Source organism: Cupressus sempervirens, chromosome 5 (assembly GCF_028749045.1).
Source record: "Cupressus sempervirens isolate cs-2001-9-10 chromosome 5, ASM2874904v1, whole genome shotgun sequence".
Classification (NCBI taxonomy): Eukaryota; Viridiplantae; Streptophyta; class Pinopsida; order Cupressales; family Cupressaceae; genus Cupressus; species Cupressus sempervirens.
Genome location: NC_143122.1, coordinates 67,722,111 through 67,794,199, shown reverse-complemented (window position 1 = coordinate 67,794,199; position 72,089 = coordinate 67,722,111). Strand labels below are relative to the sequence as shown.

The following is a 72,089-nucleotide window of genomic DNA, read 5'->3' as shown; positions in this document are numbered from 1 at the left end:
ATTAATCATTATAAATCCACTATAATGTTCAATAACAGTCCTATCAAGATTTTTTCAATTCACTCGTAGCTTGTACCATTTGACAACAAATATAACTAATCTGTATGAATTAAAGTCACACTTAAGTATATCATCCAAAATGCCATAGTATCAATTTTGAGATTTTTGGAATGTATGTCATTTCTAGATAAAATATTGGTGATCTTGAAGACTGGACTTATCCCAGAATCACAACTTTTCTTCATTTTGTATAACCTTTTTATGTGAAATTTATGACCATGGTAATACATAGATTTGTGGTGTTTGATCTGCAATTATTCAAACATGTCAAGATTATTTGCATTGATCTATGAGATGATATTAAACTTATGGGTCATTATTAGTAATCTTCTATGTACCTTTCTATCTCTTAATCCATATGCTAGATCAAGTGTTATTGGTGTAACATTGGAATCTCCATTACGATGAGATTCTTTAATCAATTATTCAACACCATCTAATGTTAATGAGCGACCATTTTTTTGAGACTATTGAATCCATACCGTCATCCAATCAAGATTGTTTGCAATATACAAACGTAATGCATTCCACTCCTGACCAACTATAAAGAAAACAACTAGACCAGCTAGAAACAACTTATATTGATGATGGATAAGAATTAATTAACTACAATAATATCTTATAATTACCTCTCACTTTCTTCCCCATCAAGTACTCCCTTTCAGATCTGTTAATTGAGTTGGGATCCCAAATGCGATCTCCATAGAACTTTGATGCAAACTTGGGAAGATATTCATTAATGTCCACCATGGTCTAGTATACCATATATCCCTCTACCATAGAACCCTCAGGATGTGCTCTTTGTCGAACCAAGCCCTTCATAAATTTCAAGTGCCTCTCAACCATCCACATTGACCTAGTTTGTACAGGTCCACACAGTTCAATCTCCTCAACTTGATGTATAAGGTAGTGTTCTTGAGCATTGAAAAAAGTTGAAGGTAGACACTTTTTCAATTCACGCATAAGCTGTGGAATTTTTCTCTTCCAACATTTTAAATCTTTTTTATCAATTTCTTTAGATGATAACCGTCTAAAAGAGATTCAACATCCAAGAATATATAAATGATATTATAGATAAAAATATACAACTAATTACATAAAAAAGTAATGCAAGCCATAAATATAATATGTGTACAAAAAATATAAGAATTAACACTTCTCACATCATGCATTTTCCAAAATCATATATAACTTGTTTAAAACTATTGTCAAACTAGTGTGGGAGGGATAGAGGTAGGATGTATTGCAATCATTAAAAAAAAATCTTTTCAATATATTATGAAATAATACAATAGGTCATACATGAAATTTTATAAATATATTGTAAATAGAGAACATGACTTACCTTGACGAAGGTATGTCAATAATGTGTTTTCGACCTTGGCCCAAAACCACCTGTAAGAATTTGGCTTAGGCCAAAATTCACCCAAGAACTAAAGAACTCAACACAAGCACACAGTAGATCAAAATAGGCAAAGTATGATCAGAATGATGATATTCATTCAATAATTGGATTCAAGAGTACACTAGGAGTGCCTAAATATAAAGGCCTCAAGAGAGCTTCTAGAATGCATAGAAGTCAGCATCATGATATGTCATACAATTAGGCACATGTCCACCAGATATGGATTATCCTCAATGAAGCACGGGATTAAGTGCGATGATGTGGGGATAAGCCTACAATGGTGTAGCACGCAAATCAGTGGAGTAGACAACATGTGCTAAATGAGGAGTGCAAAAAACTGTGTTGTCATCATGACAACTCAGTGAATGATGCATACTCCTGTGTTGTAGACACCATGTGCATAATTAGAGTTGCGTAACTCAATGAGAGTTCACAAACTCCTAAGTGTCTCACCTAAAATAATAATAAAAGAATGCAAAATAATTAAATAATGCATTAAACTAAGTAAAACTTAGGTAAGTGTAATAAGTAAATACTTATTTACACCAACACCACCTTTCTTTGATACAAGATTTCTTATATTCGTAGCAAATCTTATAGAAATTTTTGTTTTTTAATGACTTCTTTTAATGCATCACTTTGCTACTTTGTTAGTAACCAAGGAAGGGAACTCATATTTATACAACCTCCATTGCTTTTTAATTCAATAAAAAAATTTAGTACATAACTAAATTCATGAATTTCATTATAAATTTTGACACTTTTTTCTCTATTACACCTTCCATCCAATATTTCCATAGTGTCTATGTTACAATCTTTGAAATATGCATAGCCTCGAACAAATGCACAATTGGGAGAGCCTTGTAATATGGTAACCTACTAAATTAAGTAGGATAAATTATTATTCCTCTATTAAATTGTTCATTGATACCTTGATGACCTTCATGAGTTTCAATTACATCATTACTAAATTAAATAAAATATCAAAATATAAATTTTAAACTTTAGACCACAAACTAGACATTACTTCGGTGATTTAGTCGATTGTATTCCAACTTCCATAGATGAGGTGTCATTATTTGTGGCCTTGATGTTGTCTCTTCTTTCCTATTAAAAGGATATTTTTTAGTAATTTAATACTTATGATTATTATGGAGAAAGTGCCTAAACTCATTGAACACCTACTTTTCTAAACTTCTTGAATGATGAGATTTCATCTTCAAACCAAAAACTAGACATGCAAATTTTCCCTTTGTCTAAAGACCTAAAAGATTATGTAAAATTATCATGCACAACTTAAACATACAAAAATAATATGTAAGCACTATAACAGACCAAAAATATGTGACCTTAACAATATAACATACTACAAAAATGAGTTAGCCCAGGGGCATCATCTATTGTCCATACAAGCATTGCATGGAATTGAAATTGTCTTTCTCCTATTGGTCTAGAGATGTCATACATAGTGAACCCATTCCATAACTTCAAGAACTCATCAATAAGGGGCTCAATATACATGTTTATATCTTTAACTTGGTACTTACCTAGTATTTGAATGAATAGAAACATTACATAATTATTATGACCATTTTGATGCATTGTTTATAAATTAATTTAGATAAATATTAAATGAAGAAATACCTGGTACAATCATTGACAACATTATGTGCTCCCTCTTTATGCACATCCAAGGAGGAATGTTATTGTTAAAAACAAAATTAGGTCACACTGAGTATATAGATCTCATATCTTCAAATGGATTGACATTGTTTGCTACCAAGGAAAGCTTGAGATTATGAGGTTCTTATTTAAATTATAGCCATGTTTTTTCTGTGTATTTAAATGTAGAACCATCTGTAGGCATTCACATAATGTCATATTGACTTCTATTGTATGCATGGTAATCCATAAATTGTGCCAAGCTAGTGCACCTGAATAATCATTCAATATGTGGAATAATGGGAATGTACCAAAGAACCTTGTGAGGCACTTTTTTTGTTATTTGATCTAACTGATATCTATTAATATGACAATCAGGGCATTCTGTTAAAAATTCATGTTGTTTACGATATAGAATGTGATCATTGGGACATGCATGTATTGTATGATACTTCATTTCAATTTGATTCACAATCGTAGATAATCCTTGGTACGAACGAGGCAGAATGTTTGATGCACATAACAAAAACTCACCTATCAACTTACAATAACAAATATGAATTTTTAATATAATGAATAGTAATGGTATGCTAACATTGAAGATGACAAAAATGGCATACCTTAGCATGCCTGACATTGCTACATTAGCTAAACCATCCATAACCTTCAAGTTCACCAACAACACTTTAGTAGAGAGAAGAGTTGTCTAGGAGCCTTGGTATAGGGGCTTGTATGCCTTCTCAAGTTGGGAAAGAGTGGTTGGTAATAGTCCTGTCAAGAGGGGGGGGGAGAGGGTTAAAGTTCCTAGTGGAATTGGGGTTTAGTCATCCCAACATAAATAGTGGGAATTGAGGGTCATCCATCCAATCAACACCCACTAAGGCTAAACCATTGATTTTCATTGTTACTAGTCTAATGGTTTTCATTGTTATGAGTGTAAAGAAAAGTGGGATCAAATTCCCATCACAAAATACATTGATCTTCCTACCCAAAATTGTTGCTTTCTTTGATGGTATAGGTATATCAAGACCATCTTCATCATCATTATTAGATGCGCTAGTACTATCATTGTGGTCATCTTCATCGATTGTGCCAATACCATCTTCTTCAATCATGTCCTCTAGTAGATTATCATCTTCTTCTATGAGAGCATTATCCTCGTCTTGGATATTCCCTCCATGTTCCTCTAGTTGGGAATCCACATTCACCAATCAATGAGATCATGGACCCCTTCAATGTGACCATGTTGCCTACAATGACTCTGGGTTGTTGTGATTAGAATTCTTTGATTCTTTAAGTCCTTACACTTTTTGCAAGGACAATTACATTTATCAAATTTTCTTTGGAACTGAGACCACACTCTTGCAATTGTCTCGTTATTTTGTTAAGGTTTCATATTGTCAGGAATGGTTTTTCTTCATAGGAAAATATAACTACAAAAATATTGGACATGTTGTACTTAATGTTTATATATGCGCATATGGTTTTGAAAGAATAATTTGGTGTAATTAATGTTTATATCTACAAAAATATAAGATATATTGTAATTAATGTTTATATCTACACATGGTTTTGAAATAAAAAAATTGGTCTACTTAATGTGTATAGCTAAAAAAATATTGGACCTGTTGTACTTAATGTGTATTTTTGAAAAAAGAAAGACAAGTGAAGCACCATTAATTGATGGGAATAAAGAAGACAATTCAAAGAAGCAAGATTGAATGTCAAAGGCCTCAAGTAGATCAAACTTATCTTAATCTACATGTTATGGCTCAAGATGTGCCTTATGTTCTATCCAAATAAACTTCTAACGTCACAAGCTCACAAAGTTGAGAACAAGGCCCAACATTTTGAATATATAAGTATCATTCCTCAACCTAAGCTAGTGTGGTGCAGAGCACCTATACCTATCTCCTTCTTGAAGAGTTGTATTTTCATTTCTTATTGATGTAATAAGGATATTTTCTTCTAATTCCATCCATTGTGTGTTGGTTTTATCCTTTTGTGCAGACAGGGATCTTTGTGGTTGTCTTATAAACCAAAAGAGTCCTTAGTCCACTATAATGTATTTTTTTCTTTTGTATTTTTTGGAGTCTAATAATCAAAAATAAGTTTTTTTTCCTTAGATATGTATTTTCTACCATTCCTAAGGGTTTGCGATCATTTTGCATCAATTAGGAGTCAAAATGCAAAAAGTTATCATATTTGGCAAAAATTGCAAAAAATTGCTAATGTAACTTTTTGAAAGTTGTCATGAAAATGCATTTTAACTTCCCAACATTCATAAACACCAAGAGTTTGTTTCAATTATTTAATTGAATATATTTAAGGCATACATCATCTTTCCATAAGCAGACCATCAAATTGTACAAACTCTAGCAACATTTTATTAAAGAATAGCCTATTTTTTGGAAGGAACTTGTTTTGTATGAAATTGTATGGATTGGTTGAAGAAAATAAATTTTATGTGAAGTTGGATTTGTGAATGAGATTTAATTTTCATCTGGTCTTGATCAATTTGGTTTTGTACAAAGGAAGTTACAACATTTTGTGTGAATGTAGGTCTGAAACCCTCAAATTTAGGGTTTGAAATAAAGATGTTGCCCTAACTTGCATGCTCACCATTGGAATTAAATGGAACTTGGTGAAATGAAATTTACGACACTATACTTCAAGATTCCAAAAGTCTAGGATAGGGGAAGCTTTTTTGTTGGTTCTAATTTGATGCCACGAGCTAAATAAGCCCATGTATTTAGCTTGAAAATGAAAAGTTTGAGCATGGTAACATCATAGGGAGGTTGTGGGTCCCAATGTTCTAATGTATTGGATCAAACTAAGTTTTTAGATGGAAACCTAACCATTAGATCAATCTCATGCACCGAACTTGAAGCATTTCTATCAAGCCCTAGTCTAACTTGATCAATTAGGCTAAAGTGTTGTTTACAAATGTTTTGTGTTGCAAGAGTAAGATTGGTACTTAGTGTTTTGGGAAGTGAAAGTGTTACATTTGAGTAGAATAAATTCAACTCAAAATTTCCTAAGTCCACAGCTTTACCCTTGGTTTAGAGGAAAACTACTAGGACATACCTAGTTTGCAAGAAGGCTAAAAGCCACAAAATTGTAGTTTGTGTGTCCCAACATAATAAGGTATTTTGATTGTTGATATTTAGGATAAATCCATCATTTGAACAAGTCTAGAGTGCCCTAGGACTTGAATCATCACCTTGTGAGTTGTTGTGTCTCCAAAGGAAAGTAGACCCTAGGAGTAAGGAGTAAACCTAGGAAAGGAAGAGTGAAAGATTGAATCCATATTAAACAACATATCAATGCATGTTGGAAGATTTACCAAGGTCACCCAAGTTTTTTTTGTGTGCACTCTACATCATAGTGAAATCAAAAAACTTGAGAAGATGATTCTAAAGAAACAAATGGAATTGTGGTTTAAACTTTTCCCTTTCAAAAAATATCATCTGGCAAGGTCATAGAGTCTCTATTCAACCCTTTTGAGTTGAACAATCATACAATTTTTGGCTTTCTCTTTCACTCATTGATGTGAATTTTGGTTATATTTTTTATTAGATGTAGTGTAAGTTTCTTCTTCAAGCACAAAACATAACCAAATGACCAAGTGCTCGAATATGACTAGAATATAAGTTATGCTCTGGAATTGAACCTTATATGTATATCAACCTCCATTAGATTAGTATTTATTTGCATCTTCCAAAATGTACTAGAGAAATGATTTCATATAAATCTAATGTTATCATGCATATTTGTGTACTTGTTTGTATGCTCAGAGTGAAACCACAATCTGAACATGACTTTACAAAATTGAAGTGACATAATGCTTAAAAGGAATCCAAACATATCTACACACTTTGCCTTTTGTCATATTGGTTTACCATGATGAAGGTTTTCCTTATTTTCTTCATAATCTAGATTCACTTTGTCACTTAACCTTCTTAGCTAGGGTTTAGGAATCTCATATCCATGCCCACTAGCCAAAAGTGACACCTTTAAACCTACTTGTGACTTTTATGAAAACTTCCTATGACCTTATATGCCCATAAATTGATATATGGTGATGATGATAAAACATAGATAAAATCATGGTATTCCAAGTATAAACTTGTAACAATGTGGTGGGAGAAATAAAGTCTTGATAAGAGAAAGTTCTCAATCATGTGAAGTACTTGAAAAGAAACTGAATCCATTTAATGATATTACTAATGTTATAGAAAGAACAAGAGTAAAACTCTACCTACATCAATAGACAAGAATACTGAAGAAATGTGCAACAAATGTGTGAACAAAAACATTTTCAAACTCACATCACTGACAGACCTAGCTACAAAGCATGCATTCACATCTTCTCTGTTGGGATTAAAAAATTTGAATCTCATACTTCTTCATCCCCCCTATGTAAGAACTAGAAACTTGCCCGCCCCTAGAATCAAAATCCCTCCCCTATCTCCAAGTTCAGTTCCCTGGAATGTAGACCTCCAAAGTAGCTCTCGCCCAAAATGCTCAAATTGTGAAATAAATCTTGCGCGCTCCTTTTTCTTTTTCATTTTGTTTATGAGTCTAATTTGGTCAAAATTCTGACCAAATTGGGCTCATAAAAAAACAAAAAATTAAACAAGCCAAAAAAAGGCCTTGGTCAAAATTAAAGGTCAAAAATTGACCTCAAATGTAGTAGTATTGTAGCCCTAATGGGTGAACTTTGTTGTTGCAACAATAAAGATTTGTGCATTTCATCCCCACCCTAGATTTACCTTCACCTTGGAGGGTTTTTGGGTTACCAATTTTTGTGTGTTATGATTTAATTTATTGATGGATGTTATGGTTAGATAGATTACATTTCAGCTTTATAGTTTATGATCATATGGTATGAGATCTAAGATATTAGATGGATTAGGAGTGAATGTAGTTAATCTGTTATACCAATAACATCCCACCCCCGCCCCCCACCCTCTTAGTATCTTGTTTCCCAATAAGACTTCCAAAACACACACATATTTCTTAGCCTACATATGGACCCCAATTTCAAAACTTGGAAAAATAAATTTCCTCATACATGTGCCTAGTTAATGAATATTTAGCCTCTTAATATGCTTCCTATTTAAAGCACATACTTTGAACTCTTTTGAACTATTTCAAAAAGGTTCACAAGTTCATCAAGTTCATAAACAACCAAGTTCAGTGCAGAAGTTCAAAGGTTCAGAGTTTAGGCTCCAAACACAAGCTCACTAGTTCAAATAGGTTCAACATAGTTCAAATTGGTTCAAAATTGTTCAAACTAGTTCAAATTAGTTCAAGCCATAATATGTGATATATTCTGGTTCAAAATAGTTTAGTTGGTTTCATATAGGTTTGAACTACTTAAAACCAATTTGAATGGTTCTAATCAATTCAAAATGGTTCATTAAGTTTGAGCAAATACATAAAGGTATGTTATGGTTCAATATGGATCCATAAGGTTCAAATTGGTCCATATAGGTTGAAAAAATTTCTATGGTTCAAATTGGTTCATTCAAGTTCTTGCAAGTACAGCCAATTTCAAGATTATTCAAAAACATTTATAGGTTTGATGGTTTAATGGTTCAAAATGATAGTTCCAAAAGGAACAATTTCAGTGGTTTGGATTCATGTGGCTCATAAGGGTATAACCTAAATGTCTCAATTTGAAGTGTTGGGCATTTTTGGTAAGGTAAAGATAAATTCAAGAATATATATTTTGCCAAACTACCTAACCAAATTTGTATAGACAAATATCAAAAGAAGCTTGTACAAAAACTATATATGAAGAATGAACTATATTTTATGGATATAGCCCGATGCTCAATGAGATATTTGAAGGATGTGGGGATAACACAAATCATGACTTCATCAAACAACTCCTGGTCCATAAATGTCACAATGCAATGAGTAGATATATATGGAAACAATCTATTAAAAAGGAAGTGTGAACAACTTTAATTTTATGACAATTGATAGACCTTTAAATAGTAGCATATAACTTTTGACTAAGAGATAATATCAACAATCACTCTAGTGAGAATGTGGAAATTAGGATTGTGACAACATATCTGAAAATTAAGGAGATCCAGTAGTGAAAACATAAGTTATGCCCCTCGTACTGAGACCCAACTTAACTGTCATGAATTTTTCAGTCCACCCAACAATGGTAATTTTTGTTTTGGGTTAATTTGTTTAAATGCCACCTATTCACAATATAACCACATTTGGAATTTGCATTGATACAAACTTCTAATTGAGATTTTATGAAAGTGTGTAATTCTTAAGTGAAGACATCTTCAAGTAAGATCAAGTGAAAAGGTAAAAGGTAATTATAGATTTAGTCACTAAAATTGAATATGGGCTCGGTGACTATTTTTTTTATAAAAGATTAAACATAAAGGAAAGGTGGGGGTCCAATCCATTTCTTCTTATAAAGTCTTTAATGCTACAAGAGGGGGATTTTTTAGTTTCTTTTTTCTTTTGTAATTGTAGGGAGAGGGCATGTTTACTATTTATGTAGATTGTTGTGCAAGACCTGAGCCTGTGATGCTCCCTCTTTTTTTTGGTATTGAATAAACAAAGGACGCATTCTTAAATCTATGAATTTGTTATTACCTTCTTTGGATTATATTAAATTGTGTCTTGAATATATTGTATCTCAATGCCATCAAAAATATGAGTTTGGTTAATTATGGAACTTAGTTTTCTAATTAATCTACTTGTTAAAAGGAGGATGTATACTCTTTTTATTTTCTCTTTTAGTTGTAATTTTTGAATGCGAGGGACTGATATGTGTGCTAGTTTAATGTGCTCATGTATCTTTGTATTTAGATTGCTTATATCTATTACATGTTTATGGGTAGATGTTTGTGTGTCTTTCTTTTTTTTGAGTTAAAAGAATTTATGTAATTAGTCTTGTGAAATCATTGAAAATATCACACAAGGAGCTATACTCAAGCCAATTCAAAGGGGAGATAATCATTGTATAATCTTACCCAACTGTTAGTTGCATTTGTACTTCTATCTAAGCATCGTAATTCATTGTATGTTAATCTTTTTGAAGTGCAAATCTATTCACTAACAATAATATAAATCTTTTATTGCTTGAACATCTTTTACACATCTCTCAACTCTCCATTCTTCTAATGCTCTTGTACTTTCCATATTACCTACAAACACTTCTTCCACTCTATATTCCTCCTATCATTATACTATTTCACTCCCCTTTTCCTTTTTCTATTCTCACATCCCTCTCATCCAAATTCCAATATTTTTTTAGTGTGCATTTATATTCTTCAAAGAATCAATCATGCCTTATGAAATGAAAAGACACATCACTCATTAAAACATGATTTATTATTTTCATATAATATAACTTCCTTAATTACATGAATCGCTCCAACCATAATAGTTCATTGTCATAGTAATATTTTTTCAAACTCATATTTCATGTCATCACTACTATAGGATATCCTACCAACAGTATTACTATCACTATTTCTTTAAATTTTATAAATCTCTTGGCCAGCACATCAATGTGAATTGGACAAATTGGAGCTTTATTTTCTTAATAAGACTAGCTAAAGTTTGTCTTATTCTAATGTTGTTGAAGTGCATATTTATCATATGCTTACATGACTTCTACAAGACAAAATGATTTATGAATCATCATTGTTAATAAAAACTAATATTGCATATCCACCTTCTTCCTTGGCATGCCTATCATTCTAAAATATATTGTTTAATAAGTTGCATGTCTTAACTCACAAAAGTAACTGTTGTCTTTTTGTTAGAATGAGACAAAATAAGAATAACACAATTTTTGTCTTATATGCCCAAGTTATGCTTGTTACATGGCTCCAAACTTATGTGATTCCCTTTCTTTTTTTTTTTGTTCATATATTTTCTCTCACCCTTTTGTAGGATACCATGACTAATATTACCACCTACAAGAGCTCATAGTATTACGATCATACATATACAACCTCCTCTTCCTGCTCAGGGACACTACTAAAAAGTACATAATATTACAACTATTACTTCTACAATCTATCATTTCTTGTTTGTAGGCATGCTTATTTTGGATGCTTATGTGGTGAATAGCCAATTGCTGACTTGGTCAAAGTTAGATTTCAATCTTATTTAAGATAAATGAAGTTTAATATTTTAAACTTGCATACAAAATTATATGTTATAATGTAAGTTGAAATGCATGATTTTGTTAAGATTGATGATGTTACCATAAAGATAATGTTACATGTTGAAACTCTAACACAATCTGATGATGTAATATGTTAATTCATAATTGTGAAATAGTTAAAGATATTGTCATGCCTTGTTGATTTTGATGATGATATGATTTCATGTTATAAGATGTTGGATTATGATGGATATTGACTTCATTGTTGGTTGCGAGTGTCTGAATGGATGTAGGATCAATAGGACGAGAGTGTGGTTGAGGTAGAGAGGGTTATCCTCTCAGAAGGGGATGTATCGAAGGGTCTCACAGCCACACACACATATGCACTCGTTTTTATGATGATTTGATTTAATGTGACATGCTCCTTTTTCTTAAATATTCTTTTTGATATGACCAAATAGAAGTAATTACTAATTATTTGTTCTAAAATGGTATGAGGAATGTGATTTTTTAAGGTATTCTCTTTTGTCTTATGATATCTAGTAAAATAGAATTCAACAAATGCAAAAGATCATGTCGAGATCCAACAAAACATTTAATTATTGTTGATTGTTTGTTGATAATTTGAAAACATTTAAGGAAGTATTTTCTCTCCTTCCTTTTAGCATCATGATTATTTTATTCATTACATATACCTTATTGGCATGGAGACACAAAAAAAAATGGATAGGGAGAAGTAAAGGAGCGAATTTAGGATGGTTTTGGGCGAGGGCAGTTACACAAGAGAGTCAGGGAGAGACAATAATGAATACATAACCTGAACCTTAAATGGGAAACAATAGCGGGAATGGAGAAGGAGGAGAGCAGCGGCTAGGGTTTTTGGGGGAAAGAATTGTGTAGCTGAAAGTTATTTTTTCTGGGGGGAAAAACAATGACTGGTGAAAGGGCAACTGAGGAAGTTGGAAGCTAGCACAGTGTGAGGAAGAAGAATGAATCCCAACCATCTAAATCAGGTTGATCACTATGTTTTGTTTCTTAGAAATATTCCAAAGTACATGGAATGACTATTCTTAAATTCCTATCAATTTGTGATGAGATTTGTTGTGAAAAGTGGAGTGATTGTTTTATATTCTAGAATTTTGTCACTATGAAGTGCACAATTTTGTAATTAGTGATTAGTTTTATCTTTAATGTTTTTTTATTGCAAGAAGGAAAAATAATGTAGCCATCTTAACCTTGAGACCATTCTACTTGCTATTGTGTTAAATTGCTAAGAAATTGCTTAATGCATTCAAGTTGTACATTGCATTGCATTGGGTCTCTGCCTATTTTTTAAAAAAACTTGAATACCTATAACTATGATTTCCTAGCCTCTCTTAACTCATGTCGTGACTCAATACCCTAGCCATGCTACCTTCATTTTCTTAATTATTATCCAAACCTATTCCTATTTTTTTCATGATAGTGTGTTCCACTCTATGTTATTGAATGTGTTGCTATAATTGAGGTTTCAATAGTAGGTAAATCTATTTTTGGGCATTGTTGGTCATTAGTTAAATTATACATTTTGTTGAATCCTTGTGTGTTTGATTGTTATAAGAAAGACTTAGTTGTGATATTGATAGGAGTTAAGCATTTAAGTAAGAGGCTTAGGTACTAAACATAGATATTTTAACACTAAGACCTAGCAAGTTAGGAGATATGTATATTTAGTGTGTATTATTATACATCAAGAGTTAATTAGAAAACTTAACTTTCACCAATGCGGGATCTCTAGGATGAATCTGATGCTAAAACTTCCTTAAGGCATGGCACCTTGAACCACTTGGCTAGGGCATCTCACCATTTAAAGAGTTAAATATATTATTGGTTCATTTTCAACAATCTTGGAGTATGATTTGTAGAACTATTATCCTTATTCTATCATTCATGATGTAAAAACATAGTATTGTAGGTTATCTTGTTGAGCTACTACCTTCATTCCTAGCATTCATAGTGTTTCATATAGTGTTGTTTCCATTCCAGCTATTGTGGTGTATAGTTGTATTATTGAACGTCAATTTATGGTTTTTAAATGTACTTATTGTAGATTGTTTTGTTGATCTACTACTTTCATTTTTAGCATTTATAATGTTTAGGTAATGCTACTTTATTTCTAGCTATTTGGGTGTGTAACTTGGTGTTGTAAGGTGTTTGTGGCTATATTAAATTTTCAATTCAGTGATCATGGTGTTGATTGTACCATAGTGGAAAGGAATGCCTATTTTAATGATTTTGATGTAAAATTATAAACATTATGGGTATTAGGCTAAAGCTCTATAACAAACTTCTCTTAGTTAAAGGATGAAACTGATTAGACAGATTATTAGTACAATGATGCATAAAGAACAATACAACCAGGGATAGTTTTGACATCTTGTTGAAAACCTGAGTGTTGATGTTTAATTCCTTATAGAAGGGTGTAATGTGGCATTTGGGGAGGGTGGGGATGGATGCATTATGTTTTTCTTCTCTTAGCCTATCAAAATTTTGTGAATAGGATTCATTATGTTTTGTCTCTATCTCAGTATTGTCGACAAATTGAGTGCTTGGCCAAGCCATTTATTTTTGCATTTAAGTATGTTGTACTAACATGTAGCATATGTGTGTGACTATGCTCAATTTATCTTGCATATGTGCAGATATGCTTTATTTTAAAAGAAATGTACATGTGGGTAGATGTGTTACAATTTTTCTTTCATTGCATATGTGTAAATGTATAATGTTCTTTTCTTTTTCCTTGCCACATTCTGTGATTAGGCTGCTAGGCACATGGATGCATGTAGTATTTTTCATAGCTACAACAGATCCACCTTATCCATCTTATTCTAGGAAGCTATGCTTCTCATGCCAGGGGCAGGGCATTCTTCATGTTAGGAAGAATCTTGGGGGAGTAAACACTCTGCGGTTGTTGAGGTAAAAGAACATGGGCCACACTCCCATTTCATACAGCAGATGGACAATGTCTGATGGCTTTGGAGACCAAATACACTTTTAGGACACTTGTCAAGTTTCAAAACCAATCATATGGTCTTGTAACTTCATCTTAAACGATGATGTTTGGTAACATTTAATTGATGTAATCCAAATTATTGGATAATGTAAGCTTTAAAGTTGGAATGTATTATTATTCATGTTTGTGATGGCATGTGATGTATACACATTGTACTTCAGCACCATAGTTCATGTGATGTAATGTTCTTGCTTATATATATATATAATTAGTGACCTAGTGTTATGCTGAATTTATTGATAAACTAATTGTATCATTTATTTTGTTAATGGATAGCGAATGAGATTTGATTTTTTAGCATTAATTGTGATTGGTTTCTTTTCCACATTTTTCATTCTCAAGTGATCTAGCATTTTTTTAGGACTTGGTTCTTACATATGGAATCAGAGTTGTGTTTAAACCCTAAGCCTTGGGTTATTGTGCTAACTTGTACTAATGTGTGTGTCAGGTATTTGAGTTATCACCATGGCCATAAGAGCTAACTATAGAGGTGGGTCCAGCAGTGGTGCATGGGCTAAGGAACCTAATGAGAGGTTAGATTAGATAATGGCATTGTTGATCCAATAGGGGGCTTGTTACAACAACAAGGCCAAAGGATGGATAACCTAGAGCATGAGACTCAAGCTAGGCATGCTGAAGAAGACGCAAGGAAGCATGATGAAGATTAGCACTCTGAAGCCTTGTGTAAGAAAGAGGAGGAACTAAGGAAGAAATGTGAGGATGAGTAGTTGGTTGAGGCTCTTAGGAGATCAGAGGTAGAGCAGAAGGCAAAAGCTACCTGTCAGGTTGCTCTCATTAATATTGACAAGATACAAAATAGTAGCTAACTTGAGAAAAGATCTCAAGAAAGTAACTCCACCCACGTTTCATGGTAGAGCTTCTAGGGAAGATGTTGAGGCATGGATCGCTAGGATGGAGAAGTATTTCCTATTAAAAAACTATACAAGGAAATCTAGAGTAGTTTGGGCCACATTTCAACTTGTGGGTGAACCAGCTACTGGATGGGAAAATGTCATAGTTGAAAAGAAATTCCAGTATGGGGAGGTAACTTGGGAAGAATTTTTATAGCTTTTTGATAAATGATGGTTACCTCATTAGATTTCTACAAGCTAGTTCAGGGGAACATGAACGTCACATAGTTTCGTGAGCATTTTTTCCATTAGGTGAAGTATCTTCCTTAATATCAGCATAATGAACTATTTAGAACCTGAAAGTTTGTGATGGGTTTGAGACTTGAGATTTACAGTGAGCTCAAAATGTAGAAGCCTAAGACCATGGATTTTGCATTGCATAAGGCCCTTAAGAAGGAACAAAGACTGAAGGATGCTTCTTCATCTAAATCTTCCAACCAAGACTATAAAAGAAAGTTCCAAGATAACAGGTCATATCAAGATAATAAGGGTTATCAGGATGACAAGCAAAAGGGAAATGGAAAGAAAAAAAAAATTAGAAACATGAAGGATAAGGAATAGGAAAATTCTGACAGAAACATGAACAAAGGAAACTTGAACAAAAACAAAAACCAAAACAATAGGAATAACAAAAATGGAAATGGAAGGAATGGAAACATCGAGGGTCATCATATCAGGAATGATGATAGGAGAGGTCCTAGGACAGGATGTTTCATATGTGGTGGTAACCACTTTGTTGTTAAGTGTTTGCAACAATCTGACAAGAGGGACTTTCCACCACAACACCATATTCATGTTGTAGTTGATCATAGACAGGTAGATTATTAGGCCACTCCAATACAAATGACTGGTACACTTTTTGGTTATGTTGTTTCTATTCTTATAAATACTAGTGCTACTAAAAGCTTTGTAGATCCTAAGATAGTAGCTAGGATACCTATTAGGGTTGATTATATGGTTGAACCTTGGATTGTAGAGTATGGTAACAAGGATGAACACAGGGTAAAGCAATGCTAATTTTGCAGTGAGTTGGAACTCCATATCTTTCAAATAGAGGTCAACCTATATGTAGCACCTTTGGGCTCATACAACGCCATCCTAGATATCAATTGGTTAAGTGAAGAAAAGCCATAGTAAACTATCAAGATAAGGTTATTGAATGCCTCAATGACACAAGTTACTCCATGATACTAAATGGTGTCAAATGACCATTGAAATTAAGACAAATTTCAGCGATGCAATTGAAGAAAGCAAAGAGAAAGGGTTGCCAGTTATTTGTTTCTTGTGTCAAGAATCTAGAAGAGACTCCACCTCGATTATAGGATCACCCTATTTTGCAAGAATTTAGAGATTTGTTTCTAGATGATTTTCCCAAACTACCCCCTAAGAGGGAGTTTGATTTCTCCATAGATCTTGTGCCAGGAGAAAAACCACAATCCAAGGCTTCCTACTACATGACTTCCATAGAAATGTATGAATTGAATACTCAACTATAGGAACTCTTGGATAAGGATCTCATTCAACCTAGTGTATCACCATGGGGAGCTCTTGCAATCTTCATTAAGAAGAAGGATGGTATCTTAAGGTTGTACTTTGATTACTGTATGCTAAACAAGGTGACCATAAAGAATCAGTATCCTCTCCCAAGAAATGATGAACTATTTGATCAGATGAAGGGAGCAACCATATTCTCTAAAATTGATTTGAGATCCGGATATCACCAACTTCATATTCGGGATGAAGACATACCTAAGACAACATTTAGAACAAGGTATGGCCATTATGAGTTTTTAGTCTTGCCTTTTGGTCTAACAAATGCACCTGTTGGTTTCATGAACCTAATGAACAACATATTTAGAGATTGTCTAGATAAATTCATGGAGATATTTATAGATGATATATTAATATACTCCAAGAATTTAGAAGAGCATGAAGAGCACTTGCGCATAGTTCTATAGCATTTGAGAGAGAGGAAGTTGTATGGGAAACTCTCCAAGTGCTCATTTTATCAGAAGGAGATCCATTACTTGGGGCATATTTTATCAACAGATGGCATAACAGTGGACCCTACAAAGATAAAAGTCATCCTTGAATGGCCAACTCTATAGAACATAAGTGAAGTTAGGAGTTTTATGGGTCTTGTTGGGTATTACAAGAAATTTGTTGAGGGATTTTCCAGCATAGCAGCATCGATCACATCTCTTCATTGGAAGGGTAAAATATTTGAGTGGACATAAGCATGTGAGAAAGAATTTCAGTTTCTTAAGCAAAGACTTACTATTGCTCCTATCTTGGCTATACCAAATCATAATGGACACTTTTTTTGTCATGACAGATGCTTCGAGAGATGGGCTTGGGGGTGTATTGATGTAGGATGGTCAGGTTGTTTCCTATGAATCTAGGAAGCTCAAATTGCATGAAGTGAATTATGCTCCTCATGATTTAGAACTGGCTACGATAGTAGATGCCTTGTAGATGTGGTGGCATTACTTATTGGGAAAGCCATTTGAGCTTAAAATTGATCATATGGGATTGACATACATTTTCACTCAACCTAATCTAAATGCTAGACAGATGCAGTGGCTTGAGATAGAGGTGGTGGCTTGAATTCCTCAGTGAATATGATTTTGGCATAGAGTATATTAAAGGCAAAGAGAATAGGGTAGCAAATGTACTCAATCACAAAAGACACATTACCGCTATCTCTACATCTCTAACTTGTATAAGAGAGTATATACTTTAGTACTTCCCTAGGGATACACATTATGAATGGGTGAAGTCAATTTCAGACACTAATGCCTTTAATTCACGTTTTGATGATTACTCTTTTGATGATGATGGTGTGCTTAAGTACCAAAACAAGATATATGTTCCCAACCATGAAGGGTTGTGGGAAGTGGTTCATAAGGAGATGTATTGCATTCCATTTTCAGGGCACCCAAGAGTAAACAAGACTATGGCTGATTTGAGACCTTTATACTTTTGGTTGGGACTCAAATGGGATGTGACAAAGTATGTTGCCTAGTGTTTGGAATATCAGTGTGTCAAGGCTAAGCATGCCCATCTGACAGGACTTCTGTACCCACATGAGATTTTGCAGTATAAATGGAAGATAATTAGCATAGATTTTGTACAAGGTTTACCCATTAATTGACGCAAGCATGATGTCATCTTGGTTGTAGTCACTAAATTAACCAAAGTTGCCCATTTCATTCCTGGTAGTCTAAAGGATGGATCTCCAATTTTGGTGAGAAAGTTTGTCCAAGAGATATTTTGACTGCATGGTATTCCAGAAACCATCATCTTTGATAGGGATACCCGTATGACTTCAAGGTTTTGGACAACCTTGAACTTTTCTTCGGGTACACACCTAAATTTCAGCACAACTTACCACCCTGAGACTAATGGGTAGACTGAGAGGGTGAATTAGGTGCTTGAAGAATTTTTATGCATGTACTACATGGATCAATAGTACAAATGGGAGGAGTATCTTCCATTGGTGGAGTTTTCCTATTACAACTCCTATCATTCTTCCTTGGGTATGGCTCTATTTGAGGCTCTTTACGGATGGAAATATTGGACTCCTATCAGCTGGGATAGGGTAGAGGACAGAGTTATTGTGGGTCTTAAGATGCTAAAAGAGATGGAAGAGTAGGTGATCTTAATCCACAGTCAGCTGAAAGAGGCAGCAAATCGACAGAAGAGCTATGCTGACAAGAAACACACTTTTTGACAATTCCAGACTAGCGATAAGGTGTTTCTAAGGGTTAGACCACATAAGAGTTCAATCTCATTCAGTAAGGGCTCAAAGCTTGTCCTGAGATTTTTTGGCTCTTTTGAGGTTTTAGAAGTTAAAAACCCAGTTGTTTATTGGCTTTCTCTATTGCCTACTTTAGCCCACATTCATAATGTCTTCCATGTTTCTTTACTTAAGCTATATCATCCTGATATATCTCATGTGCTCGACTAGCATGCGTTGTAGCTACAGGATCCAGGGGTGATGGTAGTTCATCCCACCCAACTCATTGAGCAGTGTACCATCAAGGTATGAGACAAGGACATCCTCCAGTACAAGGTCCAATGGGACCAATTTTGCGTGGATAGTGCCACTTGGGAGGATGTGGAGGATTTACATAAATATTTTCCCCAAATTTTTGTATAGCTTGGTTTGTTTCATTTATATCTCAATTTTGGATGTGTGTGTGTGTGTGTGCTTATTTTGTTGTGATTGACTGGGACGATGCCTTTTCCCAGAGGGGAAGGATATCACATCTCATTTGTAGACATGCTTATTTTGGATGCTTTTATGGCGAATAGCCAATTGTTGACTTGGTCAAAGTTAGATTTCAATCTTGTTTATGATAAATGAAGTTTAATATTTTTAACTTGCATACAAAATTATATGTTCTAATGTAAGTCGAAATGCATGATTTGTTAAGACAGATGATGTTAAATGTTGAAACTCTAACACAATGTGATGATGTAATATGTTAATTCATAGTTGTGAAATAGTTAAAGATATTTTCATGCCATGTTGACTTTGATGATGATATGATTTCATGTTATAAGATGTTAGATTATGATGGATACTAGCTTCATTGTTGGTTGTGAGTGTCTGAGTGGATGCAGGATCAATAGGAAGAGAGTGTGGTTGAGGTAGAGAGGATTATCCTCTCAGAAGGGGATGTATCGAATGGTCTCGGAGCCACACAACATATCCACTTAGCTTTATGATGATTTAATGTGACATGTTATTTTTCTTAAATCTTCTTTTCAATATGATCAAATGGAAGTAATTTCTAATTATTTGTTCTAAAATGGTATGAGGAATGTGATTGTTTAAGGTATTCTCTTTTGTCTTATGATGTTTAGTAAATTAGAATTAAGCAAATGCAAAAGATCATGTAGAGATCCAACAAAACATTTAATTGTTGTTGATTATTGATAATTTTAAAACATTTAAGGAAGTATTTTCTCTCCTTCCTTTTAGCGCTATGGTTGTTTTATTCATTACATATACCTTACCGGCACGAAGACACAAAAAAATGGAAAGGGAGAAGTAAATGAGGGAATTTAGGATGGTTTTGGGAGAGAGTAATTATGCAAGGGAGTTGGGGGAGAGACAATAATGAATACACAACCTAAATCTTAAATGGGAAATGATAGCAGGAGTGGAGAAGGAGGAGACTAGTCGCTAGGGTTTTGGGGGGAAAGACTTGTGTGGCTAAGAGTTCTTTTGTCTGGGGGAAACAACAATGGTTGGTGGAAGGCCAATTGAGGATGTTGGAAGCAAGCACAGTGTGAGGAAGAAGAACAACTCCCAACCATCTAAATCAGGTTCATCATGATGTTTTGTTTCTTAGAAATATTTTAGAGTAGATGGAATGACTATTCTTAATTTCCTATCAATTTGTGACGAGTTTTGTTGTGAAGTGCGGAGTGGTTGTTTGATATTCTAAAATTTTGTCAATCTGAAGAGCACAATTTTATAATTAGTGGTTGGTTTTGTCTTTAATGTTTATTTTTGCAAGAAGGAAAAACAATGTATCCATCTGAACCTTGAGACCATTCTACTTATTGTTGGGTTAAATTGCTAAGGAATCACTTAATGCATTCAAGTTGTACACTGCATTGTGTTGGGTCCCTACCTAAAATTTTTTTAACTTCAATACCTATGACTATGATTTCCTAGCCTTTGTTAACTCATGTTGTGACTCAATAAAGTAGTCGTGCTATCTTCATTTTCTCATTTGTTGTCCAAACATGTTTCCACTTTTGTTGTGACTATGTGGTCCAATCTCTTTTATTGAATGTGCTACTAAAACTGGGGTTTCAATAGCGGGCAGATCTGATTTTGGGCATTGTTGGTCATTGGTTAAATTATACTTGTTGTTGAATCCTTATGTGTTTCATTGTTATAAGAAAGACTTAGTTGTGATAATGATAGGAGTTAAGCATTTAAATAAGAGGCTTCAGTACTAAACTTAGATATTTTAACACTCTAAGACCTAGTAAGTTAGGAGATATGTAATTTTAGTGTGTGTTATTATACATCAAGAGTTAATTAGAAAACTTAACTTTCACCAGCGTGGGATCTCTAGGATGAATCTATTGTTAAAACTTCCATAGGGTATTGCACCTTGAACCGCTTGGCTAGGGCATCTCACCATTTAGAGAGTTAAATATATTGTTGTTTCATTTTCAGCAATCTTGGAGTATGATTTGTAGAACTATTATTCTTATTCTATCATTCATGATGTGAAAACATAGTGTTGTAGGTTATCTTATTGAGCCAGTATCTTCATTCCAGCATTCATAGTGTTTCATATACTATTGTTTCCATTCCAAAAACTGTGGTGTATAGCTGCATTGTTGAAGGTCAATTTATGGTTTTTAAACGCACTTGTTGTAGATTGTGTTGTTGATCTACTACTTTCATTTTTAGCATTCATAATGTTTAGGTATTTTGCTTCATTTTCAGCTATTTGGTTGTGTAACGTGGTGTTGTAGGGTGTTTTTGGCTCTATTAAATTTTCAATTTAGTGATCATGGTGTTGACTGTACCATAGTGGAAAGGAATGACCATTTTAAATGTTTTGATGTAAAATTATAAATGTTATGGGTACTAGGCTAAAGCTCTATAACAAATTTCTCTCATTTAACGGATGAAACCGGTTAGAGGGATTATTAGTACAATGATGCATAAAGAACAATACAACCAAGAATAGTTTTGACATCTTGTTGAAAACCTTAATGTTGATGTTTAATTCCATGTGGAAGGGTGTAATGTGGCATTTGGGGAGGGTGGGGATGGATGCATTACGTTTTATTTCTCTCAGCCTGTCAAAATTATGTGAATAGGATTCATTACGTTTTGTCTCTATCTCAGTATTGTTGATGAATTGAGTGCTTGGCCAAGCCATTTATTTTTGCATTTAACTATTTTGTACTGACATGTAGCATGTATGTGACTATGCTCAATTTATCTTGCATATGTGTAGATATGCTTTATTTTAAAAGAAAAGTACATGTAGGTAGATGTGTTACAATTTCTTTCACTACATATGTGTAAATGTGTAGTGTTCTTTTCTTTTTCCCTATCACATTCTGTGATTAGACTGCTAGGCACATGGATGCATGTAGTATGTTTCATGGCTACACTGGATCCATCTGATCCATCTTGTTCCAGGAAGCTAGGCTTCTTGTGCCAAGGTCAGGGTATTCTTCATGTTAGGAAGAATCTCGAGGTAGTAAACACTTTGTCGTTGGTGAGGTAAAAGCGCCTGGGCCACACTCCCATCTTAGATAGCAGATGGATGACATCCAATGGCTTTAAAGGCCATATACACTTTCAAAACACCTGTCAAGTTTCAAAACCTATCATATGGTCTTGTAACTTCATCTTAAACGATGATGTTCAGTAACATTCAATTGATGTAATCTGGATTATCAGATAATGTAAACTTTAAAGTTGGAATGTTTATTATTGATGTATGTGATGGCATGTGATGTATACACAATGTACTTCAGCACTATAGTTCATGTTATGTAATTTTTTTTTTGATATATATATATATATAATCAACAACCTAGTGTTCTATTAAATTTATTGATAAACTAATTGTATCCTTTATTTAGTTAATGGATAGTGAATGAGATTTGACTTTTTAATGTTGGTTGTGATTGGTTTCGTTTCCACATTTTTCATTCTCATGTGATGTGGCATATTTGTTTAGGACTTGGTTTACACAATCCAAATCAATGATGAATGCTAATGGTATGTCAATCACCAATTATTTCAATATTGTCTTTGTGAATGATTATTTTAGATCATTGTCAAGTATTTGCTAATAATTATTTTCAACTGCATATATATACCATTCTCGTGTATTTGCATTTTTCTTTTAATGGATTCATATGCAGATCTTAGGCCTTTTCTTTTAATGATCCTTTCTTTATATATGTTATTGTATCTTGTGAACAATCAAGTACAGCTTCTATGGCATCAATGACAACTTCTAACAACATCATCCTAAAGAACATTGACATCAATGATAATATCTCCATAGGAAACATCCATATTAAGTAAAACACAAACAAAAGTAGAATGGCCCATAATTGTTGTGGCTTCATCTACCTTCAAGAAATAGTCTAGGGAGTTTATAATGGCCTCAAAGCAAGACACCTCTCAAAAATGAACATGAAGAAATAAAGAGCCTCTTAGAACAAGGGTTAATGTCACCTAAGACAAGGGCTCTCCAATAGTTGGAAACGTAACAATACAAATCTAGAAGAGAAAGCCATCAGCCTGCAAATCTATCAATCAACCCATGACTCTGGTAGAAGTCCTCATTGTCCACCACTCCAGGGCCACAAACAACCACATGTGAGGTTAGTGTTAATGTTTGGCATCTTCAATTGGATAAACCCTAAGACTATGTCCCATGAAGGGGCATGTCTCTTTATGTGTTTTCCACAATATAATAGAGAGATCATTTCTTTTGGAAAACATATACTGAAGAGGCAATGTTAATGTTAATGTTAATGTTAATGTTAATGTTAATGTTAATGTTAATATATTTGCAGTGATCCTGACAAAACAATATGGTATCAAAGCTAGTTCATTTCTTGTGCCTTCTCTCCATGATGTCTCATGCTTTCTTCTTCTTTTGTTGTACTTGTTCTTTTTTGGACACCATTTGGTGCCCCATTTGTCTGCTTTCTTCTTGGTGTAAGCTTCCAGTCCCATAGACCCATGTTGTGGTCTTTTGTTGGACATTAAGAAAATATCTTATCTTATCGTATCTTTAAGTAAAGTTTAAAGATAGTCATCAAATTAGATCGCCTGACATAGGCAAAGAGATTTCATTGGAGATTGAAATATCATTAATGAGAACTATGATATTTTCATTTGGCGGATCATGTTTGACAGAGCGCCCCAAAGGAAGGATTTAGAATTTGGAAGATGTCATTCAAGCTCACTTCTCCGAAATAAAGTATGGCCAGAGATCTGGAATGATGGAAGTAGGGCATATTTGGCATTGAATATGGCATTTAATAAGGAGCCATCCTCTATTAAGTCCAACTCCAATAGAACCATCATTTGGAATGCTCAAATTAAAATTGTCAACACAGTGAGCAAAATTTCTTTTCATTTGCAACAAGCACCTTAAAAAATTACGGATCAATATCAAAAGTCAATGTGTAATCAAGTACAACAATTTGAACACTGATAAGTCTTCTTAGTGTAAGTATCAGCATTGGAAGGCACATATAGGATGATATAAAATTGTTTGTACTTGTTGTCACATTCCATCGAACATCCAATGAATTGTAAAATTTGAATATGACATAAGATATAAACTGTAAGGGCATGTTTGTTTCACAAAATTGGATTGGAATTGGAATACATAAATTTTGGTTTAGTCAAAATGGGCGTTTCGGTTGAAAATCTTAAAACAGGCAGTCCTCTAGTTTTGGCCCAAAACAAAGAGTCTTCCATCAAAATAGGAGGAATTGGGAATTGAATCCAAGCTTTGACATTTTGGGGAATAGAAGAAAATTGAAATGAACCATTCTTTTCATCCTCTAAATTTCTAACCTAAAAACAAATATGATTTACCATTGTGCCACGATGGTTTTCACCATTTGAAGGCAGTCAAAAACATGATTTACCATTGTGTCATGGCAACTATGTTTTTTGCATTCAAATGCAACTCTGTGTAGTAGGTATTCCATTTACACAGGTGTTTGGCATTAGATTCATTAAACGTAGGTGCAACACTTTTCACCTCCTCCTTGATTTGGGATAAAACACATTATGCATATCTATTTTTTATTCTCATCTCCACCATTCGGAGAAGTCTTAGCAAGCATTTCTTGAAAATAAAATAGTAATTTTCATTGTGTTTTTGTTTACTTTCAATGGCACACATCCATTGCTATAGCTCCCAAATTTTGCAAGTTAGTGTGATTTTTTGACAGCTAAAAATCACAATGCAACTCTGTGCAAAAGGTATTCCATTAACCCAGGTATGCATGCTACTCTATAAGTTTTCTTTGATTAGGGTTTTCACTCCAAACGTTACACTGAGTCACTCTTGTTAAACTTATTTCTATTTTCACATCCCCATTCTTGTAGCTGATGAAATGTCATCGCTCTACACTAATATTTCTTACACCGAAACTTTTCCAAGCTACAACATAGAGGCATATGAACCCCTTGAAGATTGCACATATCCAATTCCAATTTTATGAACCAAACACGGTCACTCATCTTCTAGGTTAACCAAACAAGAAAAAAATATTTTCTTAAAACTAGATTTTGAAATACAAAATCAAATTTGACAAAACTTGATTTTAAATCAAAACCTAATTTTGCTAATTTTGCTAACCAAACATACCCTAAAGGGATATCAACCAAGGATACTATAATTAATGATGACTACAATATTTATGTTGTGATTCAAAAGATACCACTTGCACTGTGAGTATTCAAAAGATACCACTTGCATTAAGAGTATTCAAAAGATAATATAATTAGTGTTCACTGCAATATGTATGTTGTGATTCAAAAGATACCACTTGTACTGTGAGTATTCGAATAGATACTAATAATGTTGATGCTTGTGTGTTTGAATAATTGTTGTGGATGACTAAAACAATTGATGTTGATGATCTACGTATTGCTTTATGAATGATCCCAAGCAATCTATCACAGATTTTGACACTCAATGTGCATAGAGTTTATGATGTAGTGTAACATTGTCAACCTCGGATGGAATTGTTGTTCGATTATCCAAATGTTAGTCACTGCAGTGGATAATGATTTTGTAGATTGATGGTTGTAATGAAACGAACTTTGTCTCTAATCACATACATGTTGTCAATTAAGATGTGTTTGATTAAATGCCAATTTTTAGTGTTCATAATACATATCGTGTAGCCACTTTTATTTGTGATGGGGCTGAGTTTTTACAGCAAGTTGAACCTTTTCTTCGTGTGGCACTTCAGGACTGCACATATCGAGCTCTTTTTATTTACATCTACAGAGTTATTGTTTGACAGTAGTAGAAGTTTGTTTCCTCATATTTCATGTAAATTCAATGAAATGAGAGTACAGACAAGGTGTGTGATTGTTGTTGACAAGATCCCCAACAAAATATTATCTCAAGTCTACAATAGTTGAAGTTCATGTCCCGAACAAATTGGAAAATATAATATGAGTTGAATTACATTTAGTTCATTGACATATTTATATAGTCAAATGTTTGATTAGCAAGAAAACTATTGAGAGGATAATATTGGGAGTTCATATGGTGTACAATTTTTTGATCTAATGCATATGGCCCTTCATTGGAGCACCTTGTACAAATAAGTATTTGTCATCCTTAAATATTTCACTTATCTACTCACTATAGTTATTAAATCATTTGCATGTATTTCTATACGAACTATTTGCCTTGATCTTTTCTGAGGATGCTCTTGCAGTAAGAGGAGGATTCATATCAGATTCAGAGAGAGTCTAACACTCTGTCAAAAGCATCATTGGATGAGGTGCTTAGATGATTGATATTCAGAAGGAGTCTGAAAGTCTATGTGTGATTGTATGATTTTAATGGGTCTAACCCTTGTGTACATCATGAGGAAGTGACAACTTCCAAATGATTATCACTTGTATTTGTAGAAGTTATTGGAAGGTGACAATTTTACAATAACTTAAATCATGATATATATTTCATGTAAATGTTGAAATAGATTTTTATAATTTATATTTTGTGAATCAACAACTAAGTATTAGATGTCATTCACTTGACAATCTATGAGTTGTTTGTATAGATATAAGATAAGTATTTGGTGAATATCATATGTTGATAATTTGTAGGCCATTACCTTATTGAGTACTTGGTCAATATCATGTGTTGATATTTTGCAGGCCATTACTTATTTGGTAAACATCACGTGTTGATATTCTGGAAGCCAATACTCATGATATCAAATGTGATTTCAAAATGGCGGATATATTCTAATCAAAGATATCCTTAAATTTTGTCATTTTGTATATTACCAATGGCGTAATATATGTGTTTATCTTCCCTAGCTAAGGGGGAGTGTTAATGTTTGGTGTGTGTGTGTGTGTGTGTGTGTGTGTGTGTGTGTGTGTGTGTGTGTGTGTGTGTGTGTGTGTGTGTGTGATATCATATACAAATATAATTAAATAATTAATTGTTATATTAATTAAATAATAATGAATAGGCATGTCTTGTGAAGTGACATGTCTCCATGTGTTTTCCACAATATAATAGAGAGATCGTTGCTCTTGAAAAACACATACCAAAGAGACAATGTTTTTTGATTAAGTAAAATAGGTTTTAAAGGGTGCCAGAAACCTTTTACACATCATAATATTTTCATTGGAGCCCGACCAAAAGATATAGTAGACCAAAGGTGAAACAATCACCAACCAAGATAAGGTGACTAGGGTGGCCTCACAGATATCACAGTACATTTCTACCACCAAATAATACTCACTAAAACCATTTAGGACCCTTTACTCCCAAAGGAGTGAGATCTAAGAAGTCGATCAGAGGATTGCTGGAACTATTTGTATTTTTTTCCCTTTAACCTTTTTCCAACCTTCCTCCACCAGAGAAGCCTCCTTCTCCCAAACCACAACATCAACATTTGACCCAACCAGAGAAACAGGTAAAACCTCACTAGATAAATTGACAACTAGAACCTGACCTACAAAAGGAGGGAAAACCACGGCAGCTACATCCAACAATGGATCAATAGTCAGGTCAGACGGAGTAGGGCCACTGGCACCAACAGCAACCACAAACGCAGGGGAATCCATAGGAGTAGAGTCTTTAAGGACAAAGTAATGTTGAACCAAAGCCCTAGACCACCAAGAAGGCCTTTTCTTTCATTTCCTCAATTTCGCAAGATAGTGTGCAGCAATATGTCCAGTCCCGGAGCAAACCCTACAATGTAAAGGAATTCCTTCATAGTCTAGAGTCTGAATCCAAGAACCATTAGGGACCTCAAGTTTGATCTTCTCAGGGAGGCCCTTCAGAGTATCAACCACCAGGAGGATGCAAGAGTAAGTAGTATGCATGATATCAGAAGATTTAGTGATGAAGACACAAACCACAACCAGAATGAATGCAACAGGGGAAAAGGGGAATATTATTATCAGTAAAATATGCTACTACATTCAGTACATGTAAATAGACCCAAATACATGCCCTATGGGCTTACAATGGTCAGATCCTAGAGAAAAATCCTCCTCACAGTACCTTCTCTCAAACTCCACCAAGAACTGCCTTTACAATGTCATAAATGTTCTTAAATAAACCCCAAGGTTTAGGGTTAGGAATACATTCTAGAATATGCCAATTGGAATCCATCGCTAAAATAGACAGTTCTAGAAATCACGTTAGAAGCCGGTGTAAAATTAGAAGAATCCAAAAATGGTAGTCCAACTTTCAAGAGGCATAACTTTTGATCTGGGACTCTGATTGATGAACCGTTTACATTTCTGGAAAGCTCTCGAAGCGCTCTATAGCCCTATGGACCAGCTTTGCTCATCCCCCATCTTTTAAGCCCATATGAAGTTGTTTAATTCCTCAAATCCAACTCGAAAGCACTCTTAGGAGGTCTCCATGCAACTTAAATCTACAATAACTTTCAAATCATAAATCCTTTTGACCTGATTCTTTTTTTGGAGTGTTTTAAATTACAAATATAATCATCCCTCCAACTTACACCCTCTAACTCATCATAATTATGGCTTAATTACAAAAATAACCCATTTTCTACATTGACACGTATCCCAAGGTGCTCAAAAACTCTAACCTAGAAAACTAATAGTGGAACTATGAGAGTTAAAAAAATTATTTGATCCAAAAGGGTATCCAGAAATAAAAACACTTTAAACAGAAACTAACATTAAGCATATTTTTGGGTGATACAGGACTGCCCTTACATCACTAGATGCTCTTGCATCAGACACCCAAGGTAGATTGAAAAGTGACCCTATCACTTTATAGCTGCTAGAAGAAAACCAAAATGGGCAACCTCTATTACAGATATCCAAGTTGAGTCTTCTATTGGTCGTCCTTTCCACTTCACCTGGTATTTTTCATACTACCTATTTCTGGTACTCCAGCACACATGACTATCCAAAATGTCTTCAATCTCTTCCTTCACCGAAGTAGGAATTGGACATGGCTCCAACATTAACCCCTCATCTGCACCATCATCATGATATTCTATTAAGTCTGCAATATTGAAGATAGGAGAAATGTGAATCCCATCTAGCAACTCCAGCTCATATGCATTCCTGAGTCATGTTTCTTCAAAATTTTGCAAGGACCAAATTTATTCATCTTCAACTTGTTGTAGGTACCCACTGGAAAGCATTCCTTCCTCAAGTATACCATAACTAGATCCCCTACTTGGAATTTTTTATGTCTCCTCTTTTGATCTGTCCTAGCCTTATACTATTGGTTCATCTTGGTAATATGTGCATGTACCTCCTCATGTAGATTCTTGACATGTTCAGCAAATTCTTCTGCCTTAGCACTTGTCCTCTCCCCTTGCTCCATCTTTCTCAGCTCCAGTGCAGTCCTTGGACTATTCCCATACACAATTTGGAATGGTGATCTACCAATACTCTTGTTTACAAAATTATTGTAAGAAAATTCTACTTGTGGTAGAATTAAATCTCATCCCTTGGGCTTATCTCCCACTAAACACCTTAGCAAATTGCCTAGACTTCTATTCACCACTTTTGTTTGTCTATCACTCTGCGGATGATGCGTAGAACTAAACTTCAATTCCATCCCCAACTTCTTCCACTAAGTCCTCCAGAAATACCCCACAAATTTAGTATCTCTGTCAAAAACAATACTCTTTGGGAGACCATGTAGTCTCACCACTTCTCTGAAAAACAAATCTGCAATATGTACTGCATCATGAGTCTTGTGGCATGGAATGAAATGTGCCATCTTGGAAAACCTATCAACCACCACAAATATTGAGTCATTACCCCTTTGTGTCCTCAGCAATCTAAGAACAAAATCCATACTTATGTCCTCCCAAGGCTTCGATGGAACAGGCAATGGTTGATAAAGTCCAGTATTGTAACTAAATCCTTTGGTTGCTCGACATACTTGACATCTATGCACAAACTTCTTCACATCCTGTGACAATTGAGGCCAAAAATAATGTTCTCTAATAATGGCAATAGTCTTATCCCGACCACAAAGTGTCTTGTCATTCCTCCACTGTGTTTCTCCTTGATCAAGTTCTCCCTCATAAAACTCCTTGGAATACATAATTGGCTACCCTTGAACAACATACCATCCTAAATCAAATAATCTAGCCACATGGTCATGTCTAGAGTAACAGGTTCTTTACAGGCCTTCCATGCTTCAGCAAAATCAAGATCCTCAGGGTACAAATTCTTGAGTTCATCAAACCCAACCACTTCAACATGCATTACTATCAGCAACAACTATCTCCTACTCAATGCATCTGCTACCCTGTTAGACCTTCCACTTCTATGTTTCAACACAATGTATAGCTTTGCATGAACTCTACCCATTTCAAATGTCTCTGATTCAATTTACCTTGGCTATTTAGGTACTGCAATGCGTGATGATCAGTATACAAGACAAATTCTTTTGGCAATAAATAATGCTTCCATTTCTTTAAGGCTTGAACTATTGCATAGAACTCTTGATCATAAAGAGAATACTTCTTCTTTGCAGCATTCAGTTTTTCACTAAAAGAGGCAATAGGCTTACCTTCTTGCCTCAATACAACCCCAATAGAATTGCCACTAGCATCGCAATCCACCTGGAACACTTTATTGAAATTAGGAAGTGCTAACACAAGTTGTTATGTCACCTTCTTCTTCAACAATTCAAAAGTCCTTGCAGCTCCTATAGTCCACTTGAACTCTCTTCTATCCCCCCTCATTGTTTCAGTCAAGGTTGCACATATGTCGTTGAAATTTCTAATGAACCTCCTGCAAAAACTAACCAAACCATGGAATGAACTCACCTCAGTAGTAGACCTTGGAGTAGGCCATTCTAGGATGGCCTTTACCTTCTTTGGATCCATTTTGAGACCCTTAGCTAATATAACAAACCCCAAATAAACTAACTCCTTTTTGACGAAGCTACACTTTTTCAAATTAATCAACAATTTCTCTTCCCTCAACCTTTCAAGGACACTACGAATGTGCAATAAATGTTCATCCAAAGACTTGTTGAAAATTAAAATATCATCCAGATAGACAATAACAAATTTTCTCAAGAATTTCTCTAGTACCTCATTCATAAGTCGCATTAAGGTGCTTGGCACGTTGGTCAATCCAAAGGGCATGACTAACCACTCATATAGACCCTCCTTGATCTTGAATGCAGTCTTCCACTCATCTCCCTCTCGTATATGTATCTGGTGATAGCCACTCTTGAGATCTATCTTTGTGAAGTACTAAGCTCCACTCAAATAGTCCATAAGATCATCCATTCTTGGCAAAGGGAACCAATACTTGATGGTTATTCTATTTATAGCCCAAGAGTTTGTACACATTCTCCACTCTCCATCCTTCTTTGGTGCCAGCACTACAGGTACTGCACATGGACTCAGGCTCTCCGGAATCAAACCTTTCCTCAACAGCTCTTGAACTTGTCTGTTTAGCTCCTCAGTTTCAGTAGGAGCCATCCTATGAGCAGCCTTGTTAGGCAAACTAGCTCCAGAGATTAAATCTATTTGATGACTGATTTATCTTACTAGTGGCAACCCTTCTAGAACATTGTCAGAGATGACATCTCCATACTCACTTAATAGGCCTGAAACTTCGGGTGGAATTTCACTACTTCCTTCCTTATCTTTTCTAGGAATCAAAGCATAACACATACGTTGATGTTTCATGCCATCCAAAAAAATTCTTCCATCAACAAGACATACCCTAGCACTACTGCATAACTTTTCACCTTCCTTTATCAAGGACTTCAATTTGTGGCAAACTTCATCCTTTGTCAGAGAGTATGTATTTGCATGACCATCATGTACAGCATGCCTATCAAACTAACACAGACTTCCCAACAATAAATGGCAGACATCCATTAGAATGATGTCACAGAGAACCTCATTATGGTAACTCCCAATCTTGATCTTCACCAGACATTGTTCACTAACCATTACCTTATGATCATCCTTCACCCAAGAAATCTGATAGGGTTGGGGGTGTTTCTCCCTCTTGAGCTTTAGCTTTGAAACCATCTCTTCTCACACCAAGTTGTCAGTGCTTCCACCATCAACAATCACATCACAACATTTACCCTCGCACTTGCACTTGGTATGAAACAAACTCCTCCCTTGTCCAGGTTCAGTCTCACCACTTAGTAAGACGCTTTCATTTACTAGAACCTCTCCTCTTTCTGCATCCTCTAAATGTGATGACTGTGCATCCTCATCCACATAAGAAACCCTTGTTTGTCCATCAGCTCTCCTATCTATCCTTCATTGGCATTGAGGGCATTCAAAGGCACAATAACCTTCTTCATTGCAATGAAAACAAGTACCACGAAAGCCTCCTCTTCCGGAACCTTTTCCACATCCTTTACCTCTTCCTCTCTGATCTCCAAAGTTTTGATCATGGGAGCAGTTGAAACCCTCGTTCCTCTGGTTTCGGCTAGTACCCACATCTTCATTTTTCCTCTAGTTCTCATTTCAGCCTCCAAATGACCTGCCACCGTCCCTTCCTCCTTGATCGCGCCCTCTTTGCCTTCCATCAAACCTTTTGTTTAGCTTCTCCTCAACTCGTAGGGCAAACTGGTATGCCTCTTCAATGCTAGTCATTCTAACCAGACTTAACTCCTCCTGAATGCTAGGTCTTAACACACTAAGGTAACGAGCAACCTTCTCCTTGTTTGCTTCTACATGCCTTGCCCTGATAAGAACTCAATAAAATTCCTCTGTATATTCCTTGACAGATTTTCCTACTTGCTTTAACCCTTGCATTTTCTTCAACAAATCAAGCTCATAATCAACAGGAATGAACTGCTTCTTTAGTTTGTCCACCATGCAATCCTATCTTGTGATTTTCTCCTTTCCTCTTCTATTTCTTTCCAACTGAACCTCTTGCCACCAAAATTTGGCATGGCCTTTCATTTTGGCCTTCGCAAACTTAACCCTATCTGGGTCCCCGATATCCTCATACTCAAAATATTCCTCTAGTTCATTGATCCAGTTGATCAACTCATCCGAGTTTAGACTTCCTGAAAACATACCCACGTCAAAGCCTCTCCTCTGCCTGGTTTAGGACTTCTCTATCTCCTTCCCCTTCTTGTCCAATATTTCCTTCTTTATTTTCTTCCTCACTTTCATCGTCTGCGGCAACATTCATCCCTCTACAGATCTCCTCCTGCAATGCTTGGACTTGTCTCTGGAGGGCTCTAACCTTAGGAGTAATAACGCTTGCCCTTCCACCACACTCCCTTCGTGGAAGCATCTTGTCTCAAACCCATAACCACATAGTCCTGGTGCAAACTGCCTCATAGTCGGCACTCTATCTACTCACTCAAGAAAACCTGCTCTGATACCACTTGATGAAGACACAAACCATAACCAGAATGAATGCAACAGGGGAAAAAGGAAATATTATTATCAATAAAATATGCTACTACATTCAGTACAAGTAAACAGACCCAAATACATGCCCTATGGGCTTACAATGGTCAAATCCTGGAGAAAAATCCTCCTCACAGTACCTTCTCTCAAACTCCACCAAGAACTGCCTTTACAATGCCAGAAATGTTCTTAAATAAACTCCAAGGTTTAGGGTTAGGAATACATTCTAGAATATGTCATTTGGAATCCATCGCCAAAACAGAAGGTTCTAGAAATCACGTTAGAAGTTGATGTAAAATTAGAAGAATCCAGAAATGGTAATCCAACTTTCGGGAGGCATAACTTTTGATCCAGGACTCTAATTGACGAACCGTTTACATTTCCTTAAAGCTCTCGAAGCGCTCTATAGCCCTATCGACCAACTTCACTCGTCCCCCATTTTTTGTGCCTGTATGAGGTCATTTAATGCCTCAAATTTGACTCAGAAGCACTCTTAGGAGGTCTTCGGGCAACTTAAAACTGCAATAACTTTCAAACCGTAAAGCCTTTTGACCTGATTCTTTTTCTGGAGTGTTTTAAATTACAAATATAATCATCCCTCTAACTCATCATATTTATGGCTTAATTGCAAAATAACTTATTTTCTACATTGACACGTATCCCAAGGTGCTCAAAAACTCTAACCCAGAAAACCAATAGTGGAACTATGAGAGTTGGAATCTTTATTTGACCAAATGGGTATCCAAAAATAAAAACACTTTAAACAAAAACTCACACTAAGCATATTTTTGGGTGATACAGGATTGCCCTTACACCACTGGATGCTCCTGCATCATTTAGAATCCACCATTTGGAAATCACCACTGGCATCTCCCATAGCTTCAAGAACCAAATCTAGTCACAAGTGAAGGGGAAGATTCGAGAGCCTAACGCAAAGAGGCATACAAGAAAAAGATTCAGATGCAGGGTTGAAACCCTCGTGCCAAGGTTTAGCCAACAAAGGGTAACGATCCTCCCTGTTGAAGTGATTACACAATATAGCCCTCCTATCATCAATAGCATCAAATTTTACTATGAAAAAACCTCTAGCCACAAGGTTAATATGGACAAATTCATAAATCAACGAGTCCCAGTGCTTGGATATCCAAGCATGAAGAGCTTAAAAGGAAGGCCAAAAGCCTCAAAATCTAAAAATAGAAGACCTCTCAGAGAAGTCCTCAATCGTATGAGCAATTTCTTCAGCTATATCATCCTCCAACTCCAACTGGATAGGCTTGTTAACCAAGATAGGAGTCACAACCAGGGAAAAAACCAGACAATCCATAGACGAAACCCCCAATCCCTAGACATCGGCACTAATTCTAATAAAACAACAGTCAAGTTATATCTTGAATTCTACATGAAGATAATATGTTTGCTTGTTAATTAAGAACCAACAAGTCAAATTCACACTTAAACAAAGGGTAGACAATAACAAAGGGCAGACAATGCAAGACATACAATTTTCACCTTCACAATGTTTTATAACAATAGTCAATAATGAAACTCTTGAATGGCATGAAGAAGCTTAAACAAATGACTCCTTTGTTATATCAAATTTTAAAAAAGATTTTCAACAAGGGAAAAAAGGCATTTAAATGTGGATAAATCTTATTCTAAAATGATAAAAAAAGGTACTACATGTAAACTCGATTCAAATTTGAAAACACGTTGATTGAGAATTTAGTCATTTTTGGGATTGTTCAATTGTTTTTGGATTAATATAAGCACAAGTTTTGAAGGGACTCGAAATCCTACAGTTGCATAGCATAAAGAGCCCCAAGATAAAATGCTACCAATAGTCATTGACTAGCAACCCATGACAAGCTAGAGGAGTAGAAACTAGCAATATAGTAAAATAAAAAGAAAGCCCAAACTGCCCCATTGGGATTTAAGCAAGGAACCCACAAGCTACAAGACACAAGGAAAAACTAGAGTTTTTGATAATATTTGTTGTTTTTCTTACCATTCTATTCGGTTTATGATAAATATGGGCCAAGGGCTTGATGAAATTTATACATTGAAAACAATATTAGAAGACTTATCACAAACATTTAAGATTAACTTAACAATAATCTTGTTTGAATTGCCCATCTTGTTCATCAACATCCTTCGTGCTTTTGGACAATGCCTGCTATACATTATTTTCCAATTTATTATTACAACTCTCGATTACCAAGTTTTCTTGATGCTCTCATTTTCTTCTTTATTATATTCGTTCACTGCATTGATTAAATGTTCATCATCAAACAAACGACGAATTGAAACAATGGTAGAAATTTCAACATATCCTCCAATTCAAGATTTTTTATTTTATTTTTAAAAGATAATTATATTGAATCGATAGCACAAGTTACAAAACTTTAATGTATCCTCCTCCAAATTGAAGAAAAAAAATAGATGCATTATAACTGTTCACAAAAGTAAATTATTAGCCCATTTTTATAATGAAAAATATTGTTAATTTTTGTAGCGAGAAAGTTGTTTGGCCCTAATTGAATAATTATTTATTTTACCAGGAACCTTGGTTAATTACTAATTGTTTAATTATTAAATGGTTATAGCCAATTTAATTATGGTTGTTAAGATTTATTTTATCTCAACCAATGTTGGTCGTCATTTTCTTTTCAACAAGAGTACTATAAAAGGGGGGCTAGTGGGCATTTGTAATCCTCAAGTTCAGAGTTCAAGTCTTGAAGACACATTTGTAGTAATAGCAAAATGTATTTGCAATGTTAGCAAATCAAGTAGTTGATCAAGTTTTGTGAAATCATTTGCAATGATAGAAAATGTATTCCAAGTGAAAGCGAATAATTGTGTAGTGGGAGCAAGGGTGCAGTGTTAGTGTTGGGATGCCAGTGGGGGATATCAGTGGAACATATTGAGAGTTCATCGAAGTTCTGCCAATGAGAAGAAAGGAATCCTTTTGTAACTCTTATATTGTTGAAGATTAATATATTTTCCATCTGAAGAATTGGTTTCCCCTTCAGGGTTTTCCCAAGGACAATTTTGTCCAAAAATATTGTGTCATCGTGTTCAAATTTCTTTCCACAAATTTTTTGTGAAGTTGCAATTGTGTTGTTATTCAATATTTGGTTGTCAGTTAGTTTTTGACAATTAAATAATCTTTCAAGATGGAAGATTAATAATCAATGACTACAATAGTTATTTTTTCACATGGTATCAAAGCAGTGTTGAGGGTAAAGAAGTTGTGCCCTAGGAAAGAAATTAAGGGTTTATTAAAACCTAGTTTGATCTCTTTAGATTTATTATTGCTTCAATCCCTTGAGATGGCTTCAGCTGGTTTGAGAGATCAAGACAAATTAGATGGTGCCTCAAATTTTGGTGTCTGAAAGGCCAACCTTTCTTTATTTTTGGAAGAGAATGGTATTAAAGACTATGTTACCAATGTTGTACCTGTACCTACAGATGCGACATAGCTTGCAGCATACAAGAAGGATGATGCCAAGGTAGGGAGGATAATCCTTGATGGTGTCAAGGATCATATTGTTCCACATATCTCACAGCTAGATACAACGAAGAAGATGTGGGATGCCATTTTGAACCTGTACTAGAATGCTACCACCAACAGGAAGATGATTCTCAAAGAGAAGTTGAAGAATACCCGGATGAACCAAGGAGATAAGATAAGATAAATTTATTAATGTCCAACAAGAGACCAACGAGGATCTAAGGGATTGGAAACAGTACATAGGGCAAAACGCCAACAGAGGGAGCACCAAATAGCGTCCATAAAAAGAACGGGAAAGCAAAAACAAGGAAAGAACCAAGAAAAAAGAATAACAACTAAGAACTCCTCACAGGCAAGATGTAGTCCAAAATGGAAAGGTGGACATCAGGGCAATCAGGTACTTTGGAAGGTCGCCTCTGAGGTCTACTAAAGGGACGTTGTTGAGTGTAATCTCTCTGGGGTCTCACAAATCTAGTGTGAACTGAGATAGTGTAGAGAGGCCGCTTTGATCCTCAAGCAGGAACTGTAGGACTAAAGAAAGAGGTGATGAGTTGCGTAGGGGTTGATGTTGAACAAAGTTGGAGTTGTATAGTGTGCTCGCGAAGCTACATGATCTCCTGAAGATAGAGTGCAAGATAGTGTTGGTCAATATATTTGAAGAATGAGGGAAGAGACGGACACTCTCTGAACAAACAGTAGAATCTCCCTCGGATCTCATAGTAAATGGGGCAGTGAAAAATAACGTGAGACTTGGTCTTGACCTCCCTGAGGTGACAAAGCCAACAGATCCTGTCCTCCCTACGAATCTGGTGATCAGTCTGGATATGTAGTCGGTGAGAACCCACACTAAAAGATCCTAAGAAGATGCGAAGAGCGTGAGTCCAACAATGAGTGAGGTACTAGGGACATAAGATGATCTCGTCTTGGATATCAAGAAAGTGCTCAGCATAGAAGGCCATGCATAGACAAAGCCCACCTGGGGGATTCCTCCAAGTCGTGATAACATACTGTCTGTAGATGTCAAGTCTAACATGCTCATTCAACTCCCACTAAGGTGGAAGAAGATGGGTTGGAGCATCTAGAGAAAACTAGAAGGGGGGAAGACGATCCAAACTGATACCAACCGAGCCCAAAAGAGCAAAGACCTAAGTGTACCAACAACAAGACTCATGACCAGAGTCTAAACCCACAACCTCCATATAGGAACAATAAGCTAAGTAGGAATATTTGTGATGATCATCGAAGGAATCAGCGAAGCCCCGAAGCTGGTGAAGAAGCCAAACTAAATCAAAATAGTCCCCAATCTAAAAGGGTGAGGACCAAACTCAACCAGAACGATGTTGTGTGATGTGAACCAGTGACATCTGATAATGCGCTAAAGGAAAAGAGTTTGGACTCTCTCAACAGAGGCCCAGTCAGACTCCAAGAGGGAGGGGCCCCAAACAGTAGAGCCATAGAGGACAATCAGCTTGACCAGGGAGTCAAGAAGAGACATCTTAGTCATGGTGTTCTAGAAGTGGTGTCGAAAACTCTCACTCAAGAATAGCAAGGGAGTCGAGCCCCTTGTTGATTCTAGGCTACATGGTTGGTCTCAAGCTAAATCGAAGTCCAGAAAACTTAACCCCCAAGTAAGTATATGAAGAAGCAATCTCGATCTCGGTACCCTGGAAGTAAAAATGGAGATGAGATGTCCTCAAACAATTGAAGACCATAACCTAAGTCTTGTCCAAATTTACAACTAGCTCACGTGAGTCGCAAAAAGAGGCCAAGCCATCAAGGAGCCGTTGAAGACCATCAAGAGAAGACGCTAGGAGAATCACATCATCAGCAAATAGGAGAATAGAGATCACTACCTAATGTAGATAACAACCATCGCCAGGGAGTGAACAATCACAGAGAAAAGCCTCAAGCTCATTGATATAGATGCCAAAGAGAGTGGGAGAGAGAGGACAACCATGTTTCACCCCAATAGTGCTCTAGATAGGATCAGAGAAGCCCTATGGAGTCTTGAATTTGCCCTCAACGTGCTTGTATAACCTCATAATAGCTGTAAGAACTGAGATCCTGATGTCCCTAAGATGATGAAAGAGAGCCACCCAAGGAACAAGTCAAAAGCTTTGCGCTAGTCAACAAAATAGCAATAAACTTTCGTGGAGCAGTAGCGAACCTCCTCAATAATGACCCGTAAAGTCAAAATGTGATCAGTGGTCTGAAAATCTAAACAAAACCTAGCCTGACCTCTAGCCCAACAATGTCGTTGATCGATCTCACTGGACAGGATACCGTTCACCATAGTCGCATAGAGTTTGGTGAAGGTATGCCCAACCATGAGAAGACGTCACAAGTTACCTCATAAGCCTTAGACTTGTCAAGAACGAGTTAGCAGTTGTTGGAGATATCCCTAAATGTGTTTACTAAGCAGTGAAGTGTCTTTGTTCAAGTTGTCAATGGACGAGACACCCTACCAAGTTGGGATCAACTATGGATTAATTTCACTCAAGAGGAGTTTAGACCATGTCTTGTCAATGAGGCCAACAAGAGTCAAAAAAAAATGAGGTGGAATAGGAAAGCATTGCCCTTGTGGGAAAAAGGAAAGCAAAGAAGGGGTCTAGCAAAGGATCAAATTCACAAAGTGAGAAGGACCTAAGGTCAAGTGCTTTGTTGTCACGAGTATGGTCAATATGTCAGTGATTGCCCAGAAAGGAAGAAGGCAAAGAAGCAGGTAGCAGCTTCGACAAGTGCAAAAGAACTCTCCAGTAGAATGGAAGATGAGTTTGCACTCATAGCTTGTATGGTTAGCTCAACCTCATAGTGTGTTTGGTGTATAGATAGTGGAGCGTCATTTCATATGACATAAGTTAGAGAGTACTTCTCAAGTTATAAGGTGGAGAACACCAATATCCGAATTTCTATGGGAAACTTGTCCAAACTCAACCTAGTTGGGAAAGGGACAAATTAGTCCGCAGAGAAAGCAAATAATCTTGCAATAGGAGCAAGGGCATAATGTTAGCGTTGGGATGGCAGTGGAGGATATCAGCGGGAGATATTGGGAGTTTGTCGGAGTTATGCCAGTGAGAGGCAAGGAATCCTTTTGTAACTCTTATATTGCCAAAGATTAATATATTTTCCATCTGAAGAACTGGTTTTCCCTTGGGGGTTTTTCTAGGGACAATTTTGTTCGAAAATATTGTCACCGTATTCAAATTTCTTTCCACAAAATATTTGAGAAGTTGCAATTGTGTTGTTATTCAATATTTGGCTGTGAATTAGTTTTCAACAGTCAAATAATCTTTCAAGATAGGAGATTAATAATTAGTGATTGCAATAGTTCTTTTTTCACAAATATGTCTAGCAAACTGTTAATATTGGCCCTGCCAAAGACTTGCACACCTGAAAATGACTTTCATGCAAAAGCCTCTCTAATATTGAAGTAAATTTAGTTCAATCGATTATAATTGTGCCAGCTGACTATAATAAGGGATACCAGTAGATAGGAATTCAGAGAATGAACTAGATATTTTATCACAACCAGCCATTGCTACGTAAATTTAGAACTTCACTCATTTACTTAATAACTGTCTTGTTTACTACATGTTTGGAACTTGGCCTATCCTATTAAACATACGAACACAAATTTTCTGGCAAAACAGCTTTAATTACGACTGTTGAAACTTGACAAAAGCAATAAATTGTGATGAACAAGCACTAATGAATGTTGCCAGCCAGTTTATTACAGAGCATTGCATAACCAGCCAAAAAGGGCAAATGAAAAACATAAACAGATATGCAACCTTTAATGAAAATAAACTCTTTTTAAAATAGATTTTATAAGTATCTCACTTTCATACTAGAGAATAGAAATGGATAAATAAAATGTATTTCAGATTTATAAACCACTGTCTTCACCTCGAAAAGCTAAAATTAGAGCATTCGGAACCCTTTATCCCACGTATAAGACTCGTGTAGAGTGACTCAACTCCCCACATTGCAGACTCGTACTTAGCTTCAGATCCTAGGGGTATGATCATCAACTTTCAAGTCATTTTCATAACAAGTCTTCACAGCCATTTGTCTCTTCTAATTATCTTTAGGGATTATGTATTTGTTGTAATAGTAGTTGGAAAGTTGCCTCAGACATAGTTCTATTAATTTCAGTTTTTTATTTGAGGACATTAATACATACTTTATTTAATTAATTTAACTCCTCAAATATCCATCATACCCATGCAGACCTGATTAATACAAAAAAAATAGCACATATATTTTACTTTTACTACAAAGAGTTGACGAATAAACATTTCTCAGATACTAAAAAATTAGTTGCTAGCATACTAGTGAATTGCTAAGCCATGGCAACCTTGATATTAGAAATTTAGAATGGTGATGGAATGGCATGGTAAAATGTCATCAACTTTTCTGATGCAACAGAATTTTGATTTATTTCAGGATCTGCTAAGATGGCTTTACAACTAGTATAATGCAACAAAAAATAACAATACATATCGATGCAGATCAGATTGAGAAAGCATTATCAGGCAGTCTCAGAGTGCAGCAGGCACCTCTGAACAATAGTTCAATATAACAAATGAAATGCTTCATTCAACCACGGCAACCATTGGTCCATGTGTGCTGTATTTGGTTTACAAAACTCTCTACAATAGTCTCTTATGCTTTATGTTAATGGCTTCCCTGCTTATTGATTTCAAAATCAAATAAACTCTATACAAATAACCACGTCTTCCCTGGTTTGCAGCCAATGTTCTCAAAACCTGCAGCCAAAGCTCTTCTTGTTCATTCTACGACTGATGGATTTTATAATTATTTTCCATCCTTCATCTCCCATGCCTCATGCTCTATCGGTAATGTTCTTTCTTCAACACCAAAAGACTTCTCTCTTCCTGCACATCTGCTCTCCATTTCCAGCAACACACAACTATCCTTCATCCCACTTGGTTTTGTTTAATCTCTGTCTTGTTCTTCTTTTGAACACCTCTTCACTTTCTATCTGCATGTCCCATCCAAAAAAACCTTGTCCTTCCATTTTCCATTCACTTAAATCTTCAACACTCCCCCACCCCCTATTGCTTATTCCCTTGCACCAAAGACTATTTCAAACTGAACAAAAGACTGTTTGACTTCCCTGCACACCTCTCCTTTCTGCACATCTGCTCTCCCATTTCCTGTACTACAATACTCTTCTTCCCTTCGCTATGCTTTGACTTTACCTCTGCCTCGCTCTCCTTTTTGCATTAAATACAATTTTTTGACTTCCCTGTGCACCTCTCTATGTTGTTCCAATTCACTTTCATATTTAACATTAATCTTCTACCTTCCTGTATGCCCCTCCACCTCACTATTTTGTCTTCTCTTTACCCTGTGCAAGTCTTCCTTAGATTGCCCAACAGAGATGGACGAATATTAAGATAAATGTAGTTGCATTATGGCTGGAGCAATAAGCAAGTTCCCACTTTACACAGATTTTATGAATTCACCTCAAACGATGAAATTTACTTATTAACTGAGTTTATGAAAAATCGATGCAGGATTTAAAATTTCTCCCCAGATGTTCCTGCATCACAAATAGCAGCGTAGGCAAGGTTGTTGGTAACATATTCAAAGATAAAATAATGCATGAAAACCACCAATTGAACAAGAAATCAATTAATTGCTTTCACATTAGAGATATTAACTGCCTAGGATTCAGGCTTGGGGTGCAGCATACATGCTAGCTTGGTGCAAGGAAGGTCCCTCAATTCAGACTTAACAAGTATCCACTTTATGCCCAGATTATGAGAAAAATAAAGGAAGCACTGCATCAGTGTGACATCCAGTAGCGAAGAGAGGTATCCATCATAAACTAAAACTGTTGACTGGCTATTCTTAGAGGAATATTTCTGCATGATTAACATACAAAATGGTAAGTGTATTTTTACGGTTAATGTGTATAAAGACACATCATTAAATGGAATGATGAGTGTCTTAAGTGTCAAATAAAATTGAGTAGCTATTTTTCACTCTCTTCTTTGTGAATAATATATTATTCCCCAAATTGATCTTCCTGTGATGTCCTCAAATAAAAACCTCTCCCCTTTATATCTTCCAATGTGGGGGAGAGTCACACCTCTTCATCACGACTTCCCTCTGAAAGAGTCACAACCCTTCAAAATTGTCTCTCGTTCAACTAGTCACAAACCTTCATAATTACCATTTTTCTGAAGAGTAACAACCACTGATAAATTTTGTCATTTGAAGGAGACGCTTTTTTTTTTTTTCTCTTCTATCAATTCTTCCTTGCTTCACACTTTCACTTTTCTCTTCCTTCCTCTCTCTCCCTTTCAAGTGATGTTCTCTTCTCCCTTTTCATCTCTCATGTTTGAGGGAATCATAACTTTTCATTTCATGCTTTTTGACCCTTCATTAACTTGAATAAATTAGACCATGTTATATTTAAAATTATTATTATCATATTTTTTTATCTAAAATTTATTTGTTCTTTATATTTATTTTTATTAAATCCTATTTCATAGAGCAACGTCACAAAAACCCAAAAACATTTTTTTGCTCACATCAAAGTGATAACTGCTTTATCAGCTTTGGACATTTGGTAACAGAAATCTTCACAAGTGTCAGTCTTATGACCTTGGGGATAGAAACCCTCAGGGATCGTAATGCAGAATTTCAAAGAGATTGTCAGGGCATCCAATTTGCAGGCTGCAGAACATACCAGGATCATCAAGGCATCCAATCTTAAATTCTGGTTGTACACAGTAGATATATTTATCTAGTGAAATTTTCAATTTCTCTGTTATAGACAAAAAAAAAATTTAAAACTGTGTTGCTGAAATAGTTCTGGGCTTGTTTGTTTTTGTAAGCATTTAATTTAGACTTCTACACATGCATAATCCATCTAGAAAATGAAAATATGATGCTAGATCAGAAAGCATCTCTATAACAAAACAAATTATGTAAAGTTTTTAAAAGAGTAATTCAACTGTGGTTCCAAACCCAGATCAAACTGTTTTGCACCTTGAAACATCAGTTGGTATACATCTAAGCTTCCATTGAATACTTCAGAAACTAGATAGAGCCTCAGTGTAGCATTTACAACAATCCAAGTTCACAGCCTTGTCTAACAACAAATATTTACAAAGTCAATTAAGCATACCTGCCTTTTAGGGAAACAAAGCTCCTTTAATCTGTTCAACACTGAATTATATACAGATGAGCAAAGCAAACATACATTTAGGAAAACTGCAAGAACCTTTTGAGGATGGTAAATTTTTAAGACCAATGTTGCATTGGAGCAAAACTAACAAAAATAGCGCCAATGCTTCTTCTATAAGTGAAAGAAATTGTTTCCTGGCAGACAGAAAAAAGATCTATTAGCTTATGTTCTTCAAAAGTTATATTAGGAAATCAAAATAATCACAATACAATCCACGAGATGAACATAAAGACAGATGATAGTTATTTCACAATATCTAGCTTCATCTCTGCCAGCTCAAAAGTGAAACTGGGAGCCACTTTGTTGCTGGCAACAAAAGGAAAAATATCCCCAAGTAAAATCAACCTCAATAACATCTGCCTAAGGGCAACATGATAGTCAAGTGACCAAGTCTCTTCTAACTATAAAAGCAATACCAAAAGACAGACCACCAGTAAGTTTAGTTCTTACGTGATAAATGCTACTTTTGTATCTAATGGGAAATAATTTTAATAAAGGTCGTGCTGATATTACTCATAGCTCTCTTTGGCATTCAATTTGGTTTCATGGATCCGGGCTTCCCAGTATATATAATATATATAAAACTTAGCTTCAACTAGACAGCAATTCAGATGAACTTAACAGCAATACAAAGAATTTATATTGCCATTACAATACTGCCAACCATTTGTGAATTATATTTCCTACTAGTTTTGGTCTACATTAGATACACAAAATGATTACAAATCGTGGATTATTAAGTCTAAGCTAGTACATTTTGACTTAGATACCAATTCGGGCTTCCTGACTGGGGAGGCGGCTGGAAGCTGTCTGGAAGTGGCTTCCAGCCACCTTCCGCAAGCATCCAAGTGCCTCCAGCAGCCTCCACAGGCCCAGACAGATGAAAAGTTCGTTTTTATTTATTTTTGGCACTCAAAACACTTTATTAGCACATAAGGAAATACATCTTTCAACCTACTTTTTGCTCCTAAGCCCTAAAACAATCCTGAAAGACATGATTTTTCTGTGAATCCATCTGATTCGGATTCAGATTGATAAACATTTAATGATGAACTATATTTTGGTTTTCAAATTGTGATAATTTCTGATTTTCATTGGAATCATGAATGTAGACATATATGATATGGTTTATAATCTTAGTGAATATTTAAATTTCAATGTGTATGTGTTGGTGAAGCTACAAGGATCGTACTATCAAATGTTTTGATTGTGTATACTTCCTTCATTTCTTTGCATATACATACATACATATACATATATATACATGCATCCAGACACATCCGCATCACCCCCAAAAAAAAATCCTGCACCCGCTTACTGCATCTGCTTCCAGATCTGCATCCGAATCGGTAACTAAGCATTTTGACCAAGTCATGCAGTTCATCTGCTTGTGACAATACATGTCAAGAAACATAACCATCCAGTCCTGGTTTGGATCTTAGTTTGGTGCCAAGAAAGCATGGGTTTGCCTAAGGTCTGCCTCGGGTATCCAAGGTGGCCCCCGAGCAAACCTCGGCCACGCCTAGGAGGACCCCGGCATATCTAGGTGAATTTGGACCTCAAGTGATCTTTACTCACTCCTTTATTAAAAGCTATGGAACTCTCCTTATCTAGACCAGTTGAATTCTTCAGCAAAATTATTAGTTTTCTACAGAATGAAGATCAGGTTAGAAAATAGTAAGGACTTGATGTTGTAGAAAACACAGAAATTTGGGAAAATGCACTACCCCTTGACCCTTTACGAGGGATCCACCCCCAAATCCCACTATTCAGTATTCACCATCCTTAAGGCTGGACCATTGGTTCCCTCATCCTTGCATCCCCCTAAACCAAGTCTTAGTGGCACATTGCTTATTTTTCTTTTAGGTATACATAAATATTAAATACATATATATACATATTGGCAACTTAGCCCATGTCATATACACTTTCTTAAATAGGATTTAATGATAAATTAAAATTAATATTAAAATCAGAGTTCCCAAACTCGTCTGGACTTGCCCAAACTCGGTGAATCACAGAGCAGGTGGTGCTGGGTGAGTCCCGAGGGCCTGGACTTGGACTTGGCCAAGTCTGGGACTAGACTACTCCGCGAATGGGACTCAACCAGTGATGCAACTCTTTTTGCAAAAATAAAACATAAAAGACTAACATTTGAAGTCGTGGCTTTTTGTGTTATTTGTTCATTGTGACCCTAAAAGGGTCTTCATTTCATTGTATTGGCAAGAATAGAGAAGTGTGAGATTAGAAGAAAAACAAAAGACCACAGAAATGCAACCAGTAGGAACGAAGAGTTAAAAATCTTCAGCAAATCACCCTGGGGCAGCATATTACATGCATTTGGGCATTGAAGAGTCCAGACTCCATAGCAGTGATTGCAAAGAGCTCTCCATCTTATTTCAAATTTGTTGCAAGCAGTAAGACTGAACTTTTATTGTTTTTTTTTTGCCATTTTTATGTATTTTCTAATAAACAGTCTCCATTGTTGTTTTTTGACTTTCCAATCCCTGAAGTTGAATGCTTTCCTTTCAAACCAAATTTCAAACTTCCATGGAAAAAACAATATCAAACCCTACATTTTTAAGAGAATTGTAAATGTCTATTTTACAGTTTTTTCTAAAAACAATGTAGGGTCTGCTGATTTTTCTTTTTTTGAACTTTGGAGTTTGACTTTGAATTTGAAAGGAAAAGAATCAAAATTTAAGAATTAAGAAGTTTTAAAAAACCCTAATATTTTTTAGGAAAACCCCATTTTTTTGTATTAGTTTATAAAACACAATGCACGAAATTAAAATAGTATTTTTTTTGTAAAATTGTCTTATTCAAACAGCTTTAATGTTCTGAAAACCATATTTTTCCCCAATGTCTACTACTAATCCTCCGCCTAAACCTAAGGCTAAGAAAGCGGGTCAAAATGATGAGGCTTGGAAATATACCAAAGAATTCCCTAGTAGAACAAAAGGACAAGTGAAATATTAATATTGTAAAGAAATTAATAACGGTGGCATCAATCAATTTAAATACCAAATTGTCGGGATATGTAGCCATGATATTGAGTTGTGTCTTGAAATACTTCCCAAGGCTATTTGTGCTTGTTTTGTGGCACTAGAAACATTTGAAGAATTAAAGGAAACACAAAAGAGGCAAAGGGAGGAGTTAGAAAGTATAGGTTCCCCTTGAACCCTATCCATAGGATGTGTTGGAGAGGGTTCTTCCATGCCTTTGTTTTGTCCAAGTTCTTTTGCTAGTACTACTTTTGCTCCTCCAAGTGGCATTGTTAGCCTTGGTTCTAAAGTTTGAAAATCTAGGTTGGACAATTATTTTGTGCCAAGCACTACTCCAAGTTCCTAATCCTCACTTAAAAGCATGCCTTGGAACAAGGAGGCTCATGATACTGCAAAATACAAGCAATTTGCAAGTTATGGTACCTTTGCAACAGTCCATTTGTTGCAACCAGGTAATTCTTTATTTAATTGTTTTAAAATTAAAATTTACGATTTGAACTTTGCATTATCTAATGAATTTTTATAAATTTATTACACATGCTTATTTAATTTGTGATAGGTCTCCTTACCGGTAAGGCGTGATAGATATCATAACCATTTATAGGGCAGGGTTTAAAGCCTTATTGACGTTGAGCTAAGTGTCCCCTTTTGTTAGAAAGGGTTAAAGATATGAAAGTTGAATTAGAGGACCAACATGTTGTTTGGAGCAAGAAGGGTTACACCATAATGACAAATGATTGGACTGATGGGAGGAATAGGAAACTTAGATTTTCTTGTTTCCCACGGTGAATGATGATTTTATTTCCCTAAATACAGTGAAAATTTTGAATTTAATTTAGTTATTAATGTTTGAATTTTGTAATTTATAATTTATTGATTGATCATTATTTTTATGATCCACCATGTTTCTTAAGTCCATTGATGTTTCCTCACATGTCAAAAATGTCATGTACTTATGTGAGTGTATTAAGAAAGTCATACTTGAGGTGGGGTAAGAAACGTGATTCAAGTGGTGACAAAGAATGCAGCATGTTATTGCGGGTAGACTTTTGATGGAGAGATGCACAAAAATTGTTTGGTCTTCATGTGTGGCCCATTCACTTGACCTCGTATTGGAGGATATTGGCAAGCTTGAAATAGGTCAAAACATGTGTTAAAACTTAATAAAGCCAAAAACATTTGCAAGTTTATCTACAATCATTTGTAAGGAAATATATGTGGCAAAAGGAGTTGGCTCATCCTAGTATCACATTATTTGCCTCATATTTTATCACATTAAAATCCTTGATGCAAAGGCAGCTCTAAGGCACACGTTTGTTGGTAAGGAATGGACTACCTCAACCTAATGTTAGGACCATTCCAAGGATGGATGTGAGTGATTGCATTTTTTATGGGGCAGGCTTTTGGATCCCTTGTGCAAAGATTGTGCAGATAATTTTTTAATAAATTTTACATCATGTTTTGGTATTTAGCATTTACTTTAAATTTATATACATATTTTTCACTAAAACCCGGGGACTCACACCCCCCTCCAAACCTCTAGGTACCCACACCCAAGACATCCCCACACCGGGTACTTGGAGTAACGAAGTACCCCCACCTCCACAATTCCACAACCATGTTGTCGCTGTGATGGGTACTTGAATTTCTATTTGAATTTTGATTTTTGAATGTCATATTGGGTATGTACTATGTTACTATGTTGAATGTTCTTAGTTCGTGTTGCAATTTTGCTATGTTTAAGTATTTCAATTTGGTATGTTATAGTGAAACGTCATTTCATAACTAACATTTTAAGTTCCATATGTATAATATACAACACCCCTCCCTACCCCACCATCCCCTAGTTGTTCCTCCACCATCCCAAAAATAAGAGCCATTGTCCCCGTTATCTGTCTTGACATACCCCAGTGCTGGTGTTACACTGATATTTTTCTTATGTTTGAAACTTTGAATTTTTCTTATTTTCTTCCATGCTTGATTGTTATTGTTTCACAATATTTACAAGTCATTAGGCCCCAAGAAGTTCTTTTACAGACCCCTGTTGATGGGGAGAAGCACGCTATGGGCTGCATATATGACAGTAATGATAGGGACAAAGAAACCATTAGATTGGTATATGGAGGAGATGAGAATAAGTATCGTCCCATTTTGGCAATAATTGAAAGGAGAGGGCACCTCCAACTTCACAAGCCCATCCATGCAACCACTTATTACCACAATTTGACATACCATTTAATTTATGTTTTGACTTCAACATAGATAAGGAGGTTCTTAGTGGGCTCTATTCAATGGTAGAGTGGATGTCTATTGGTGATTTTAACATCAAAACTACACTCCATGAAATAGAGACATTTGATGATTGCAAGGGGAGTTGTTCAATATTCACATATGCAAAGTCACTCGCACAAAATTGAAACCAAGTAAAATATGCATTAAGTGCATAATTTGATTTTTGAAAATTGGAAATAGGACTGATTCTTTTGTCTTATTTCAGATATATGGTGGCAAATGTTTGGAGCTAAAACACCAAACCTTCAGAGAATTGTCATCTGCATATTGAGCTAGCCATGCAGTGCTTCAAGTTGTGAGTACAATTTGGAGCATGGTCAAGCACATTCACGTAGAAAAAGTGCAATAGACTATCCGTGGAGAGGTAGAGTGATCTAGTATTTGTTCATTACAACCTTCGTCTTAAAACAAGACAAGTTATGGACAGAGACTGCAAACCACTAATGCTAGAGGAGGTCAATCTAGAATCTGAGTGGGTCATTGAGACTATTGATCCTATCCTTAGTGATGAGGATCTTGAGTAGCTAGACCAGGCGAATAAAGAGGATAAGGTTGTAGCTATCACAAAATAGGATAGAGTGTGATCAGACACAAGTACAAGTCCAACAAATGTTCGTCTAAATGACATCTCACAAGCATAGACAATGATTGCTCATTCATATAGGACCTACCTTAGCCGCCTTTGTAAGATGGATGCAAGCTCCTTGAAGCTAAGGCTCAACAATAGACTTGTTTTTGTTTTCATATATGTTTGGAACATTTTATGGCATGGACTTCATATTCCATGATTTTCAAATACATTTGACGATTTATAATTTTATATATCTAAGTTTGTTATTTCCTTCAGCTACAATTTATTTTTGTGCTTATGTGATCAACTGATATTTATGTTTGTGAATACATTAGCTTCTATTTGATGATGTTCTTGTATCTTTAAGCTTTATTCGATAAAGGGTGCATGAAACAAGTTATAAATCCTTAAAAGGCCCTGAATTTCTTTCGTTTTTCCCACTTTCCCAAGTTTTTAGACAAGTCCCAAGTTTGGCTCAGCTGTGTTGAGTCTGAGTCTAGGAACTTTGATCAACTCACATAAGGTGGTTCGACTCACCCATACCTAAAGGCATCAATCAAGGAGGATCAAACCATTGAGCGATAATACTCATCCAAGAGAGCACCAATCAACATCCCAATAGAAAGTCAATAGAACTAATAATTACAAGGTGCTTGGGCAAGATTTAAGGCAAGCCCAAAAAGTGGACATTATAGCCCAAGTTAAAGAGAGCTTAAGATTAGAGTTTTGAAAAGCATGCAATTTTAATTGCTATCTTGATAACATTGAAAAGATTGGTCTGGATTCTAAATGGATCACAACCCTCTTTTTGAGGTTGAAGATTTTGAAATCTTTTGAGAAGCCAACATTAATAGTGATGTAGTTGAGAGACTTGGACCTTGGAACTACGTCATGAAGACCTATATGCCTCAAATGCAAGAGCATCCCAAGGTGTAAGATTAATCCTCCATCAAAATATATGTATATATATATATATATATATATATATATATCAATCTTCCATAAACCAAAAATATTGTGTTTACTTGTTTGATTTTGTTTGTAGGTTTTCCTTACATTTTGATCACCAACTAGTAGCTAAAGATCTTGTGGCATTTCACCTTAGTTACATGTCTAAACTTGCACTTGAGGATATATGTTTATATCTAAACTTTAACTCATGCGAACTTTCCCGAAGTGTGTATTCATAATTGGGGCATCAATTGATCTCTAAAATTTACCTAGCTTGACAAGATTCTACCTAGTTCATTGCCCATGGCTTGAAAATGTTTATATATCCCAGGTCCTAGATACTAGGGGGAGTGGGGGGTGAATCAGTAATCAGCAACTTCAAATTCAAATCACAACTCATCAAACTCACTAACCAAAACCAAACTTATCATCTATTCATTCATTTATCCATTCATGTTAACTTGTCAAACTTAATCATAAAGAAACTCATAAAAGCATCCACACAAGTAACACAATAACACACAAATTTTTATTGTGGAAATCCTTGGTCAAAGGGAGAAACCACATCAAGAATTGATACCCAGAAGTACGTTGCACTCTTCTGAAATGCATTTGGTTAAGAGCTTAGCCTTGTTAAGAAATTAAAATAATGTTTGATTAAGCATAGGCCCTATTAGGAACTTTACCTTGTTAGCAGTAACCTTATGAAAGGATTTTCTAACTCAAATTAATGAGCCACCCAATTAAAGGAATTAACTTTAGATCCTACTAAAGATCTTGCTCGCCCTGTTAAAAGTGACCTCATTAGAGGCTTTGAGCTTATCAACCTATTAGGATTAACCAAGTAGAATGATCTGAAAATAGCACTTCACAAATGCTTGTATAGATCCTTTTCAGTTCACCATCAACATCTCCTCGCAAACATTTAGTTATCAACTTCATTGCATGCTCTTGTTTGTAACAACTACTTCCACTGATAACTCCACAACACACTTGCAAAATAGCTCTCTATCATAAACATATACTATTCATCATTAGGTAACCCTAAACCTAAATGTGTTACCCATGGAAATCTAACATTTGACCAAAACGTGTTACAAAACCCTAATCCATCATTCACTATTACCACATTATCAACATCTTGAGGGCATCAATTGAGAAGGCTATTCAACTTTAACATTCAAAATGCTCTTCATTTTCCTTCCTAAACTCTGTTCAATCGATCCAAAGTATGTCTTCTTGTAAACCAAATCAAACAAAACTCTTTGACATTGATCCAACAACTTAGTAAAATTCAAAAATCTTGAATTTCATTACTTGAAACAGCACACATTTAATAAACCAATCAAATCATTCAACAATTATCATAAATTTACCAACCCAATAAGACTTTCACTTCAATCATTCATAACTCACTCAATACTGATGTGGAATGCATGAAATTACAAAAATAGCAACTAGAGATATCTGAGTTTCCCATACTAATCGCACTACCACACACTTGAATTGTCACCTGCACAGTAAAAGATTAACTTTTTGGTAAACAATGACAAAACAATCATTGATTCAATCATCACACCCATTCCTCAAGACATCAACAAACTCTCCTATCAACTCTTGAAGACATATACATCAGTTATGCCAACAATCTCCTCCTTTGGCATTAATGGCAATGCCAATCAATACCAACACCAATAACTGATATAACACTAATTGAATGCTCCCTATGTTTGATTCATCTTCTGATCTGTTCTTCTTGACATTTCTCTATCTAGGAATATAATTTCCTTGTTCATCTTCTCTTCTCCCTTTATGCTTTCTCTATAGTTCTTCTGGCCATTCTTGTCTATTCTTATTGTTGTTCCTTTTGATCTTTTGCAATTCTTTTGGTTCTTGTCTTTGAATCCTTGTTGTTGTTGTCTTTTGATCTCTCCCCCTTGAACAACAATGCCAAAGTTGCTTCACTCATTTTGAGTCCACCTTCATACTTTGAATCTTCAACAAACTTTCTAACAAACCAACCAGGTACTTACTCCTACTTGAGAAGTACTCCACATTACACCAATCCATTGAAAGAAGAACATTATGTCCAATTGATTGATGCAGCCATTGCATCCTAGTTCTAATCCAAAAGGGAAATGACCCCTAGCATGCATCTCAAATACTCAAAAGCATCCTTAGGTAATGGTTTAGTGAATATATTTGCCACTTGCTCCTTTGATGTCACACAATCCATTCTCACTTCCTTCTCTTGTACTTTTTCCCTTTGAAATTGATACTTAATAGAAATATGCTTTGTCTTGCGATGTTGTTCCCGATTCTTAGATATATTAATGGTTCTTGTGTTCTCACAATAAATAGTAACTCATTCAGCAACCTCCTTATTTATACCTTCCAAGACTTGCTTGATCCAAATTGTTTGTGAACAATTATTTAAGGCAGCAACATACTTAGCTTTAGTTATTCCTGAGATGTCCAATTTTGTTTCTTAATAATCCAAGAAACTAACCTTCCTCTAGGAAAGAATACTCCACCACTTGTGGTCTTTTTGTCATCAACATTTCACGTCCAATCTACATCAAGAAACACTTTCAAAACAAAAACCTCAATACTAGAATACAAAAGACCATAATAAGGTATTCCTCTAAGCTACCTAAATACCCTCTTCACTGCCACCATATGTGCTTCCTTAGGATTTGACTAAAATCTTGCAACTATTCCAACTACATGAGCAATATCCGGTCTGCTATGAACAATATAATGCAACTTTCCAATCACAGCTTTGTAAAGAGTCTCATTAATTAAACTTGAAATATCTTCCTTAGACAATTTACAACCTATGACCATAGGTGTACCACTAGTTTTGAATCTTCCATGCCAAAAGTCTTCAACACCTCCTTGACATCTTTAGACTGACAAATGAAAAATCCATCTTCCATTTGCATTACTTGTAACCCAATAAAGAATTTTATCTCACCAATCACGGACATTTCAAACACTTTCTTCATCTCTTCAGTAATATCCATACTCAAGATATCACCACCTCCAAAGATAATGTTAGCCACAACACTTTGGCAATCAACAATTTATCACCTTCCAATTTCAAATGCACATTGCTATCTTCACATGTCCTTTTGTAACCAATCTTCACTAAGTATGAGTGTAACCTTTCATACCATGCTCTGAAAGCTTGTTTCAAGTCATACAAAGCTTTTTTCAACTTGCAAACCATGCCTTTATCCTTTGATAGAGTAAACCCATCTAGTTGCTCTATGTAGACTTCTTCGAATACATCATTTAGAAAAGCAGATTTCACATCCATCTTGTAAACTTTGAACTTCTTGTCACTGGCATATGCTAGTAACACCCTTACACCACCAAATCTGGCTACTGGTGCAAGCGTCTTCATAATATAGAATTATGAAAATTGTTATTTTACATATGCATATAAAGAGTCTTCATAATATAGAATTATAAGAATTGGTATTTTACATATGCATATAAAGAGTCTTCGTAATATAGAATTATAACAATTGTTATTTTATGTAACATATGTATTGCAAGTTCATCGGTACATAGACAATAGGACAATGTTGACTTGTAGCTATGTAGTTACAATAAGCTATTAACTAAAACAATGTAGTAGAACTATATTGCATGAGTAGCTATATAGGAAGTATGTGACATGATCTTAGGCTCCCAATGTGGCATACATACATATATATGTGTATATCTATATCTATTCATACATAGATATATATACATTTACACATATATACACACATTATGCATGTATGTATGTGTGTGTGTGCATATCTATATAGTGGAAGCGGTATAACAGAAAATAAATTAATAATAACAGCAGTGACAGCAACAACTGTAGTATAAAAGCAATAAATATAACACAATTCCAATTCATAGTTAATGATATGAGTTATATAATAGCTAACATTCACAACAATAATTTGGGTATCTGATTCATTGTTCATAAAGATCTCAAACATAGTTACACCGCCTTGGGGGACGGGGGAACGGGGGGACAAATTTTTGGGACGGGGGGACAGATGGGCCTTAATATGGGGACGGCATGGGGACAATGAGGGGATGGCGGTGGGGGACCAAGGGGGTTGTATATACTATACGCATGGTACTTAAAATGCTAGTGATGAAATGATGTATTGCAATATAAGATATAAAGATGTAAAAGGGTAAATACTTGAACATTGCATTGAATTGGAACATCGAACATTGAACATAAATAGTCAAATCAGAAAATAATTAACACCGGGATGTCCCCCCATCCTCGGCAGAGGTGGTGCCGCTGGAGACAGGGGAACAGAGTCCCCAAGTCCCCGGTGCGTTGGGCAAAAAGGGGGGGACGTGTCCCCATGTTACTATGGTCTAAAACCTCCAAATTATTATTACTATGGTATTGGAGTCGGTCATTATTGTCAGTTGCAAAAGACATTAAAGGTCTATCTGTCATGGCTCGGTACATTGTGGTATTGTGTGAGAAATACACACAAACATTTCCTTTTTGGAATGTGGTTGCCATGCAGGCTTCTGCAGACATCATACAACATCATTTTAACATTTCCATGTTATACTGCTCCTGTTATACCAATGTTCATTGACTACTAGAAACTTGACTTTTTCAAAACAAAAAATTATTCTTTTTCGAATGTGTTTGGCATGCACGCTTCTACAGACAACATTTTAACATTGTATGTTATATTGCTACTGTTCTGCTACCGTTAATCAACTTCTAGAAATTCAACACACACTCACTCTCTCACCTCGAAGCCTTTCTTTTTGGAGCTTCTGCAGACATCATTTTAATACTGTCATCTTAAATTGCTGCTGCTCATCAACTTGTGGAAATTTAACTCTCAAAAAATTAAAAATTAAATCACATATTGCATCCTCCAAAAATGGCCATCAGACTCATACCCGAATCCTATGCCCTGCCAACCCACCATTCCCATCGCAAAATTGCCATGGAAGACAGGCTATTTTTTTCCTAACTTTATTTGAATAAATGCATTTCCGAGCCTTCGAGTTTTCAACTACCAGGGTTCCACATCCGACTACAAAAAAGAGGACACTGAAACAAGATATATTCATTACAAAACCATTATCATGAATTGTTTTGTTCTTTTTCCAATTTTTTCAGAAATATTGCAGTTACGATTTTGCAATTAGACCAAAACATTACCAGAGTGAAAAAAAGATGTCTAACACAATAACTCATTATCATATAATCTTAAAAGGAGTTATACATTTAAGAACCCATTTGTAACACAGTTTAGAGACCATCTTTCTGAAACTAGGGCTTTGACTACAAATTGCGTAGGTTGGCATTAAAAACGAAACAAGGGTTGTTCATTATCTGACTACATGGTTTTTAATATTTTAATTACCAGGATTCCCATTCAAACCTCCCCAAATAAACAAGTAGGAAAGTTATTGGTTAAAAGAGTTTCACAAAATCACCCATCAGTCATTAGTTCTGAACCACAAGAGTTATTCATGTCTTACTAAATCCATGTGTTTTGAAATACTAGGTTTCACATACAAAACCCAGAAAACAGACACAGTGCTGTTATTAATTACCTCAGTTTCAACAGAAAGGCATATTAAAACTTAGGTTTTCAGCAACTGAGATTCGCATTCAAACCAAAAAATATAGAGCATTAAACTGCGGTTTAATCAGAGCAAATACCTTGCTATCGCGATTTTTATTCTTTGTTTGAAGACCCAACTCCAACTTTATCAGGCAATTTCGCTGCCGCAGCTGCCATGGTTGCCCTGGTCATTTGCTGTATCTCATGAGACTTTTTATAAAAATTGGCCTTCATGGCCAACTCCACAATGGGTCTCTGCGCTTCTGGATAAGCAGCCAACTGTTTTGTATAAGTTGGATATAAAATCAAGCTGTCAAAGACTGATAATTGGGCTCTTACTGCTCCGATTGTTGCTTTTAGATCTGAATTCTCTTCTTCCAGGAACTTGATTCTCTCCTCTAGCTCGTTAAGTTCGTCTAAATCCATGGTAATTTCCACCTTCTTTGGAAAAAACAAAAGGGATGGAATTAATAGGATAAAAAATTGCATGCTGAAATTATGTCCCCTAAAATCACCGTGATTGAGGAGGATACATGTCAGCTGCAGGCTTGCGGGCATTAAATTTGTTTTTACATTTTTAAATAATTTAATAAAAATATTTATTAAACAATTTTTAGGACAGTTCTCAGCCCCCTTCTGTTGGTAGTTCTTATTTTTCCGCAATGAAAATATTTCAGATTATTTATATTATTTTTAGTTATGAAATAAAAATAGTAATTTATGTTATTTTCTAAAGAATTTGAGTCTTTGTGTGGAGGGGCTTGGGTTCTATTTTCGTGGAGCACGGGTTAAAGATTTAATTGGAATCTTTTCCTATAAAGACTGTTTAGCCTTTCAATTTGAGCCAGTGAAAACACGGTGGGATTAGATTTAGCCCCACCAACTAAGAAGTGTTTTTTTGCCACATGTCAACAATGTACTAAGTATTTTAAGAATTTAATTATGATAGTAATAAAATAATTTTTAAGTTCAAAATTTATGGGACCCTTCCTCTTTAAATATTCCTAAAAACTATCAACCATAAAACTTTTAATGAAAAAGATTTGATTGTTTTTTTTGTACTTTAAAGTTCTTACTTCATTTTAGAATGAATAAATGAAGGATTTTAATAATTATATGAGATGGACACCATATGGAACTAAAGACAACTTATGTGTATAAAAGATTGTAATCACAAAGTTTGATGACTTTCTCTATACGAGCTTAACAAATCTCTTCTCTATTTGATCACGTGTAATGATTTTTGAATATACAAAAGAAAATTGTTCACAAAATATTTTTTTTAATATAATCTATAGGTTATGTTTAAAAAATAAAGTTATTGTACTTCCCATAGGCAATGTACTATTGGATTCAGTTCAACTCAATTAATCAATAGTTTTGCACTCATGATCAATCATAGATAAACATGTGTTTCTTAATTACATATTTCTAAAGTTTCCATAAATATTTATTAATTAGAAATATTATATAAATGACTTATTTGAATTATGATTGGCTCAATCAATTTGGTCTTATAAGACCCCTTTTTTCAAAGCCATACTCCATATTCATTTTTTCCGACAAGATTTTAGGATTATAATCTTAAGATCAAATTTAAATATTTTACAAACTATTTATCTAATTTTTTCATCATTGTTTCAATTAATATGTGATTTATTTTAATTAAGATATTTAATTCCTCTCAATGACACATTATATTATATTTTGAAATTTTATTTCTCTATTTCAACTTTGTCATTTAATGAATATAATCTATTTCTTAAATGCATTTATAAATATTTTCTTATTTTACCAAAAACATCACAACTCAACTCAAATTAAATTTAAAATAAAATATTATTTTAAAATCTATTGTTTTATAATCCATTTTATAATATTAAAATTATATATTATATAATTAAAAAAATATCATTATTTCTCTATTTTTTTATCTATGATTAATTATTATAATATTCAACAGTTATTTCTATTACAATTATTTTATGGCAAGTACATGCCACTATGTGGCACTTGTTTTATCTTATGTTTACATTTTTTCTATCTTTTATTCTATGATTTTATTTTTTTAGTTTCACCACATAGTAATGCATTCCTCCAAATTAATTAAATATCAACTAATCATCATCCAGAACTAAATAGATTCTCGGTATTTTTTAAAGTTCATTATTTTCATATTTTTTTACAAATATACAAATTGTTTTATTGTAATTCTTAGATGGCATTCCCATTCTAAATTCAAATCGTCAACCAATGAGAAGCTAAGAATTATAATCAATTGACGAACTTTTCTTATATTTTTTTTTCACTATTTCATTTGTCATTTTTTTTATTGCAAAAGAAAATTGTTCACAAAATAATTTTTTTAATATAAATTATAGGTTATCTTTTTTTTGTATTAAAAATAAGGAGTTCAACAAAACATTGAGCAGCAAAGAGCCACCAAAATTCAGAGGACAAGCCTCACACAGCAAAATAACCAAGAGTTACATATAACCAGAGCAAAAGAGGGAAAAACAACTAATGTAACACTTCTTCAAAGGTATCCACCCACGTAATCCAGCCTTTAGTGCCTTCCATCCAAACCAAGTTCTTATGATCTTGGATTAGCTGATGCCTGAAGAGCATATCTCTAGTAGTTTTCTGGGGGTTTCTTTTAGTCTCCGTGCTGATGTGGTTGATAGTTCGGTTGAAAGTGAGCATGTTGTCCAAGTGCAACTTCCAAAGATAACCAAGCTTCACTTCATTAGAAAAGAAAGTGACATAGCCATCTTTAAGTAATCTTTTAAACTTCGCCTTGTTGACTTTCATAGTGATCTGGATCTGCGAGTAAATTTTGAAATATGTGAGACTTCGGAAAGACTCAGTAAGCAATCTGGAAATATTTTTAAATCTTTCTTCATTTCTGCACTTCCAAATTTGCCACAAAATGTTAGTTGAGAGAATATCCCAAAACATGATAACATCCTTCTTAGCATTAAAAAGAAAACCAGTAATAACTTTAAGAATGCTGAAGGTAGTAGGGATAGAGATGCCAAACATCAACCAAACCTCCTTAGCAAAACTGCACTCAAAAAATATATGTCTTCCTGTTTTTGGGACTTTGCAAATGCTGCAAATGTTAGTATCAGAGAAAGAGTTCCTAATAGGAAGCTTATTGAGAATAAGAAGCCATTTAAAACATTTAATTTTGGGATCAATAGAACTTTTCCAAAGATTATCAAAAATCTTATTCCAAGAAGAAGTATCTAAATTAGTATACCAAGTATTATTAATATGACTGATAATCTCATCATTTCTGTTAACAATAGAGTAAATATTTTTAGCTTTAAGACTAGAAATGATAACACCACCCGGCCATTTAATTTTCTGATACCTATTAGAATCAACATGGCAAAGAGTAGGAAAAAAATTGCTAGCCCTGAAAATCATATTATAAGTCTTCTTATGAGAGTCAGGCAACTTAAACTTGCTTTTTAATTCATCCCACTGAATGAGTCTATCATTTTCAAAGATGTCAATAAGTTGGTTAATACCCAAATTGGCCCAAGCCTTGGCTGAGCAACCTTGAGTAAGAGCAAGGGGCTTATTACCAAGCCTAAGGTTCCACCAAATGGACCTTTCCCCATGGAGGGTCTTATCATCAAAAAAATCTTTATTCGTGATGAGATGCCTAACATGGTTCCAGGCTTTCCAGATGGACTTGAAAACAACTGAGCCTTGAACGATGATAGGAAAATCACCACAAATAAGATTAGTAAGGGGAAGATGCTTCCAGAATTTGGCATTCTTAGGATAACCCCTTTCAATGTTATTACGAATCAAAATTCTCCAAGGATCATCTCCCTCCAAAGCATGAAAAATCCATTTAGAGGCCAAACCAAGACCACTTAGTCTCAGATCTTTAAGCCCCAAGCCCCCAAAGATCTTATCAACATGACACCAGCTCCATCTGACAGAATGGTTTTTACTATTTCCTTTCCCATCCGACCATAAATAATTCCTAATAACTTTTTGAATTTCCAAAACTTGATAATCATTAAACATCCAAGCAGACGCATAGTAGATATTATAAGAAGAGAGAATTTTCTGACAGACTTGAACTCTATCGGCAAAAGATAGATACCTATTGTGCCATTTATTTAACTTATTATGGATATTATCCTTGACCCAACTCCACATATCCTTTAAAGAAGGATCAATGGAGAACGGAATACCCAGATATCTAACAATTTTTGAGGGACCCCCCATTGGAAACCAAAATTACCAAAACAATCAGGAGGCTGGTCATTCCAACCGAGACAAATAGACTTGGCTTGAGATAACCTAGCCCCAAAAATCTTATAGAAAAAACTGAGTTTATTAATCAAAGCTTCGAAGTTGGACTCAGAGATCTCATGAAAAATAGAGGTATCATCAGCAAACTGGCAATTAATAATCTCTTTATTATTAGGAAGGGTGATGCCTTTGATAGCAGGAGAAAAGGAGTTGTCTCTAAGAATGTAAAAAAGAGCTTCTGAAGCAATAACAAAGAGGGTAGGGGCAAGCGGACAGCCTTGTCTAATAGATCTACCCAAAGGGAAAGGGGCTGAAAGAGAACCATTAATATCAATTTGAGCATGAGCATCTTTAAGAAGCATTTTAACAATATCACAAAAGAAAGAGGGGAAGCCAAAAGCTTGGAGCATCATAATAATGAAATCCCACTCTATTCTATCATAGGCCTTTTCAAAATCTAGCAAAAACATAGCAACCTTTTGATTAGTATGCTTGGCCCAATTAAGAGCCTCCCAACTAGTAATTAAATTCTCTAAAATATATCTGCCTTTAACAAAACCAGTTTGAGTAGGACAAACGAATTTGGGAAGAATAGACTCCAATCTTCAAGACATGATTTTAGCAAGAATTTTGTAAGAAACATTTAGGAGAGTTATAGGTCTCCAATTTTTTATGAGGGATTTATCACCATCCTTAGGGATGAGCTTAATAATGCCAGAGTTAATATCTTTACCAAGCGAACCACTATCAATGGCCTCATTGTAGACATTAAGTAAAGTTCGACAAATCCATTTACTGTTGGCCTTATAAAATTCCATAGGGAGCCCGTCAGGTCCTGGGGCTTTATCATTGTTAAGAGAACTGATGGAATTTTCAATTTCCTCTAGGGATATAGGCTGCTCAAGATCAGAAGCATCACTATCCGAGATCCTCTTGGGGATAAGATTCCTATATTGCTCTCTAAGAATCCTAGCCTCCTGAGAGTCCTTAGAAGTAAAAAGATCTTCATACAAACTAGAAAACTCTTTTTTAATCACATCAATATCCGAAATCATTTGATTGTTAATGAGTAATTTATCGATACTCTCCTTAGCCTGTTTATGTTTAATAAGGCTAAAAAAAAACTTACTACCACCAACTTGAAGCCAATGAGCTCTAGAACGAATCCGAGCACCCAAAGCTTTCTGATGCTGGTGATTTCTCAAAGCATCCTTAGCATAAGCAAGTTGATGACAGAGATAGTGGTTATCAAAATTGCTTTGAATGGCCATCTCAACATTGTATAAATTTTTGTTAAGCCAAGATTCCTTATATCTATAATCCTTGGCCTTTTTTTGACCAACCGTCCTCAACAAATTCTGCCATGCAGAAATATTTATAGTCCACCTATCAATGCAAGATAATGAGGGATAATGAGACTCATTAATCAATCTAATGATCGAGATAGCAGCAAGAATGTCTTCATCGTTCAACAGGCTAGTATTAAGAATGAATTTATTATTAACAATATTGCGCAAAGTAGTAGAACCACCCAGATTGATAGAAATAGAAATAGGATGGTGATCTGAAAGAGTAGTAGGGGAAACAAGCACTAAATTATTATGCTTATTTGGGATCACAGAGAAGAAGTTTTTATTCAAATAAAAATGATCCAGTCTAGAGTAGATTCTAAATTGGCCTTTCTGGTAACTACACCAAGTATACCAAAGATCGAGATTAATATTTTTGTTCCCTCTTAACGGGTCAAAAAGAGATTTAGAAGATTTAAAATTATTCCAGGCAAGTTTTTCCTGATCTTTCTAGGAGAAGGGAAGACCACCCAACTTATCTTCTTGATCCTCGACCATATTGAAATCACCCCCAAACATCCAAGCGACATCAGGAAGTGAAGAAAGCCAAGACCAAAAACTAGACCTTTCTTTGTAATCATTGGCAGCATATAAAGAACAGATGTCGAAATCCATGTCATTGTGATTGAGAATCAACCAAATAGCTCTGTTACAGGGAGAGAACCCAAAGCTTTTGATTTTAGATCCCCATCTAAGGTTGACTAACATAGCCACTCCACCCCTCCCTTGAAAGTGATTAGTGGAGAACTTGATAGCATCGTGCCAAATGAAATTGAGATTGGATTCGAGACTGAATCCAGTAGTTTTGACTTCTTGCAACATGCAAATATCTATATTACGATTAGCACTAAGGAAATTTTTTACCACATACTTTCTATCAGGACATTCAAGTCCTCTAATATTCCAAGAGATACAATTCATTGAGACAAAGCTTTAGGGATTGACACTTCAGGGCCTACAATTTCCTCCATAGGAGAGGCATCACCAAGGACTGTTTGATTCTGCCTTTTGTTATTCTTAATTTTGTTTTTTGAGCCCAGAGGTCTCCCCTTCCTCTTAGAGGTGAGTATATCTTCACCATCTGAAAGAGACGGGGAAACAAGATCTTGCATCACGGGCTGATTGAAAGCAGGTGTGGCTGGTATGATTTCAATGAAATAATCATCAGAGAGTTCTTGAAACTTTTTAGTAGGGACCTTAGGGTCGGGGGAGTTTGAAACAGGGGCAGAAATCATAGTGGTTTCTTGAGCTAATATATTGACCGTAGGGGTATCGAACTTCGTTGATTCCTGTAAAATACCAAACGAATTATCAGATGAAGTAGGCTGGGGGACAGGCATACTTAAAGGCACATAATTCTTATTAGATCAATTTTTCCTTTTTTTCGTAACAGCTTGAAAATCGTCGGTATCCACGATACTAGCAACAGAAGTAGAATCAAAGGAAGGAGTCAGCCGAGAGGAGAGAGGTGTATGCGAAGTAGAGAAGGGAGGAGGAGAGGCGTTAGGTTAAATAGAGGAAGAAGGGATAGATTGAGAGAGGGAGGGATTATTCACCACGGGAGGAGAAGGGTTCTTTTGAGGAATGTTTTTTAGAATAAGACAGCCTTTTCTCAAATGTCCTTTTCTACATAAAAAACAAGCATTTAACCCTCCCAGAGATTCAACAAGGCAAGAAATCTTGTCATTAACAATGGTAATAGAGAGCTCGTTAGGCAAATCTTGGCCAGGTTTCAAAGCAATAAGCACCCTGGCATCAAGATGAGGAATCAACCGAGCCAAGTTATCCATGCAAAGGAATTTACCTAGAGGAGCAACCAGATAAGGAATAAACTGCCACAAAAAAGGCAGAATATTTTTAATGAGGACCCATCTGGGGGCCGAAAGAGCCACGATTTCATCAAGATTAGCTTCAGCATTCCAAGCTAAAGCTCTGAAGGTTGTATTACCCACCGTCCAATATTCCCTTTTCAGAACAACAAGTTGAGAGTCACTGTTATTAAAGAAAACAACAAATAGTCCTTTTTGTATCTGCCTACAAAATGAGATTTGATAACCAAGTTTCAGGTTCCAGTAATTATAAAACCAATCATCTAAAAAATTTCTAGCTGAGACTTTGTCAATTTCCACTGCCGAAAAGAATATGGCAGTATTTTTTAGCCTTTCTTTCTCCTTTATTATCTTAGATAGCATTTCAAGGTTAGGAGCAACTTGAAATGAAGAAAGATTTCCAGATTGCTTACCGACTACTAGGTTTTCATTGTGCGAGGGTGAAGTGAAGCAAGCTCCGGAGACAATCATAGGAGCTGAGCTTGCGACTGCCTCCAAGAATGACCTCGACTTACCACCTGCACTGAAATTACGTTGCAAAAAATTGCTACCATTGTTAACATTAAAACCATCATTGCTTTTTGATGCATTGTTGTTAGAGGGTACAGACCCAGCAGGAGAAGAAAAAGACTGTGTGACCTTAGAGTTAATGGGAGAGGAACGATCGCACCTGTCTCCATCCTTTGTTAGCAAGGTGCAATTAATATTGGCTCCAGCATCCGCCATCTTGCCAGTAATAATGCCTTCCATACCTGCCACCGTGCCCTTGTTTCCATGCCTTGAATTTTCGCCAGCAGAGCCTGCCGTCGGATCACCATCAGGCATCCCGGCGCAAACTTCGCAGATCGAAAATCGTAGAGGAAAGGAAAGGGAGGGGTTTGAAAATCCTTATAGGTTATCTTTAAAAAATAAAGTTATTGTATTTGTCATAGGCAATATACTATTGTAATCACTTATCTATAACTAGTGATTATTGTTTTCTACTTCAACCAATCAAATGCAAGTATTTCTATTTTCAAGTTTAAGTTTTGAGTTTTGTAATGTTTAAATGTATGATTTTTAACTTAAAAAATTTCGAAAATTATTTTCTTAGAATTTGATTGGCTCATATAGTTTAGGTCTTATAGGAGCGGATTTGAGGAACCACTACCCAAAATTTCCAAATGAAATATTTATAAAAATTTAAAACCAATATAGTAACATATGATAAATTTCATATTTGATTTTTGCTACTGGTTCTCTTCTAGCATTTCCTTTTATAGGGTAAGGTTTAAATTCAATAATAATTAAAATTCTTCCTATTTCAATTTTTAATTTTTAATTTTAATTTGAATGTTTATGTCTAATTTTTAATTTCTAAAATCATCAATTTATTTTACTTGGTATTTTGAATCTTACTACTCTATTAATATTCTTACTATTATAACTAACAATAAAACATATAGAATAATTTATCATTATAATAATAACATTACATTAATATCAAATGTTGATTAATTAAATACTATTAAATATTATCAACACAATCATTGTTTTCTAACTATTAAATTTTTAATTTTCAACTATTAGAACTTTGGGCAAATACATGCCACTATGTGGCACTTGTTTTATCTTATGTTCACATTTTTTCTATCTTTTATTCTATGATTTTATTTTTTAGTTTCACCACATAGTAATGCATTGTTTCAAATTAATTAAATATCAACTAATCATCATCCAGAATTAAATAGACTCTCGGTATTTTTTTAAGTTCATTTTTTTCATTTTTTTTTACAAATATGCAAATTGTTTTATTGTAATTCTTAGATGACATCCCCATTCTAAATTCAAACCGTCAACCAACGAGAAGCTAAGAATTAGAATCAACTGACTAACTTTTCTTATATTATTTTTTTTCACTATTTCATTTGTCATTTTTTTAATCACAACATTAGCAACAATAACAAGAACATAAAGCTTCTAGTATTAGTATTAGTGAAGCAAATATTACAGCATGACATTAACAAGTGCCACATAGTGTGTGTACTTGCCTTATTGTTATTAATTGTATTTGTAAGTATTGAATACAAATTGCAATTTTTTTAATAAATTTAATTTTATCTAATTCAAATATTAGAAAATAAAAAATAATTATTGTGAAAAATAGAAAAAATATTTATATAATTAATAAGTTCTATAAGCATAATTAAAAATAAATAAATAAAATAGTGTAAAAACTCATTATACTCTTATTATCTCATTGGTAGTTGTAAGCAAATTTTACTTTGATGCTTTTACATCTTGTAAATACAGTCTCATATATAAAATTTCACTTATATATATTCTTTCAATGAAAAAATCTTTACAAAGTACAAAAAATTGACCATCTTATTATTATATTTATTAAGATTTTTTTGATTTTTTTAAATTTGATTAACCAAAACTTATGCACAGAGAAATTAAAACTAATACAACCATTACCATGCAACTTTTATTTTACCTTCAATCTAGTTGAAAAAGGGCTCCTATGACACAAAATGAGTTGAGTCAATCATATAATTTGTACGAAATATAAAATTTATAAAAGAATAAAAAAAATTTAGAAATATTTTAATTATTCAAAAATCATTACTTGTGATTGGTGGATAGATTTCAAACTAATTCAGTGATTGTGCAAACTGAATGAAATAGTACTAGCCTACAACAAGTACAACAAGATATAGTATTGTAGTAAGATTAGATGTGAATGAAGCATGTAGATAAATATGTACATATATAGTATTAGTATTATTTTTCCATTGAACTATAGCAAGAAAGATAAATAGAAAGTAACATATAATACATAATATTATTGACAAAGTAAGCTTGAAAAATCATAATTCAATGTTATTTTAAAAGAAGGTTGCAACAAAGCAAAAATTAAATGCTTAACAAGTAAATTAGATTTGAATCTTTTGGGATGAGAAAATTTAGTTAGTATAGATATAAATATAATTAGAACATTGAAAAAATACATGAATATAATTATGTTATAATAAATATAATTCAATTTAAAATAACATAATAATGTAAAAATATAGTATAAAATAATATAAACATGTGTGTGTATTTATTTATTTAGTTATTTATTTATTTATGTATTTATTTATTTATTTATTTATTTATTTATTATTGGTAAACAATTGAGGTCTTTAGATTATATAAATAAATTAAAACAAATTATAGATATTGAGTTCTCCATTCAAACAAGTATTGGTAGGAAAGAACGAAGAAGAAAACCTTCACTCTTGTCTGGGACTTTAGTCATTTACAAAGTAAAAATATAAAAGGGGCATAGCCTAGTTTTTAGTACATTTTTGTGCTAATTTGCTCCTTTATCTATACTTTAATCTTTAACTCTCTTGATACATATTTCTAATAAAGCAAATTCTTTTTTTTTACATTTGTTAAATTCTCTGATCATAGTCAAGAACATCCACTCAGTTCTTTATTACATGCTTTATGTTCTGATAATAGTATATTTACACAAAATCCACTTAAAACTTGTTTTGAATGTTAGTATTGTTTGTACAAATATAAAAGGGACATACCTCAATTTTTAGTACATTTATATGATAATTTACTCCTTTTTCTATATTTTAATCTTCAACTCTCTTGATACATTATTCTAATGAAGCAATTTTTTTTTAACATTTGTTAAATTCTCTATCATAGTCAAGAACATCCACTCAGCTCTCTATTATGCTTTATGCTTTGATAATGGTATATTTTACCAATGCTCTGCACACAAAATCCACTTCAAACTTTTTTTGAATGTTAGTATTGTGTGTAAGTCAAGATTGATAACTATATTACTACAAGACTATTTATATACTAGATTAAATTAAATTCTTTAACATTTCTAAAAATACGTAAGAAACATGAGGAAAAGATTGATTAGCATTTGATCATTAGTTCAAAATTTCTTTGTAAATAATGATATATATTAAATCACCAAAAAAGAGTATATTGATGTTTCTTTTTTTATCATATCACCATATTTTGGTTAGTTTAGTTTACAAACATATATATTTATATTAGTATTTAATATTATATTTAAATAATATTGAATAATATATAAATATAAATAAATTATAATATATTATATAATAAAATTAATATAAATATGATTTTCAAATATGAAATTAGATTTGATACACTAATTTGAATAATATAATCTAAATTCTTTTTTAAAAGAAACTAAATATGAATTCTTAATATAAAACTTTAACTCTCAACATCATTAAATCAAATTATATTGTAAATGGTTGATACAAAGTGGCAAAGGTGGGTCACTCCAACCCTTTCAATTTATAGAAATATTTTAACATTTGTTTTTAATAATTTAACTAACTCCCAAAAAATGGCTCATATGGTCTAAATTATTTTGACCAATGACAATGAAGAAAAATACTTTTAGAATTTAGAATTTTAGAATGTTAAATATTTAGTTGTTTTAAGTTTATGAAATAGAAGAATGTATTATTATTAAATAAAATAGTTCATTTTGATTGGTTCAAATTAAGATATTTAATAATGAGTTAAGTTATGTTCGGTGCATATCATTCTAGGCCTTCGACAAGAACTAAAAAAAGGATGAATAATAATCAGTTACTATTATTAAAGATTTCTAAAGATGTGGTTAAATGTCATTATTACATCTTTATGTCACAATATATTTGTCAAATCTTCATTTAATTAAAAATAGAGAAGTAGTAAGTTTTTTAAAGAACTTTACGTCACATCACGATTGATTGTATAAATTATACAAAATGTTAAAGCTTTTTTTCAAATTACTAGCTAACTACTGCAACTCTATGCTAATTTGTTCACTAGACAATTTACCCTTCTATTTTTGTTCTTAAATATAAAAGAAGCTATTTTTGATAGCCAAAAATAATAAAATATTATGTTGTCAAGTAAAAGATATAGACGAACAAGAAATACATTCTTACAAACTAATTAAATCAAGACAATGAATGGATACTAGTAAATCTTATCTCAAGAAACCTATATGTCGACTAAGAACTACATGATATTTTTTTGAGGTCTAAATACTACAAAAATCTATGTGTAAATCAAATTTTATTGATGGTTTTTTTTCAAAGGTCAAATAGACTAACTAGTTTGAGATGATATTAAATTAGTTTATTAGCAATGTCATTGATAAGATGAAAAATGCTAAAAAATGTTTTTCCCATACTAAAACTTAGATGATATTCATTAGCACAAATTTCTAGTGGATATGATCCTTGATTTTGTTATAACGAGTACAGATATGGTTGAGCCTCAACTATATTTCCCAACATTAAAATTGTGCTCCAATCATACACTCATAACCTTACCATCCATTAGATAATTCCCAAATACTACATAAAGTAGTCAAGGTTGTCAATAGCCCTAGCCAAGCTCTACCAAGAAAAAAATTAAAAAAATCAAATACCATATTTTCAAGGATGGACCTCGACCCCCTATAGCCCTTTGATTGTCCAATTTGTTGCTTTCCCACATGTTGATGACTAGATGATGCACATTATTTGAGCATCAAATGTGACCATCAAATAGAAAATCAATGACTGTGGATCTTAATGCACCCCAAAAGGAATTTTTACATTGTAATTCTTTTGGCTAAAAAAATATGTAATGTCCAAAATTAATATAAATTAAAAGATATATTTCCAACTTGACGTAAAAAATAGGGAATTCTTCCTAAAAATATTTCTTTTACAAGAAAAACAAAAATGGTTGAGGTCTCTTAGCACAATTATAAGTAAATTGCAAGAGTAGATATGTTTTCCTGCTACAAAATCAAACATTAAACAAGCTAGAGAAAACTAATTCATAGTCTATGATAAACCATAATATAAACCTTATTTAGCACCCCAAAAGAAAAACTTATATAAATTATAAATAAATTGTACCCAAAAGAAGGAATGGACAACCCAAGTGAAGAAAATTGAAACAAACAAGTGGGCTTTAAATGTGTACCTGTGTGAATGCCCTAAAAGAAGAATTCTTTGATTCTTCTTCTCAATGGTCTTATTTGTGTGAGATCTCCTTCCGACTAGTTTGACATTCACTTAAGACTAAGACAAGAATTTTTCCAACATTTTATTGAATGAGAGACTACACTGTCAAAATACATTATCAGAAATTCCACTAACATATAGGGAATACAATTCTAGATTTTGGGTTTGATAAAGACTTAAATATTACATTTTCTTCCCATATCATTAAATAATCTTAGGAGTTTGAAGTGTAAGACCAAATAAAACAATGAAAGTTGGCACTTTGAGTGAGGATTAGAAAATTATCAAAAGATAAGAAAAGGAGCTTGAAAGAGCTCACTCCTACAAGAACATAATTGTCTATGTGCTCCCAGCAAATCTTATGTATGCTCTCTTCAAATTTGATATATGTTGGAATTCAACAAATATAGATGACAAATTAATATGTATTTAATATAAATTTAATAGATAACATGTTACCCACCATCTACAATAGAAAAACCTACACAATAATTGTTTGCATTTAAATTATTTATAATTTTTTCTTAGATTTTCCATGACAAACTAATATGCATTTAATAAATAACCTCTTAATCATCGTCCATATGGAGAAAATCTGCACAATAATTGTTTGCATTGATATAATTTGTAAAATCTTATTATAGATAAAAAAAGAAGAGAAGTTATAAGTCGATTTCTTGGAGAACATTATGTCACGTCGTCATTGATTGTAGAAAACTAAGAAAATATTTGAGTTTATTTTTTTTTGCTTATTCTCTTCATTGTCTCGGCCAATAAGACTAAACATAGATATTTTTATATTAAATTTATATAAATAGACATGTGTGTGTGTGTGTGTGTGTGTGTGTGTGTGTGTGTGTGTGTGTGTGTGTGTGTGTGTGTGTGTGTGTGTGTGTGTGTGTGTGTGTGTGTGACAACTATGTAGTCAAAATAAATATGAAAAAACAAAGTCATGTGATTGGCTAAGTTAAAATACAATGTTAAATTGCATGAATGCATAAGTATCATGTCATAAAAGGAATTAATAGGAAGAAATACATTTACTAAATAAAAATATAATAACTAATAGATAAATTAAATATGTATTATATGTATAGTTTCATAATTATTAAATATTATTAAAAAAATTATAGTTATTTATAATAGATGGTAGAATTATTACTACTAATAATAGGTTTTATAGACAGCTATTAATGTGTGTGTGTGTGTGTGTGCGTGCGTGTGTGTGTGTGTGCGTGCGTGTGTGTGTGTGCGTGCGTGTGTGTGTGTGTGTGTGTGTGTGTGTGTGTGTGTTTGTGTGTGTGTGTGTGTGTGTGTGTGTGTGTGTGTGTGTGTGCGTGTGTGTGTGTGTGTGTGTGTGTGTGTGTGTGTGTTCATATATAATATATGTTACATGTATAGTTATAGGTTATATTATTTATTATATCTCAATAGTTGACAAATTTTTAGTTGAATAATTAATACTTATTATTGTATAGTCATTAATAATAAATAGAAATTACTTACTT

General features: G+C 34.3%; 1 protein-coding gene across 2 annotated transcripts; it reads right to left on the bottom strand.

The window, feature by feature from the left end:
* Nucleotides 1–41,742: 41,742 nt before the first annotated feature.
* Nucleotides 41,743–57,717, bottom strand: LOC149554582 (uncharacterized). Of its 2 annotated transcripts, none has more exons than XM_089828640.1 (2): nucleotides 57,177–57,717; nucleotides 41,743–42,979 (listed from the first exon to the last, which is right to left on the bottom strand). In XM_089828640.1, the coding sequence occupies exon 1, from the start codon at nucleotides 57,634–57,636 to the stop codon at nucleotides 57,193–57,195; it is 444 nt and encodes a 147-aa protein (XP_089684766.1). In that variant the 5' UTR covers nucleotides 57,637–57,717; the 3' UTR covers nucleotides 41,743–42,979; nucleotides 57,177–57,192. The 2 variants fall into 2 exon arrangements, with proteins under 2 accessions (XP_089684766.1, XP_089684765.1); XM_089828639.1 differs by lacking the exon at nucleotides 41,743–42,979 and adding an exon at nucleotides 44,405–44,769 and having other exon boundaries at nucleotides 57,177–57,713.
* Nucleotides 57,718–72,089: the final 14,372 nt, after the last annotated feature.

Excerpts from the sequence above, each read along its gene's own strand:
- LOC149554582 (XM_089828640.1), bottom strand. The coding sequence starts at position 57,636 with ATGCCCGCAAGCCTGCAGCTGACATGTATCCTCCTCAATCACGGTGAT.